Source organism: Cnephaeus nilssonii (genome assembly GCF_951640355.1).
Source record: "Cnephaeus nilssonii genome assembly, chromosome: X".
NCBI lineage: Eukaryota > Metazoa > Chordata > Mammalia > Chiroptera > Vespertilionidae > Cnephaeus > Cnephaeus nilssonii.
Window position 1 is genome coordinate 8,528,515 of NC_137071.1, and position 51,789 is coordinate 8,580,303.

The window sequence follows — 51,789 nt, forward strand, 5'->3', positions numbered from 1 at the left end:
AATTTAAAAAAATAATAAAGATAACGTACACATCATGCAAATGAGGTGTCACCACAGCTACAATGACACCGTGAGGTACAACAGATCACAACAAAACAGACCTTTGGCAAAATAAAGCTGTAAGAAAGAGGGCGAGGCATTTTTGAAAGTCCGACTATGCTATCATTTTCTGTGTTTGTCATAAAATGGATTTTCCCCAACAGTCATCAAGATCAATGGCACTGCGTTAGTGGAGGCATATATTTTATTTTAGTTTTTACACATACACAAACATACACAGTTTCCATAACTAATAAAGTCTTAAACGGCAGCTGGTTTTGAAAGCACATAAACAAGGTTACTATTGACACTGCCTTGTATTTTCTGGTTGCAAACCTCAGTCAGAAAGTGTGGATCTTTCTAAGCTCTTATTGTACAAGTCAAAAAAAAGAGTTTCAAAGAAGAAAAGGTCATTTTAATCTGAAAGTCACATTTCACCACAAGAAATGAAATTAAGAAAACACATTATAGGGCATAAAACACGAGAAGTATACATTCTAGCGTCATCTGTCCTCCGCTCAGATGTTCTATGTTAAAGTCCATTATAGTGACACACTGAGTCCCATTCAGGGCCCCTTCGTTTCGGAGCATTATCATTTTCACTTGTGCCTGGTTTTATTAGAGTTGAGCAAACAAAGAAACAAAAGCCCTAATAGCAACAACGTCAAAACCAACCACCAGTGCATGAGACACAGGATTCACTCAGTTCAAAAGCCACTTGATGGTTTGGAGTGTCTACAGCTTGGAGATTTTAAGGTGCAACATGAAAAGGTCCTCGCTAGATTCAGCTGCTCATGTCTATAGGAATATGCATCAGACAACAGCGATCATTCCACTGTATAATGGATTCCTTACTCAACAAGTTATTCCATTAGCTCCTCCAGGAGTAATCTGGCGCAACGCATTTGGCAGGTGGCTAAGCTTAATAATAAAACGGCTTCTTGATAGTAACTTCCAACACAGAGACCTCAGAGAGAGGGGAAAACCCTCTGGAATTTCTTTTTCTAAACACAGATGGGAGCTATGCAGCCCACTTTCGGTATATGTTTAAGTAGAGTCTGGGTAAATGTCTAGATTATTTACAGGAATCCTCTAAATGTGTATGTGCTCCAACTTTGGGAAGAAGAATGGTTACAAGGTGAACTTCCCAGCTGGAACGACTCATTGGTTTCGGATGATCATTATGATAACAGAGTAAGTAGTATAGTAAGCGCTTTATCGGCAGCCGAAGCTCATAAATAGAACCGTAACATGAAATGTCGCCAAAGCCCGACAAGGCCAACTTCGCAAGGTTTCTACCAAGAGTGGCCAGTGTTTGATATACTAACTAGGAATACAATTACATTTCGATTTAATGATCTGGAATCCAGTGGTTAGGGACGACAGAAGCTCCTTCCAAGGCCTGGCAGCTCGGACCTCACTGCCAGCAGCTTCACGGCTTCTCTAAACGCCACCTGTGTCAATTCACAAACAGACCTCAGTGAGACCGATGAAGAGACTGAGTATTTGCAATTCGCAGCCTCTATGCCCTCTCCCTAAATGCTCCCGCACTGTGAGATGTTCTGCCTGCCTGGTGAGTTTCTTTTCCGTGGCTCACACGGCATCCCTCGGCAGAAGTGCTGCAGCATTTTGTGTAGGTCTGTTCTTTTAGGTGGGCTGAGCTTTCTTTGTGTGGATTGTCTGAAAACCCGCAGGATGTTTCAAGTCCCAAGCTTTGCTTTCCAGATGCCAGAGTTGCCACCAGGCATTGTGACAACAAAAAACCCAACACATTTCCAAATGCCCCCCCCCCCCCCCCGCCCCGCAACCCTACAGGTACCACCTCTGGTTGGAAAGAACTTGAGAACTGGATTATATGAAAAATGTATACAAGCAATAGGAATGCAATTATTTAGCCCAGGTATTTTTTTTTTCTTTTTGGACAGGGAGTTTTCACTTCTTTTAGTTATGCAGGAAATAACTATTTAGAGATGCAGGAAATAGACTGGAGGAGTCTAGGTTTTGTGGATTTTCTGGTCCGTACTGGATAGTGAGGTCAGTGAACTGAAGGGTTCGAGGTATGCTAACAGCAAAAGGAAACTTCTACTAAATATTAAACCATATGTCAGGGAAATAGAATGCTTAGGTATGGTTTTTGTTTTTGAAGTGTCCAAAAAGGCAGCTGCTCTTCCAAACCAGGGATATTCTTTATTTTAAAAATTATCTGTCACACATTCCCTCCCACGTGTGAAGGGACCACAACTGCTTTCCCAGGAGCCAAGAGAAGGGAACTCTAAAATGCGCTGTGTAGGCCGAAACCGGTTTGGCTCAGTGGATGGAGCGTCGGCCTGCGGACTGAAAGGTCCCAGGTTCGATTCCGGTCAAGGGCATGTACCTTGGTTGCGGGCACATCCCCAATACGGGGTGTGCAAGAGGCAGCTGGTCGATGTTTCTCTCTCATCGATGTTTCTAACTCTCTATCCCTCTCTCTTCCTCACTGTAATAAATCAATAAAAATATAAAATAAATAAATAAATAAAGTTCAAAAAAAAAATCCGAACTCTCAGAGATAATCACTGCTAAAATTTAAAAAAAAAAATAAATAAAATAAAAATAAAATAAATAAAATAAAATGCGCTGTGTACAGCCAATAGCTGAGGTCAGACAGAAATAAGTATAAGAAACACCGTGACCTCGTCTGTGTGGCCTCCCCAACCTGTTTCCTCATTTGAGAAAGAGAAAGATTGGACTAAGTCATATCAGGCATCGAAGTTCTGTTATAGGAGTGGAGCAGCAGGGAAAAAAGTGACCGAGAGAATGCTGAGACTATAAAAATATCTAAAAGGAGTGTACAGCGGGAGGAATTTGGCATTACTATTAAGTTATAAAAAAAAACCCTGAAGATAAATTCTAATTTCCAAACTTAGAATTAATTTATAAATAAATTTTCATCACTGAACAACAAATGAGCCTCAAACTGAAGTAAATCCAATGTGAGGTGTGTATAACTAAATGCACAAAAATGCAGAGGGTTTGGAACCCATAGATATAACTTACTCAAACAATAAGAGCTTCTTCTAGAAGAACTCTGGCAAGAAAAAAAGCCAAAAGTGGGGAACAAAAGCTTCAGGGCACAAACTTCAGTCCCCTTCCTCAAACCCCCACTCCCTCAGGTATGCTCCAGGAACAAATGTTTGCTTTGGAAGACTCCAGAACGGGTCAACAGAACAGGCAATCATTTGGCCCAACATCAATGTATATGAATGATTCTGGCTAGAACATGAGATGTTGCTGAATAAAACTAGGGGAGCAGTTCGTTTTATTAACACTACCTTGCACCACTATTAGAACATTCTCTCTTTTCTTCTAAATAAGGTCCTCCCCGAGACAGGTGTTAGGTCAAACTTGTAGGCAGTGCTTTTCAACACATACACCCCATCCACACACCCCAAAGAGCAGGGCTGGGCATGGCAGGTGTGGCGCTGAAGGCTCCCACATGAAGGATTTACTTGAAATCCACTTCAATTATTGTGTGTGCTGCAGTATATACCACATATTCATATTCATGTTTGCATTTTTCAAATAAAACTGACCATCTCAGCCCAGCTGGCATGGCTCAGTGGGTGAGTGTCAACCTATGAACCAGGAGGTCACGGTTCGATTCCCGGTCAGGGCACAAGCCCAGGTTGCAGGCTCAATCCCCAGTGTGGGGCATGCAGGAGGCAGCCGATCAATGATTCTCTCTCATCATTGATGTTTCTATCTCTCTCTCCTTCTCCCTTCGTCTCTGAAATCAATAAAAGTATTTAAAAATAAATAAACAAAATAAAACTGACCATCCAGGAGGCTGAGTGATGCTTATCCTACCTTCACAACCCCAGTTGGAGAGTTATAGATGTAGACTATCATCAAAAGACTGTACCTTTCATTAAAGAGATGCTGTATTTGTCAACAGAAGGTGTTCAGAGTACTTTCTTGGCTGGGACTGTTAAATCCTTCGATCAGGTTTTTGTTACAGTCATCCAGGCTGAGATTTTCACTGGATCTCTTGGGGAACATGGGGGGGCCGGTGAAATCTAAGAGATCTTGAAGAGCTCGGGCATTACCAGTTCCATTTTGGTCCAGAGACATCCCAGGAATCATTTCACTCACTGGTGAAAATTCTGGGATGGAGATAAGCTCTTCTTTTGAAACAGGACTAAGGGGGGGGGGGGGAGGGGGGATGGGCAGAGAGAGGAGGAGAGAAGGAGAAGGAGAGGGAGAGAGACAGACAGATAGATAGAACTATTAATTCTAATATTTTGTTATACTACTCTTCTTTTCTAGAGAAGGTGGATTTAGAGCCAGAGCTTGTATGTAACACATTGTAAAAAATATATATATGTTAGTTCAAATCTGAGTCGCTGACAGACACAAGGCCCCGTGGGTGGAAACAAGGGAAGGGGACTGAGCAGGGCTGTGAAGGTTAAGCTCCCACTGTGTGCAGGAAGGAAGGATATAGGGAGTGCAGGCACCAGCCCGCTACTGCAGAGAAGCCAAGTCGGTCCCAAACCTTGGAGATGGGAAACCCTGACAGAATGCAAATGCTGGAAGTTAAAAGCGAGCTGAGGAAGGGTCCTAATGGGCCTCGGGTTCGGGATGCTGCCTCTCTCTAGCAGTGCAGCCCTGGGCGAACTGCTTCTCGTTCCCCAGCCTTAGCTTCCTCCCCTGTAAAATGGGACAGTCTTTTCTCCTGCCAGGGTTCCTGCGAGCCAGCAGGACACACTCCTGCTGGGGAGCGTTCCTGTGAGCCACCTGCTGTGGGTGCTCAGTGAAGGTTAGGGCCATCTCAACAAGGACCCACCATCCACCCCGGCACCTGCAGAGCGAATCTCTCCCTCCCCCCCACTCCTTCTCTAAAGTGAGGCTTCCACTCCGCCCCCTGACTTATCCAGCTCCTGCCCAGGGGGCCTGATTCCCTCTCTCCTCTCCCTAGAGATGGAAGGCAGCTGCAGTTTGAGGGCCTATCACCTGGAGTCTCTCTTATCAGCCAGAATAAGGCCGCTGCCAGGTTGGTCTGTTCTTTTTCCCCTCGATAAGACCTTAGACAAGAATCTAGAAAAACCCGTTGCACTGTAGAAGCTCAGAAGACCGTCACCCTCACACTGGGCAGCAGCAGACCTGACACCACTTCCGGTGGCTGGGGCCTGGGCAACCTGCCTCATTAGCAGGAACACCGCTCCACCTCCTGGGTTTAACAGCTAGTCAGAGCTTGGGGAGGAGAGAATGCCACAACCTTGGGCACAACCTCCAGAAATCTCTCTCCAAAAGCAGAGGTGGCCACTGAGAGAACTCAGTACGCACACAAAGCTCCTGCCCTTTCTTGAATCCTGGCCGGTGCCATGTCTTGCCCCCTTCCCCCACCCAGAGACATAAAGACTAAGGGAGCTCAGGTCCTAGCCGGTTTGGCTCAGTGGATAGAGCGCTGGCCTGCGGTCTGAAGGGTCCCGGGTTCGATTCTGGTCAAAGGCACCTACCTCGGTTGTAGGCTCCTCCTCGACCCTGGTCAGAGCAGGCTTGTGTGGGAGGTAACCAATTGATGTGTTTCTCTCACATCGATATTTGATATTTCTCTCTGTCTTTCCCTCTCTCTTCCAGTCTCTCTAAATATCCATGGAAAAATACCCTCGGGAGAGGTTTTACAAAAAAAAAAAGAAGAATCGGGTTCAGCATAAGGGTAGGGGGTGGGGTGGAGTGAGAATGTTGTTAACCTTTAAGATGCCTCAGCTGTTTTCCCTGGGGGCAGCCTGCCATGACAGGGCTGCTGGTGGCCAGTGGCGATGGGAGATGGGGAGATGGCGCCAAGAGCCCAGGAGGCCCTGCTAGCAGTCTGCACAGGACTTGCTCTTCTGGTGACAGGGCTGCCGGACCCTGGGTTTTCACATATCTGGCTCAGGCCTGGGTGCCCGAGCTGGGGCAGTTATAGTCAGTGTGCCCTGGGAACCACCTCGGCCTCATGCCCTCCCCCTCCCCCACACCGAGCTGGGAATTCACAGCCAAAGCTCCAGTAGAGCTTTTACACTACACTGTGGGTCCCTCCTGACTGGAGAGCCCCACGCACTCCCAGGCAGAGGGAAGGCTGACTGCCCGGGGCTCTCTGTTCTAAATGCCTCTGCCCAACCCCATGCAAACGGAGCTCCCCTCTCTGTCTGTGGTTAATTTGCCAGGCTGTGTCATCCACAAACTGAAGTATGGTGGCAACCATACTTAGGTAAAAACTGCTGTTTGAATTTTAACCCTGCTATTCTGGCTTCTGTACACACTTGCTTGCTTGGACAATAGGGTGGTTACCTCAGCTTCCAGACTGAGACCTGGAGACACAGAGGTAATTTTCCTGTGCCTGTGGACCAGGACTACAGGAGATTGATTCGGAGAAACTGTAGATAACCTTTAGAGATTACTGACTCCGCTTGGGTCTGCTTCTGTAAAAACCTGCTTTCCCAAGATAGGGCCACATTCCAATAATGTCCAGCAGGGGCTGGGAACCCCCCTGCAGGCTGTTCCCAGACTTTAGAATTTAGAATTTAGAACAAAGGAAAATTTTTGTGGTTTGGACCTTTAAAAGGACTGCCTACACCTGGGACAGTGCGGTCGTGTGGACTCCACCTGCGTGTGGTGCTCTCGCGGCCGTCCTGGCCAGCTCAATAAATCCTTGCCTGCTTTTTTAAATCAATTAGCAGCCTCCGGTGGTCTTATTTTTGATTCCAGGGTTCGACCCCACAACACAAACATACTTAAGTTTTTAGAATCTGAAAGCAAACTAGCTGCATTATCAAGTTTCCAATGTCAGGTTCACTTAAACATGAGGCACTAGCCCTAACCGGTTTGGCTCAGTGGATAGAGCGTCGGCCTGCAGACTCAAGGGTACCAGGTTCGATTCCGGTCAAGGGCATGTACATTGGTTGCGGGCACATCCCCAGTAGGGGGTATGCAGGAGGCAGCTGATTGATGTTTCTCTCCCATCAATGTTTCTCTCTCTTCCTCTCTGTAAAAAATCAATAAAATATATATTTTAAAAAACACATGAGGCACTAGACACAGTGGGCCCTGTGGGTGCCCCTTTACCTGCAGGCGCACTCATCCCTCAGCTGCAGAGAGAGCTGGCAGCTAAGGATTCAGAGCTGCCACCCGTTTTCAGGAAAACTGCCTTCAGCTGATGGGAGCCTCATGCCCACAGACCTTGTACCAGCATCCCCCTGCCCCGAGTAGCCCACAGCCAATGACTGATGGATCAGTGGCGTGCAGGCTGCCTCCGTATTTCATTCAGACCATGCTCTGATGGAAATTCATCCTCCGGGGCTCCCGTGCCTAGTGATTTCCCCTGCTCCATCCTGTTCCCTGCTCTGGCCACTTTCTCCTGAGAACTCTCTCTGATAAATCCCAGGCCCTAGACCTCCTTGCCCCAGGCTCTGCTTCTAAGGAGTCTGACCCAAGACACTAATGTACCACTGCGAGCTTTCCTGAATGGTAAACAAACCTACCTGTGGTGATCTGGGTGTGTAAAAAATGAAGAAATCAACTATGAGGCTGGGGAGGTGTTTGGAGAAGAAATGAGGCTCATATACAACAGAAATCGTCTTACCTCACATCCATCGACTGAACTTCTTCAGTTGAGTCATCCAGACTGTTTGATTTCCCATCCAGGGCATCCAGATGAACAAGTGCCTCAACTGGTTTAAGCCCACTGGAGAAACTGTCTTGGGGGAAAGTTGCTGGGGCAGCACGCTCCGCACTGTTAACTTCCTGGCAGGTGCTCAATCCATTGATTTCTGATTGAGAACACAAAGTCGTTCTGTTAATCATAAAATATCCAAAACAATGGAGGAACAAACACACACACACACACACACACACACACACACACACACACACACACACACACACACTAGAGGCCCGATGCACGAAATTCGTGCAAGGGACTTGGCCCCTGCCACTGCAGTGGCTGACTCTGCCCCAGCCTGCCACAGCGGCCACCTCAGCCCTCGCAGCCCTGGCTTCATTTGGAAGGACGTCCGGTCTAATTAGCACATTATGCTTTTATTATTATAGATATTGAGGCAATTAATTTAATCCTCTGCTTTGCCAATAATGCAACATTTTTTTGGAAAAAAAAATTCAAGGTAATCACTTTCACACAGTGGAAGAGAAAGCAAGTGGCATTATCAATGTCTGTGCAGCAGGACTCATGAGCCAGCCAGGAGACTTGGTGTCATGCACTGTACAAGTCCCCAGGCTCTGGTAGCAGGTTCTTGAGCCACAAGGCAAAGGAGAAATGCGAAAAGACATACTCTGATATGGGAATGCCTTTCCTGACTTTGGCTGCCATGAAATATTCAAATGGAAGGAGTTTTAAGTGTGGCGTCTCCCTAAATGCATTAAATGTAAATAGACCAAACACTCAATTTAAAGGCAAAAACTGTCAAACTGGATTAAAATAACAAGTCCTGACTATATGCTGTTTACACTTATAAGGACACACATAGGTTTAAAGTAAAAGGACAGAAAAAGATTTACTATGCAAATGCTAATCATAAGTAGACTGATGAAGCGGACTTTAAGACAAGTATTACTAGAGATAAAGAAGGACATTTCTTTTTTTAAAAAATGTGTTTTTATTGATTTCAGAAAGGAAGGGAGAGGGAGAGAGATAGAAACATCAATGGTGAAAGAGAATCACTGATCGGCTACCTCCTACATGCCCCCTACTGGGAATTGAGCCCACAACCTGGTCATAGGTCAACGCTCAACCACTGAGCCACGTTGGCTGGGCAAGAAGAAGGACATTTCTAATGATAAAGGTGTCAACTCAATGGGAAAATTACGTAATTTGAAATATATATTCACCTAACATGCTAAAAAGGAGCTGGACTACCCAGAAGTGTGGAAGGCAGGAGAAACCACCGTAAAGCAGCGGTCAGTTCTTAATAGAACCTGCACAGCAGTTAAGCTCCTGGAAAGCAGTATGGGCCAGCGGACTGCTGGCTCCTGCTCCACGATTATTAGAGTAACTGAGGAACCCAGTGCTTTCCAAATGGACCTGGCAGACCTGTGCTGGAGATGGAGATTCCACCGGAAAGGGCAAGCACACAGCCCCCGTCCAGCAATCACGCTCTGAGGACCCACGGCTATTTGTCCCCTGCAGGAAATGCGTCAAGCCCTTGCCTGCTGAAAGGAGAAACCCAAGAACCAGACCTCACACTCACCGATTTTGTTCGGGACAACTGGTTCTAGCTTATTTTCCATACACACAGCAGGCTGGAGCTCTATTTTCAGGTCTTCTTTCTGAAAACAGAGAGAAGGCTGACTTCACATAGAAAGACAAATGCTCTGAAAAGCATCAGAGGGTATTTGGAACCACGCTGAGCCATCTGCCTGCTCCAGGGTAGTTCTTTGGATCTTCTGAGCTTATTACAAATCAGCTGTGTTTCCCTTACTCATATGTCACCATTCTCTTTTTTTATTCATGACTACTGTGTCTCCCCCTGCATCCCCACCCCCATTTCTCTGAGGAAATTTTTAATTACCACCGTATCTCTGAAACTCCTCTCTGAGACTCCTCCTTCCGGGCACCTGCAGTCTCTTTAATCCAGCCAGGAACAAGGCGGGAAGGGTCCATTTTGTCTGGCTGCTCCTCTCCGAGATCCACGATTCCTCTGAGTGTATTCTGCCACTCAGCACATGGATTATCACAATGGTATTCTGAATGCCTACCTTCACTTCCGGAGACACGTCACTCCTTCTTGTTCTCTTCATGATTTCATCTATTCTCTGGGAACCAAAAAGAACCAGGTAAGAGGAATACAAGACCAAAAACACATAAAAGTATCTGGGACTATATGCAATTTCACATTTCTCAGAAAACTCATGAAAGAGAAACGTTAGCAGAGGATAATGAGTATAGAAAGGTTTTCCATTGGTTTTGAAGATGTACACCTTTGCCCTATTGACAAGGTCAAATTTTGAAAGTGAACTAGTAAGTATCTAGAATGTTGATTTCATTTCTATCCCATCTTTCTCCTTCCTCTCCTTAGGTTACCTAAAATTCAATAAATCACCACTTGCCATTCAAGAGGACCACCGTAGAGAAAGTGAGGCTGAGATGCAAATCGGGAGGGGCGACCACAGATTGGTATCCCAGCTCCCAGGCCTACAGCAACACAAAGCCCAGACTGGTACTAGGACACCATGAGAAAGGACCTTTATAATCAGCCTCCTTAAACACAATGTTCTTGTGAATGCATTAAATGTAAATAGACCAAATACTCCAATTTAAAGGCAAAGACTGTCAAACTGGATTAAAATAAGTCCTAACTATATCCTGTTTATACTGATAAGGACATACATAGGTTTAAAGAAAAAGGACGGAAAAAGATTTACTATGCAAATACTAATCACAAATAGACTAACGAAGTAGATTTTAAGACAAGTATTACTGGAGATAAAGAAGGACTTTTCTAAGGATAAAGGTGTCAACTCAATAGGAAAATTAAGTAATTTGAAATGTATATTCACCTAACAGCAGAGCTTCAAAACATATAAGACAAAAGTTGATAAAACTGGAAGGAGAAATGGACAAATCCATAATCACAGATGGAGCTTTTAACACTCCTCTCTCAATAAATGATAGAACAAGATGACAGGAAACTAACAAAGATATAGCAGATCTGAACAACACTATCAATGAACCTGACCTAATTTGAGAATTCGAACATCACTCTACCCAACAACAGCAAGAGTACTGAATTTGCTTCCTGTTCCTGCCTCACGCTCAGTCCTCCAAATCCCTTAGCTCTTACCTTCTTCCTCTCCAGTCGCTCCTGTTCAATCTGCAGCATGATTTGTTCTCTTTCTAGACGCATCTGTTTAGCTGCCTCCTGGGCCTTTGCTTCCGCTGCTTCCTTCTGATAGGAACAGGTAAACCAAGGCATAGGCTTTACTAAGTTAAGAAAACACTCTAGTAATTCCCTGGGGTTTGCATATGTTCCTGGACCTCATCTCTACCCCAAAGTGGTGCTGCTCCAACATTCAGTGTGGATTTACACAGCCGGCTCTATGACACAGCAGACTGGCAGGACCTCACTCATCTCTCCTTGGTCCACCATGCAAGTCTAGTGCAGACACTTCCCATATGTAGCCAAGGTCTTGCCATGTCTGATGGCAGCCTCTGGCCATGAAGTATGTATGTGGCTGGGAGTTGCGGGAAGTTAATTCCCAAAGGACTGACTTTCAGACATGAGAGGCAGAAGTTGGTAGATAACCGCGTTTCCTCACCCCTTAGAGGGACAATTCTAAGGCATGTTCCACAGTTTCTAAGATAGTCCCAAAGGCAGTGAGGTCCAGTTTCCCACAGTATTCCACTTATCAATGTGCTTACATTGGCTTTCCTCTCACTCCTCGGGTACCAGCTTCCTGGGATCTTCTCCTGAGTCAACTACTAGCACCCATATTCTCATCCAGGGTCTGTCTTTGAGGGAACCCAAACTGACATACAGAAAACTTTACCAACTTCACTTTTATTGCCCAAATTAACTCATATATACATATATTTTAATCCTCTCCCAAGGAGTAAGGCTATTTTTTCCATTGATTTGAGAGAGAGTGGAGGGGAGGGGAGAGAGAGAGAAAGTGATGAGTGAGAGTGATGTCACAGTGACATCAATGTTAGAGACATATCAATTGGTTGCCCCCTACATGCGCCCTGACTGGGGGTGGGTATTGGACCTGCAACCCAGGTATATGCCCCCAACTGGGAATCAAACCTGAGATACTTCAACCCTCTGATGTACAGGCCATGCTCTAACCACTGAACACGCTGGCCAGTGCAAAGTAACTCATATTTAATAACCAGCCCAGTTGGTTTAAGAAAATACTTCAAGTAAATGTTATGAGTCATTCAAATTTAACTAATTTTACCTAATATTAACTAAGGCCCTTAAGGCAAAGTCTATATGAAGACTCATAAGTACCTGCTTTTCAATCATGGCTTTTTCTTGCTTTTCTTTTTCTTGTTTTTCCTTTTCTTGTTCTTCTTTCAACAGCTGCTCCTCCTTGGCCTTTCTCTTGGCCTCCTCTTCCTCCAGTCTTTTCTTTTCCTCTTCCTGCCGCTTCTTTTCCTCTTCCTGCTGCTTCTTTTCCTCTTCCTGCCGCTTCTTTTCCTCTTCCTGCTTACGGGCTTCCTCTTCTAGGCGAAGTCTTTCCTCCTCTGCCTTTTTTTCCTGTTCCTCTCTCTCCAGCCTTTTGAGAACATAAGTGTTATTAGAAGAAAGGGACATGCTCAAAAGGCAAACTGTCAAAGAACCATGTGCTGACAGGAGTGTAATGCATGATACAGTCACAGACAAGTGCACCTGAATTAGTATACACTTAAGAAAGCGACTCATCCTCCCCGGAAAGCCACTCCGGCCCATACACTTACAAAAAAAAAATTTAACCAAGGTTGACTCCACATTCTGTTATGAAGAGTAATGATGATATTGTGAACATATGGTAATGAAAACATAGATGTTCCCCAGTCAATCTACAAATGACTATAGCCCCATCATTCTTTTTTTTTTTAATTAATCCTCACCTGAGGATATTTTCCCCATTGCTTTTCAGAAAGAGTGGAGGGGGGGGGGAACAGAGACACAGAGAGAGAAACTTCGATGTGAGAGAGACACATCGATTGGCTGCGTCCCATGTGCGCCTCCACTGGGGTCAGGGATCAAATCTGCAACTCAGGTACATGTCCTTGACTGGGAATTGAACCCGTGAACCTTGGTGCACAGGCCAATGCTCTAACCACTTAGCACCACCGGCTAGAGCTCATTCTTATTTAATGACAATTCTTTAAAAACTAAGCAAAATAAGTATTTAAAACTGACCTAAGCTAGAAAAAACTAAGTGTCTCAATGGCCACAAGTGTGCCAGTCAACAATTTGAAAGCAGTGACTATGGGTTCAAAAGTTCACTTTGGGTTTTAATTGGTATATGACTTCTGAAGAAGCAAATGGAAGAAATGCTCAAAGAAACTTGACATTTAATATAGAAATTAAAATATCTATTTTCCATTTATTTTGGAAATATTTAAAAATCTGTTTTAGCTTTTATTCTTTGCTGTATAAAATTAAATGGCATTTGGACATGCATTTTATCCACAGAGTAGAGGCCCAGTGCATGAAATTCGTGCAAGGGGGGGGGTGTCCCCCTCAGCCCAGCCTGCACCCTCTCCTATCTGGAACCCCTTGGGGGATGTCTGATTGCCAGTTTAGGCCCAATCCTGATCCCCGGGATCAGGCCTAAACCAGCAGTCGGACATCCCTCTCACAATCCTGGATTGCTGGCTCCTAATCACTCACCTGCCTGCCTGCCTGGTCGCCACTAACTGCCTCTCCCCCACCCCCGTCAGCCTGATCACCCCTCACTGCCTTTGTGTGCTGGCCTTAACTGTCCCCCGTCCTTTTATGGTTGCCCGTAACTGCCCCCCGCTGCTGGACAGGTAGCCCCCAACTGCCCCCTCCCTGCTGGCCTGGTCACCCCTTACTGCCCCCCCTGCCGGCCTGGTCATCCCCAACTGCCCCCCCTGCCAGCCTGGTCACCCCTCATGGCCCCCCTCCCCGCCAGCCTGGTTGCCCCACACAGCCTGCTGTTCAGTTGTTTGGTTGTCCCTCACTAACACCCCTGTTGGCTTGGTCATCCCATGCAGCCTGCTATTCAGTTGATTGGTTATCCCTCACTAACCCCCCTGCTGGCCTGGTTGCCCCACGCAGCCTGCTGTTCAGTTGTTTGGTCGTCCCTCACTAAGCCCCCTGCCGGCCTGGTTGTAGGCAGCCATCTTGTGAGGGCATGAGGGTCAATTTGCATATTACCTCTTTATTATATAGGATGCAGAGTTGGTGATGTGATGATAGCTCTAAACAGTGAAGGGAAATTCTGTAACATCTAAGCGCTTGTTTTTATGTTTCTAGTGTTCTTCTTGCTTATATGTGTGTCACTTTCCTTATCTATGAAAAAATGTGAGTAATCATACTCACCTTGCAGTGTGTTCCGGACTGGCAATGTGACATATGGGCAAGACCAAGATTGCATTCTGATTGTGCCACTCACCGTGTGATCCTTCCTTACAAAGTGACTGAACATCTCTGATGCCCATTTACAAAATGGAAACAGCTATATTATTGGCTCCATGACACCACTGTGAGAATGAAATGAGATAATGCACGGGAAGCACTTAGCACAATGCCTGGCTCTGGGTTGGTTCCCAAATGCTGGTTTGTCTTCCAATTTAAAGTGAATCCCCTCTCCAACTCTTAATGTCCTTCTAAGAGCATCTATAAAACTGTGCTTTTCATAAATTACCTTTATGTGGAAGCATGTGTCACTGACTTACTGGATGCTGTCATACTGTTATAAAAAGATCAAGATTATAAAGAAGATTCTTCTATCCTAATGGTTGGCTTCAGGAATCGTGGAGACAGTTAGCCTATGTGTCACAAAAGAGACATTTTTAAAAGGTAAAGGAGTACTTAAAGACATCATTTAGCCTAAGACTGTAAAAGTGCGTGATAAACATATTCTACATTAGCAGAGGTTGCACTGCCCAGAAGCATTGCTACAAGAACTGGAATTAACAACAGATATTCTGAAAACCTCTGGAGAAGAGCATTATGGGGATGAATCAGGAAAAAACACACACACAACAACCTCCAGTTCTTAGGTTCCCCAGTAACAGGCTAAGTACACCCAACATAGGATTATCACAAGTAGATGTGTGGAGAACAAGATTTATCCAGAGGGTAAGCACAGTACTGTTTCAGTTCTCATTTCTTTTAAGGAGCCAGTTGTGACTATCCCAGACAAGCTAATACACAAAGGATCTGTTGTGTGTGAATACATGCCCAGTTGCTTCACCTTTCTCTTTAGGATCTGAAAAGCCACTCTGTTCCTCCCATTTTACCAGGAGGACTTCAGAGGTGCCCAATGCACACACACAGAGTAAATAACATATCATCTTGACCCCTAAGTCTCCATAATCACCCACAACAGAAATTCCTCCCCACAGGCCCATTAGCCCCTGCCTGTCCCTTCTATTACAGACAAAATACCCTTCATTAACCACAGTCTGCTTCCCCCAGAACTGGCTTCGCCTGTGTGAAACCAAGTCACTCAATGTCCTCTCCAAGGCTGCACATTCTCTCTTCCTGCTTCAAGAACTGGAGAGAACATGGATTTGGTCCTTTCTCCAGCGCCCCTCTTCTGCAGGTTGCCCGCACCCCATTGCCCTTGTCATCACTACCCAGTTCCTACAGAGTTCACTAGACCCGTGTACAGTTCTGTCACCATCACCGTCCTTGTTCCTGTCACCTATTCCAAACCGGCCCCTCTTCCTCACCAGGTAGAAAGGGTCAGAAAACTGTGTACCACAGTCATCCTTCAGCAGATGCATCCTTATCCCCATCACCAGCCATTGGTGAGGGTCTTCACTGAACAACTCACAAGCTCCAGCACTTAACCACCTCTTGTCCCACACATCCCTGACATGTGCTCAGCCTTGAGTTGTTCGATCTGTGGACAAGTATGCAGGTTTCACTATTCTCTCTTCCTTATGTGCTTAAAAGTTTTCAGTTTAAAAAAGCTTAACCTTTAACATCCTAAACTTTGTCTTCTGTGATCTGCTCTCACCCCATTCTTCACCGCCTTCTCTCCTGACCTGTGCAGTCACTTGTGTCTGCTTCCTCTTCTCTGTGCCCCAAGCCTCCGATCCCCTCCTGAGCACTTCCGGGATAGCATGGAGTCCACTCTGCTGCCCAACTGCAGGCTCAGGTGGTTCCCAGGACTCCTTGTGCCCTCCTGGGCTGCCAACACTGTTAGAGTAAGGCCTAAACACGGCTGACTGGTCATCTGTCCCTGGGCCTCAGCTAACACTCCAGCCTTTTGGCCCCATCCCTGCCCCTGACCCCTGTGGACACAGTACAAATCTCTACCTTGTCTCAGTCTTCAACACCGTCCTTTGTTGATTGCATCACCAACCACTTTACAGAGAAGCCCGGGGCCACCTGATCTGAGCTTTTATCCTCTATATCACTGTTGCTCAGAAATTTCAAAAGGATCGTAAATGCTACCACTTGTGCTATGAATCACACACTCTCCCACACCGTGCTCCTGCCACTCTCCTGTGTCCTCCTTCCATCCTTTCACCCTTCTACACGTACCTTTCTATGGCCTGGGAAAACGTTCAGGTCTCAGGTGTCCCAAACAAATCTCCCCTGCCTTCCACTCACAGCCTCTTAACATTCAGCTGACGGTTCATCCTCTCCCCTCTCACCTCTTCCAAGCTGGCTTAGGTCTCCCCATATCAAATTGCCCTCCCAAATGTTGGTTCATCTCCTAAATGTCAAGGCCTTTCCTCAGCTTCGACATATACCAGTAATATAGGTACAGAAATCCTTAAATGTCTCTCCTGTGAGGACTTCTCCCAGCCCTGTGTGTATGAGGCTCTCCCCTCCTGCCTTGGCTGCCGCCATGCCAAACACCCCACATTGATGGGCTTCAGCTGCCCCATCTCTCACTCCGGCAGCCAACCATCTAGACCAGTGGTCGGCAAACTGCGGCTCGCGAGCCACATGCGGCTCTTTGGCCCCTTGAGTTTTTAGCAAAGGCCAGCTTAGGAGGACCCTAATTAAGTTAATAACAATGTACCTACCTATATAGTTTAAGTTTAAAAAATTTGGCTCTCAAAAGAAATTTCAATCGTTGTACTGTTTTTTTTTTGTTGTTGTTGTTTAATTAATTTATGTTTTTAATTTCTTTATTAAGGTGTTACATATGTGTCCTTATTCCCCCATTACTCCTCCATCCCCACCACTCATGCACTTAATCGTTGTACTGTTGATATTTGGCTCTGTTGACTAATGAGTTTGCCGACCACTGATCTAGAAGCTCACCCAGTGAGGCGTGATTCTGATTGGCAGAAGCACCTCTTACGTGGGCATTGTGACCTTGTTCATGAGGGCTAACTTGAATGTCTTTCTGCGTGGGCACCTAGCAACTATTTTAGCTTCTTGACGTGACTTACTGGCCCCATTTTGGAATCACAGTAAGATCTCTGGCTTACTGGTTTCTGCCAGCGCCTTCCCCAGGGTAGACCTAGGCTCCAGGCTTTCTTGTCCCAACTCCAAGAGTCCTAATTTACATCTTGGCCCATCCGCAAGCCCAGGGGTTATGCCCTGCTCTGTGTGCTTCCAAGAGAGCCCTGATGTCACCGCTAGTGGGCCCTGGATCAGCTTTTGCTCTTCTTCCTAGGCCCCAGCTATCTGGGTTCTTGTCAGCCCTACTGTTCTGAATAGTCTCATCCCTGATGGCATTTCCCTCCCTGATGGCATTTCCCTGATGGCATTGCCATCCCTGATGGCATTTCCCTCAGTTTGTGACAATAATTGGCTTTCCACAGTTTGACTCAAGGGCCTTTATTTTTTCTTGGCAACTTGTATGTCTGTGGCATTGGCTCTAAGCTCAAAACAGATGTGGGATGATCTTATTGCAAGTGATATCCGCTGTGTTTTCATACCCAGGTTGTCTGGTATTTTCTCACCGCCCACGTGGTGCTAGGCAAAGCTTCACATTCTGGCAAGAGAGAGGAAAACTGGTTTTGGGTCAAGTATATTACTCTCATTTTTATTTAGGCCCCAGGCATCAACTCCATTTTCAATCACCTGAACATTTTGCAGGCACTTTCAACTTTAGTGTGTCTAAAATCAAATGGATAGTTTTTACCCTCCAAAACTAATTCCTTCTGTCCTTCCTTTATCGGTTATTGGGGATACCATTCTCTTAAGTCCGTATAGACTCAACTCTCAGCATCAACTTTGAATTAGCCAGTTTTGTTAGGTTGTGCAAGTCTGCAGACTGGAGCTGGCCCACCTGACATGAACTCACCCTCCCTTTTCCAGGTCTACCTTCACCACACTGTTAGCCCTTGCCTTCTCTTAGCCCGAAACTGCAATGGCGTCTTAGATGGGCCTCTATCTCCTTCTCTGCCTTCTCTGTACATGTACTGAGTGCCGGCGCGCCAGTGATCCAAGGACTGTATCCCAGCCTTTTAAGATGCTTACTAGGGGGAAGCAGGCCAGTGAATAGACAAGGCTGTGTTAGCCGAACAGCTGGCTAAGGAAGGGGGAAGAGGAAAAGAGATCAGTTCTCTCCTAGGGGCAGGGCCAGAAAGGCTGCAGACAGGAAGCTAGGCTTGACGAGTCTGGAGAAAAGGTGTGTCTGGTGAGGAGCATGAGTCCATGTGCAGGAGAGGAAAAGTGGAGGTGTGGAATCACATGGTGAGGGCCTATCAGGGACTCTGCACATCAGTGTCTGGAATGCTGGAGGAGGAGGGGAAGGTGGTGGCCAGGTCCTGCCCAGCCTTGAAGGCCTGGTGATGGGTATGGATGGATCCCGTGGGCAAGGGAGTTACTGGCTTGTTAAGGAATGGGAGCATGACAATGACACTACGTGTGAATAGTACCCGGGGACACAGTGTGACCAGTGGACAAGCTCTAGGAGACCTAGAGCAGGGAGCTCAGCTCACATGCCACAGACACAGTCCAGGTGAGAGACAACAGGGTCTGGAGCTTAGAGAAGAGGATGGGCTGGAGGGGAAAGGAGAGGAGAGAGATGCTCAACAGGCAGCCTGGATGGACCTGGCAGATGAGACACTGAGGGAGAAGGAGAGGGAAGAGTTGGGAGCTGGCTGAGACTTCTGATTTAGGTGGCTGGAAAGATGGGGCACAGAGCTTGTGAAAGAAAAAGCAAGTTTGGGAGAAAGATAATAAGGCCTGCTTGCAAAATGCTTGGTTTGACGTGCATGTAGCGCACACTCAAATGAAAGTATAAGGCAGTTGGAAATATGGCCTCTATCCAATAGAGCTTTCTATGATGAGGGAAATGTTCTAGAGATCCATGATGGCCATGGTAGCTACTAGCCATGCACCTGATATGTACTTGAAATGTGGCTAGTACAGCTGAGGAGCTGAAGTTTACTTACTTGTAGTGAACTCACATTTCGGTAGCCACATGGGACTAGAGGCTATAATGGTGGACAGTGCAGCCCTTGCAAGAGACCAAGCCTGTAGGCACAGATTCAGGAGCTACCAGTACGCATGTGTTGCTTAATGCCTCTCTTGTACCAGAAAGTATTGAAGGTTCACAGAGTAAGAAGAAATTCGCTTCAGAAGCAGATAAAGAGGGAAAAGGAGAGTACAAAGGGAGATGGGAGCAAAGTCGGTTCAGCACACCAAATGTCCATTATGAACCCATGGCGTGAAATGTGAGCCCCACATCTTTGGAAGCTGGAGAAACTGGCAGCGTGACAGGGGCACTGGCAAAGCAGAGGATTGTCAGGTGAAGCTGGCCAAGGACCGAGGGCTGGGAGCCCAGGTGACATGTGAGGGGAGCAGGAGACCGAGAAAGACAGGCCAAAGAAGCCAGGGCAAGCTGGATAGGGGGAAAGCCAACAAAGAAATGGCTTAGGCCTCTGGCAGTTGGGAGGAATGGTAAGTGTGAGGTATGAGGACTGAATGGGAGTTAAGGAAACAGCCAGGAATACAGTCAATTATTTCAGGAGCTGAGCTGTGAAGACAATGTGAGACCGGATAGATGCTGGGAGGCAAAGAACTTCACCTTCCTCAGCACACAGCTACAATCATGTTACTCACCTGTTCAGGGACTGCAATTACCAAGGAAGGACTGTCATTTGAGGTACTGTGGTTCATCTTCATCTTCTGTGACCTCCCTTCACACACCCTATGGTGCACCCAAACCAGCCCAAGCACACCACTCAACGAAAGGTCTGCCACTGCAGGTGGGAAAATCATCAGAGAAGCCCGGAATTTGAAGAAGGAACCAGCCAGACCTACCCACCCACCCCCCACCACCACTTTTTTTAAAAAAAGCAGCAAACCTGTATGCAATCAGAGACCACAAAAGACCTGTCAAGGTCACTTCAGGATCGAGAATACTCCTCTATTATTTATTACTCTCAATTCAGTGCCAGTCTTGAAGTGCTGCTTCCTGTCGTGCTAATTCTCTAAATAGTATTGGATTGCACTCTGTGATTATCCTGAAAGCTTCCTTTATCAACTTAAGAGATAAAATCTACCTTGCCCTTCCACATGCATTCTTCTCTAAATATAAAGTTCAGAAATGCCAGGCTGTCTATATGTTGACCAAATACCCGGTACTAACAATGGAGTAGTTCTCAAACATTGGTGAGCTGTTGAGGCAGGATAGGGCCTGTGCCTGTGCATTTTCACTGCACATATGGGATGACTTGGACACCCTCCAAAGTTTAGGGACCAGTCTTCTGTCATGCTCCAGGATGGGAGTCCCCATACCCTATATCTCATGGACTACGAGGTAGGCTTCCTTCTCATAGAGTGGCCTCTGCTCAACCTTCCTCTCTCTCGTTTGGGGGTGTGAGTTAGGATAATTTGGATGGAAAACATGATTCAGGAAGCAGAATCAAAACCCTTACATACACAAACTCCTGTTTTTTTTTTTCAGGGAGAACCTTATTCTATAAGCAAAGCTCGAACTTCTTTGATGGCTCTATGAGGTCTGGCTGGTCCTAGAGTTCAAGAGGAGAATGGGAAGCTGCTGGTAACATTTAGATCCAGGAGCTAGGAGTTTGCAGGTCTCCTGAAAAGACCAAAGTTCCATCGCTGTTAATGACATCTAATAAAAGGTGCAGTCTCCTAGACACCTATCAGCAGATCTATACTTCCACCAAGGCTTTATTAATTCCAACACTAGAAAGAAAAGAGAGTTGCTCTTCCCACCAAAGCCTTTGGGGCAAGATTGCAGCAAAACTCTGAGCATCTGGAATTCCAAGATGGTGGCGGATTAACTGGAGGCTACATTGACATTCTCCCAGGACCAAACTGGAATTACAACTAAAATATAGAAAAACCATCCTGAACAACCAACTGAAGACTAGCTAGAGAAAACCATTATAATCAAGGACGTAAAGTGGAGACCACATAGAGACTGATAGGAAGTGCAGAGGCAAGAGAGGCATGGCTGGGCTCCCACAGGCAGCAGCAGCTGAAGTTCCAGAGGAATATCTCAGCTGTGGCAGGTTCCCACCCATACTTTGGGCAGAAAACATGATTCAGGAATATCTATTCTATCTACAAGAGACCCACCTTAGAACAAAAGACTCACACAGGATGAGAGTAAAGGGATAGAAAAAATTTTTCAATGCAAATGGAAACAAAAAAGCTGGGGTAGCAATACTCATATCTGACAGAATAGACTTAACCCTTTGCACTCACTTGCTTTTTTCTCGATTCCTTTATTCTAATGCTAACCGTGTCGAGTCACACTCGACATCCGAGTGCAAAAGGTTAAAAATGAAGGCCATCACATCAGATAATAAAGGTCACTACATAATACTAAGGGGATTGGTACAAGAAGACATAAACCTGGTAAACCTATATGCACCCAATACAGAAGCACCTAAAAATGTGTGTGTATATACATATACATATACATATACATATACATATACATATACATATACATATACATAACCACCTGGAGTACTTTAAGGGAGAGATTGACAACAATGCAGCCATAGTAGGGGACTTTAACAACCCACTGATTTCACTGGATAGATCTTCCAGACAAAAGATCAACAAGGAAATAGTGACTCTAAATGACACATTAGATCAGATGGATTTAATTGACATTAACAGAAAATTTTACCCCAAAGCTGCAGAATATACATTTTCCTCAAAATGTATATTCCACATGTTAGGACACAAAACAAGTCTCTACAAGTTCAAGAAGATGGAAATCATATCAAGCATCTTCTCAGATCACAGGTGCATGAAATTAGAAATCAACTCAAAAATATTCAAACATATGGAGGCTAAATCGCATGTTATTAAACAATGAATGGGTTACCAATGAGATCAAGGAAGAAACAAAAAACTTCCAGGAAACAAATAAAAATAAACACAAACAACCCAAAATCTATGAGACACAGTGAAAGCAGTCCTGAGAGGGCAATTCATAGCACTATAAGCCTACCCCATAAAATAAGAAAATTTTTTAATAAACTGACACCACAACTTAAAGAATTAAGAAAAGAACAATAAGAAAAGCCCAGAGGGAATAGAAGGAAGGAAATGATAAATATCAGAGTGGAAATAAATGACACAGAGATTAAAAAAAAAACATACAAAAGATCAATGAAACCAAGAACTGGTTCTTTAAAAGGATAAACAAGATTGATGAATTTTTAGCCAGACTCATCAAGAAACAGAGAGGATCTAAATCAATAAAATTAGAAATGAAAGAGGTGAAATAACAACTTACACCTCAGAAATACAAAGGATTGTAAGAAAATACAAGGAGAGGGAGAAATAGAAACATCAATGATAAGAGAGAATCACTGATTGCCAACTCCCACACACCTGCCACTGGGGATTGAGCCCACAAACTGGGCATGTGCCCTTGACCAGAAGTGAACCTGGGACCCTTCAGTCCAGGTTCTATGCACTGAGCTAAACCAGCTAGGGCCCATTTTTTATAAAAACTCTCAGCCAAGTGGGAATAGAGCGATTATACTTCAACATAATAAAGGCCATGTATTATAAACCTACAGCGAGCATCATATTCAATGGGCAGAAACTAAATCCATTTCCCCTAAGAACAGAAAAAAGATAGGGATGTCTGCTTTCACCACTCTTATTAGACATAGTACTGGATATCTTAGCCACAGTGATCAAAAAAGAAGAAAAAGTAAAAGGCATCCAAATTGGAAAGGAGGAACTAAAATGGTCATTTTTCGCAGATGACATGATATTATACATAGAAAACGCTAAAGACTCCATAAAAAAAACTACAGGATTTAATAAATGAATGCGACAACGTAGCAGGATACAAAATTAACACCCAGAAATCAATGTCATTTTTATACACCAACTAGAGGCCCGGTGCACGAAATTCGTGCACAGGGAGGAGGGGTGTCCCTCAGCCCAGCATGCACCCTCTCCAATCTGGGACCCCTCGAGGGATGTCCAACTTCCCGTTTAGGCCCGATCCCGGTAGGACATCCCTATCACAATCCAGGACTGCTAGCTCCTAACTGCCCTCCCCTGCAGGCCTGGTCCCCCCAACTGCTCTCCCCTGCAGGCCTGGTCCCCCCAAACTGCCCTCCCCTGCAGGCCTGATACTCCCAACTGCTCTCCCCTGCAGGCCTGGGTCCCCCCCAACTGCCCTTCCCTGCAGGCTCGGTCGCCCCCAACTACCCTCCTCTGCTGGCCTGGTCACCCCTAACTGCCCTCCCCTGCAGGCTTGATCGCCCCCAACTGCCCTCCCTTGCAGGCCTAGTACCCTGCAACTGCTCTCCCCTGCAGGCCTGGGTCCCCCCCAACTGCCCTTCCCTGCAGGCTCGGTCGCCCCCAACTACCCTCCTCTGCTGGCCTGGTCACCCCTAACTGCCCTCCCCTGCAGGCTTGATCGCCCCCAACTGCCCTCCCTTGCAGGCCTAGTCCCCTGCAACTGCTCTCCCCTGCAGGCCTGGGTCCCCCCCAACTGCCCTTCCCTGCAGGTTTGATTGCCCCCAACTGCCCTCCCTTGTAGGCCTGGTCCCTCCCAACTACCCTCCCCTACTGGCCATCTTGTGGTGGCCATCTTGTGTCCACATGGGGGCAGCAATCTTTGACCACATGGGGGCAGCCATCTTGTGTGTTGGAGTGACAGCCAATTTGCATATTACTCTTTTATTAGATAGGATAATGAACTCTCAGAAAGAGAAACGAAAAAAATCAATCCCATTTACCAATGCAACAACAAAAAAAATTAAGATACTTAGGAATAAACTTAACCAAGGAGGTAAAAGACCTGTACTTGGAAAACTACTACAGGACATTGAAAAGAGACAGAGGAAGATATGAACAAGTAGAAGAATATACCATGTTCATGGATTGGTAGAATCAACATCATTAAATGTCTATATTACCTACAATCTATAGATTCAATGCAATCCCTATTAAAACACCAACAGCATATTTCATACATCTAGAACAAAAACTACAAAAATTTATATGGAACCCAAAAATACTCAATAGCTACAGCAATCTTGAGAAAGAAGAACAAAGTTGGAAGAATCACAATACTGGATATTAAGTTATACTACAAAGCCATTGTACTCAAAACAGCCTGGTACTGGCACACAAACAGGCAGATAGATCAATGGAACAGAACAGAGATCCCAGAAATTGACCCAAGGCATTATGCTCAATTAATATTTGACAAAGGAGGCAAGAGCATTCAATGGAGTAAAGACAGTATTTTCAATAAATGGTGCTGAGAAAATTGGACAGATACATGCAAAAAAATGTGTGCACCATATACAAGAATAAACTAAAAATGGATGAAAGACTCAAATGTAAGTCATTAAACCATTAAAATTTTAGAAGAAACCTTAGGCAGTAAAATCTCAGATATCTTTTGTAAAAAACTGTTTATGAATACATCTCTAGGCCCTAGAACCTAGGACAAAAGAAACTAGGGAGAAAATAAACAAATGGGACTACATCAAAATAAAAAGCTTTTGTACAGCAAAAGAAACCATAAACAAAACAACAAGAAAGCCCACTGCATGGGAGAACATATTTACCAATGATACATCCGATATGGGGTTAATTTCTAAAATATATAAGGAACTCATACAACTTAACAAAAAGAAGACAATCCAATTAAAAAATGGGCAAAGGATCTAAATACTAGTAGACACTTCTCCAAAGGGGACATACAGAAGGCCAAGAGACATATGAAAAAGTGCTCAAACTCACTAATCATCAGAGAGATGCACACACACGTCAGAATGGCTATCATCAACAAATCAACAAATTCCAAGTTCTGGCGAGGATGTGGAGAAAAGGGAACCGAGTACATTACTGATGGGAATGCAGACTGGTACAGCCATTATGGAAAACAGAATGGAGTTTCCTGAAAAAATTAAATATGAAACTGCCATTTGACCCAGTGATCCCATTTCCAGGAGTATATCCTAAGAATCCTAAATCCAATCAGAAAGAATGTATGCACCCCTATGTTCATAGCAGCACAAATTATAATAGCCAAGATCTAGAAACAGTCCAAGTGCCCATCAGTAGATGAGTGGATAAAAAAGCTGTGGTACATTTACATCACGGAATACTATGCAGCAGTAAAAAAGAAGGATCTCTTATCCTTTGAGACAGCATGGAGGGACCTGGGGAGTATCATGCTAAGTGAAATAAGTCAGTCAGAGAAAGAGAAGTGTCACATGATCTCACTCATATGTGGAATCTAATGAACAAAATAAACTGATGAACAAAATAGTTCCAGAGACATAGAAGCCTGGAACATACTGATCAATCTCAGAGGGAAGGCAGGGGAGGGTGGGTGGGGAGAGATTAACCAAAGAACCTGTATGCATATATGCATAACCCATGGACACAGACAATAGGGTTGTGAAGGCCTGGGGAGGGTGTGTGTGTGGGGGTGGGTGGAGGGGGTCAATGGAGAAAAAATGGGGACATCTGGAATACTCTCAGCAATAAAGAGAAATTAAAAAACAAACAAACCCTGAGCACCCCCATACCTGTCTTGCTCGATTTTTTCCAGCCTCTCCTGTTCCTTCTGCTCCTTAAGCAGCCGGGCCTGGCGTCTCTTTTCTGCCAGGATCTTTGCAGCCTCTCCTGCATTGGTGGTACCTGCAATAGGCTTCCCTGAGGCTGCACCAGAGGGATCAAGGGAAATGAAATTGATCACTCTCATGCGGCAGCTGCCACTTGAAAGGGAAGATCCTACCCAGTGGTGGATGGGAAACGCTGCAGGACTGGTACAATTAGCCACTAAGCAGAGACGCTGCAATGGGTGGCTATGACTGGAATACATTTCACAGTGGAGAGCAGTGGAAAGGCGAGGAGGAGAGACAGGGTCACTAGCAAGTCCCACAGCAGCCACCATCCCTGCGCCCATCTCAGTGAACTCGCTCCATCCTTCACAGCAGCTTCTAAGACTAAAGGAAGAGCCTCTCCGTGGGACGTGCTGATGCTGGCCCGATGCAGCAGGGGACAGGACTGAGGGGCAACATGCAAGCCTAGAGAGCACAGGACGTGCAGTTGTCTACGTGAGGACCCCTTCTTTCCTCTCTCCCCCAAACACAAGACTCCCACATAGATCGTGGGCCGGGTCAGAGGACAAACCGGCTGGGAAAGCCGAGGCTGGGGTGGCATGGACAAGGAGGGCCTACCTGGGCTGCTCTCGCCCTTCCCTCCTGCAGCCACGTTCTTCTCGAAGGCATACTTCTCCACCAGGCGCTTCTCCGAGGCGTCCACCCTGAGTGAGCCAGCTGCCAGTTGAGCCAGGGCCCCTTCCCGTTCCTTGTTGCTCTTTTCTTTGTCCGCTTTCTTCTTGGGTGTTTCCTGGCTGAAAAAGGCGGGTAAGCGGTACTGCACAAGAGACTCCGGATATGGCACCTTCGGAGACAGTGGGAATCCTTTGCCAGTGGCTCTGGAAGACCGAAAACATGCCAGAAGGTTAATTACTGTGCCTGACCACAGAACTCTCCATTCCTAAGACAGCTGGTTCCAAAAAGTTGAACAATTTAATCTTCCAAGAAGAACAAATGTAAGGCTTACTAGCACAAACTCGAAAGTCCCTGTCGCACTAGTACCCTAACAGGATCATACACTATCTATAAAATGTCCTAGGTGGAGGTGACAATATTTTTGGAAGCCAAGTTGGTGACACCATGTCCTAAGGTCACTTGACTTTGATGACAATGTAAAGGTGGAGTGTTAGGCTTTCTTCCACCACCTCTTTGAGATGGACACCAGAGCTGGACCTGGCATTAGAATATGGCACTAGACAAGCTTTTACCATTGTAGCAAAATACATGTAACACAAAATTTACCACCTTAACCATTTGTAAGTATACAATTCAGTGACATTCAGTACATTCACACTGTGGTGCAAACCACTACCACCATCCACCCACAGAACTCTGTTCCCACTAAAACACTAACTCCCCATTCCTCTCTCCCCAGCTCCTGGAAAACTCCTCCCTTCTGCTTTCTGTCTCTAGAAATGTGACTATTCCAGCTAGCTCACAGAAATGAAATCATGCAGAATTGATTCTTTTGTATCTGGCTTATTTTGCTCAGCATAATGTCTTTAACGTTCTTTTGTTCCCACAAAGTTTGGTAACTTCATCCCCCCCTCCCCCTGCCAATTTCCTAGAAATAAGTATCTTGGCTGATTAAAGAAATTAAACACAAATTAATTATGGGAACTCACTGTGCTTTCATAGAGTTTTATTTTTAAGTACTTTCTCATCTATTTAATAAGGATCTATTTAATCGCCAGGAGAACCCAGTGAGTAGGCAGGAAATTACTATTAACCATATTTTCCATAAGAAAACCCAAGTCCCAAATGCCTAAATGATCTTTCCCAAGAGATGGCAACAGATGAGAGAGACAAGGCTGGCATCCAAGTCACTGATTCTTCATCTTGCTTTTTAATAGTTCTCCCACTTTAATTTTTAAAAGGTCAACACATCCAGTGATTAAAAACCTAACAAAGGGGATTCACAAGTTTTGTTGGGGTGGCAGAGATAGGCTATAACATTTTAAGGTTCCTAATTATAGGAAACATGAACAAACACCTCTGTAAAGTAGAACAACAAGAATGTGTTTCAGGAGAGGGTTGTCATGCTTCTGAGCATGAGTTTACTGCAAAGCAGAACCCCAAAGGACTTTTTTACTCCACAGGTTGGAATCCAGTTCTATTTTCTCCAAAGCCACTAGACTCCAGGCATGGTGAACACAGCCCACCCACAGGATGGGAGGGGTCTGTGGTCTTGTCAGCACAAGCTGGTCAATAGTCTTTAAAGTCTATGTGGTGTTTTTTAAAAAATATTTTGGTTGATTTCAGAGACGAAGGGAGAGGGAGAGAGAGATAGAAACATCAATGATGAATGAGAATCATTGATTGGCTGCCTCCTGCACACCCCACACTGGGAATCAAACCATGACCTCCTGGTTCATATGTCAATGCTCAACCACTGAGCCACGCCGGCCCGGCTAAAGTCTATGTTCATGGTCACAGTTTATTCCTTCCCAGAGAGGAAAAGAACAATTTTATACCAGAGAAACTTGTGGATACCACCTTAACACAGTGAGCAAAGTTACCATTACCAGTAGTGTAGCAACCTGACATCCTGGCCACATGATATGACCACTGAGAAGGAGCTGACATCCCTCCTGGCAGATTCCTGTCCCAAAGGCACAATCATGAGGAAACAGCAGACTGACCCAATAGAAAAACGATCCCCAGAAATAATTGGCCTGTGTCCTTTTAGAATTTCAAGGTCATGAAGAAGAAAGGCTGAAGAACTGTTTCAATGCAGTATAGAAGCCTAGGGTGGATCCTGGAGCAGGGGGAAAATGCTATAAAGGATCTCATTGGGACAAGTGGCAAAAGTGGCATATAGACTATAAATTACCTAACAACATTATATCAAAGTTAAATTTCTGACTTTCAGAATTGTACTGTGGTTATACAAAAGATTTTTTTTTCATTCTTAGAGGTAAAAGGTCATGACGTCTTTAAGTTACTCCCAAATGGTACTGGGGAAAATGTATGTGTGTGTGTGTGCCTATGGAAAGTGAATGAGTGAGTAGGGGGATGGGAATGATGAAGCAAATGTGACTAAAGGTTAACAGGATTAAAATTGTACAGGAGTTCTTTGTTCTAGTCTTGCAATTCTTCTGTAGGATTGAGATGATTTAACAATAAAAAGCCTTTTAAAAATTGGTCCAAACTCAAATTTCTCTCTCAAAAGACTGAAAAATACAGGACTCAGTAATGGGTGAGTATATAAGTATGACTGTGAGGAGGGGGTGTAACTTAACATTTTCAATTATCCTTTTCAAGAAAATTTTCAGGTAAGAATATAAAAACCTATTTGAGAATGGTGGTGGCCAAAACCACAATGAAGCCCGACCAGCATGGCTCAGTGGTTGAGCATTAACCTATGAATCAGGAGGTCACGGTTCAATTCCTGGTCAGGGCACATGCCGGGGTTGCAGGCTCGATCCCCAGTGCAGGTGGCAGCCGATCAATGATTCTCTCTTATTATTGATGTTTCTATCTATCTCTCCCTCTCCCTTCCTCTCTGAAATCAATAAAAGTATATTTTTTTTAAAAAAAGAGCCCATCATTTATCCAGAAGATACTCAAAGAGTGAAGGAGGTAAGTCACAGTTCAGCATTCCTCCTGCTCACCTCTTAGGGTCGGTCACCCATGCCTTGTGGGGAGCAGGATGCACACCCCGCACTGCACAGAGCCCCACCAAACTGCTTTAACCTTCTAACTGTGACAAACGGGAAAGATGCTTACCTGGATGCCACAGGAGAAGATGACCTCTTAGAAAGGCCTGTGGGAAAATTGTATCTTTTCACAGGAGACCCGGGGCTCGAGTTGGAAAAAGCAGTTGTTGCTTGCGACTCCCTCTTCATCTTCTCTATCTGTAGGGGACATAGAACAGGACAGTTATGACCCACAACTGCAGTTTCTAAAAATACCCCAGATGGAAGCGATGCACAACTTCCTTTCAGAAGGACACAATGGGAGTCTTTGCAGAGAAGCATCATGAGCTCATTATATTTAGGTGATTTAGTCAAAAATAAATTCAGCCTCAAAATGCAAAGATTTCTTTCTCCTTGTTATCTTGAGAAGAGTTAACAACAGAACCATATAATGGTCCTGGATACAGGGGTGGGCAAAAGTAGGTTAAATTACCAGCCATCATTACCTAAAAGATAAATCATAAGGATATGAAATAATAACAATAATAATACAAATAAGTATAATAATTAATAAGTACATAATAATAAAATACACTGTTTTGCGTACTCAGAACTGTAAACCTACTTTTGCCCACTCCTGTATATAAAGATCTACAATCATTAGGAAAAGTTTCAAGTGTTATTATAACACAAGATGGTGAGTTGTGACTCTGGCCAAGTGACTTAGTTGGTTGGAGTGTCTTCTAATACACCAAAAGGTTGTGGGTTTGATCCCCGGTCAGGGCACGGACAGGAAGCAAACAATCAATATTTCTCTCTCTCTCTCTCTCTCTCTCTCTCTGTCTCTCTTTCTCCCTCTCTCTTTCTCCCCCCACCCCTGCTCTCTCTCAACATGTCCTCAGGTGAGGATTTTTAAAAAAAGGGAGGGGGCGGTTCATCGGCCTCTGGACTGAAAGGTCCCATGCTCTCGGGAGCCCTAGGGGGATGTCTGACTGCCAACTTAGGCCATGAGCCTGGCTTCTGGCTAAGCGGCGCTCCCCCTGTGGGAGCGCACTGGCCACCAGGGGGCAGCTCCTGCATTGAGCGTCTGCCCCCTCATGGTCAGTGCGCATCATAACAACCGGTCATTTCGCTATTTGGTCAATTTGCATATTAGCCTTTAATTATATAGGATATGCATAACCCATGGACACAGACAATAGTGTGGTGAAGGCCTTGGGGGGGGGTAGGTCCAGTGTGGAGGAGGTGGATGGGATAAAAAAAAAAAAGGGACATATGTAATAGTTTCCACAATAAAAATCCTTATATATAAAAGGCTAATATGCAGTGTCCCCTCAGGAGTTCGACCAGGAGACTGGGAGTTTGATCGCTCTCTATGACATGTGCTGACCACCAGCGGGCAGCACAGAATAAAGGGAGGCCATGGCCAGCAGCTGGGGAAGGGAGGCTCAGGCTGGCAGCTGGAAGGAAGGCCTGGGCTGGCAGCCAGAAGACCCCAATTGGCCCTGACCGCTGGCCAGGCCTAGGGACCCTACCCATGCACAGATTTCATGCACTGGGCCTCTAGTAAATTTATAAAAAGACAGTAAGCTGTGGACCCTGGGACCCCACCCACCCCTCTATATCTTCCCCATGGTCTCCCTCTGCAGGAGGCTAGAGGCATGGGCCTTGGTGCCTGGCTCATAGTGGGTGCTCTGCAAGGGTGATTCCCTTCCCCCTTCATCACACTCTTCTGTAGCAAATCCTTATTTGGTCCTCACACCCATATACATAGGCCCCCCTCCACAGTAATACACCCTACTATAAAAACCAAGGGTCTGAAACATTCACTTCTCATGTGAAAACCTCAGGGCCACCCTGGATTTAAAAAATAAATGTGGTGCTATAAAAATAAATGCCCAGTAGTAGAGTAATGTGGTGGTTTTAAAATAAATGCACACATAATTGGGTGTTCTCCCTTCAACAGGTGGGGCTCAATTCCCATACTCCTGAACGTGGGCTGGTCTCAGTGACTTGCTTTTAATGCACAGAATGGGGCAGAACTGATGGTGTGAAACATCTGAGCCTGACGCATAGATGTGATGCATAAATGCTCTGTCTCTCAGATCTCTTGCTCTGGGATAGGCCAGCTGCCTTGTCACTTGGACATTCAAGTGGCTCTATGGAGAGGTCCCCACGGTAAGGAACTGAGGCCTCCAGCCAACAGCCATGTGACTGAGCCAGCCTGGAAGAGCCCCAGCCAAGCTTTCAGATGACTGCAGCCCTGCCTGCAATCCTGAGCGCACCCTCACGAGAGACCCTGAACCAGAAGTGCCCAGCTAAGCCACCTTCAATTTCTGACCCAAAGAACCAGTGAGGTAATAAACATTTGTTTGAAGCTGCTAAAGATTTGGCATAATTTGTTACTTTCCTTCTGAGAGACTGGAATCTTGAGTATGTGCCTGGCAGGGGGTGCCTTACATGACCAGCTCCCAATAAAACTAACAAGTGACAACAAACAAAAGTAGTGTAGTATGTATAATTTCTAAATAAATATACCTAATTGGGAGTTCCTGCTCAACATGTGTTTTGCTGATGATGTCAATATGACAGAAAAAATATTTAAAGGCGCCCTAGCCAGTTTTGCTCAATGGGTAGAGCGTCAGTCTGCGGACTGAAGGGTCCCGGATTAGACCCTGGTCAAGGCCATATACCTGGGTTGCGGGCTCCATCCCCAGTAGGGGGCGTGCAAGAGGGCAGTCGATCAATGATTCTCTCTCATCACTGATGTTTCTATCTCTCCTTCTCCCTTCCTCTCTGGAATCAATAAAAATTTTAAAAAATGTTTAAAGGCCTCTGTTATTAATGACGGCTGGCCTACGACCTCAGTTCCTGTTGCCTGTAGAGGCAAGACTGGCCCAGATTCAGACACCCTTAAAGAAGCTGAGAGAGGACACTCAGAACATTCTTTCTGACTCCTGGCCTCTGGAGGGCAGGCTGGAAGGAGGACGAGGTCTTTAGGAATTTGCTCCAAGGCACTAAGATTTAGGTGGGTCCAAAAAGTTAAATGCTTTTCAAAGGCTGGGTGAAATTTTAAGCCAAATCTGACCCTTGAGCAGTCCGTGGACATTGACAGAGAAGCCCACGTCAAGTGCAGGGAGGAATGGCACTGTCAGTTCAATGGGTCCCGAGGGGGTGAGCGCATGGGTGTGGACATACCCGGGAGTCCTCCGCTCCTGTAGGGGTTCTTTTGCCAGTATCGACTCGGCTAGATGTGGATGAGGACTTCTTCTTCTCGATGGTCCGAGTCGGCGAAGACTTGTAGGAACATTGAGCAGGGCTGCCAGTAGCTATACGAGGGCAGATGTTAAAGACTAGAGAGTTACAGCAGAAGAGCCAGAGAGGCCACAGCATAGATGGAAAGGGTAGGGTGAGCAAGGAGTTGGGAAGAACACACTTATGTTAAAACGTGACACATGAGCAATGCCATCTAAAAATCCCACCACGCTTTTTCTCATGTGCAAAGAAGGGACTGTATCATTGTGGTCGGATCACGAGAATTCTCACTTCATATTACACAGTGTTTTACAAAGTATCATACTTCAAAAAGGTATTAGCTTGTAAGGACACGTAATAAATAACTTCAAAATGCAATGGGTATTTAATTTTAAAGCGTGCCTTTAACATTTATTTAAAACATCTTTTGTACTCGTTCAATAGAAACTTATCTGGCCACTGGGTAAAGCTAGCAATAAAACTACTGGTCCGCAATGTGTTAAAAGACTCCCACAGCCAGAGTTCAAGAGTCCAGTTCAGCCCTAGCCAGTTTGGCTCATTGGGTCCCAGGTTCAATTCTGGTCAAGAGCACATGCCCCGGTTGTGGGCTCAATCCCCAGGAGGGGGTGTGCAGAAGGCAGCCAATCAATGATTCTCTCTCATCATTGATGTTTCTATCTCTCTCTCTCTCCTTTCCTCTCTGAAATCAATAAAACTATATTTTTTAAAAAAGAGTCCAGTTCATTTCAAGAGTTCAAAATCTGGGCTTTACAGCCAGACAGACTGAACACAGTCACCTAATAGCTGGATCACGTTGGGCAGTTTGCTTAACCTCTCTAAACGTCAACTTCCTTGTGTAGAAAGAGTTAACATAGCAGGCCTGACTACTGTCTCTGGACATAACTGCTACAGCGTTGGCCCTTGGTCAGCATCTGTGAACTTAGATTTCGGGAATGTTCTCAGCACTAAGTGAAGAGTAGTAGCTCACTGCACCTAAGCTGTTGGTACAAACACCATGATTTCTCCTGCTTTCCTTCTAAGAGTCTGGAATCTGGTCATGTGCCTGGCAGGGGGTGCCTACGTGACCAGCTCCCAATAAAAACCCAAGGCACTGAGTCTCTAATGCGATTTCCTGGTAGGCAACATTTCACACGTGTCACAACTCATTGCTGGGAGGATGTGTCCTGTGTCACTATCCTGGGAGAGGTTGCTGGAAGCTCGTACCTAGTCTTCCCCAGAATAAGTCATAGCAATGAGACCTAGACCAAGGGTGGGGAACCTTTTTTCTGCCAACGGCCATTTGGATATTTATAACATCATTCGCAGGCCATACAAAATTATCAACTTAAAAATTAGCCTGCTATATTTGGTCAAACATCATTAACTCACCCCTAATGCCTTGGCAGGGCCAGAAGCAATGATTTCGCAGGCTGACGTTCCCCACCCCTGTCCTAGAGAGTCACTGACCCTGGGAGTAGTCTTGGGGACCTCGTGACACATCCCTCTTCCCAAAATTGAAATATTTTCTGCTTCCCAGGAATTTTTTATTTCTTTGAGACATAATTCACATACCATAAAATTCACCCTTTTAATATTTAGTGTTTTTAGTATATTCACAAGGTTGTGCAACCATAACTACAGTCCAATTCCAGAACATTTTCAGCACCCTCAAAGGAACTCTTGTACCCATAAAGCATTCATTCTCCTCCCCCATTCCCTAGCAACTACTAATTTACTGTCTCTCTGAATTTACCTATTCTGCACATTTCACATAAATGGAATCATACAATTTGTGCCATTTTGTGTCTGGCTTCTTTGACTGAACATGTTTTCAAGGTTCATCATGTAACATAAATCAGGAATTCGTTCCTTTTTATAGGTGAATAATATTCCACTTTGGAGCTATCACAATTTTACTTATCAGTTCATCTGCTGATGAACATTTGGGTTGTTTACACTTTGTGGTTATAATGAAAAATGCTGCTAAGAACACTTGTGTACAAATTTTGGTCTAACATATGTTTTCAATTTCCTTGGCTCTATACCTAAGAGTGGAATTGCTGGGCCACATGGTAACTCGGTGTTTAACTGTTTGAGGAACTTGGCCACACTGTTTTCTAAAGTGGCTGTGCCATTTTTTCATCCCCACCAGCAATGTATAAAGGTTACAATTTCTCCACATCCTCACCAATACTTCTTTTCCTTTTTTGCTTTGAATTTTAGCCATCCTAGTAAAATGTGAAGTAGTATCTCTTATTTTCATTAGCATTTCCCTAATGATTAATTATGTTGAGCATCTGTCATGTTTATTGGCCATTCATGTATCTTCTTTGCAGGAATAGCACTGCTCAGAAACAGCTAGAACTAGGTAGAGAGTTATATGTCATTTACATGTCATCTCACTGATTACACTATCTTGGGAACTAAAACCAGACCTACCCTAATGTAGACAGCATGGTTCATGGGCAAACAGAAGATGCCAGCCCTCATTAATCTTGCCATGATGATTTGACCCACTTTGGTCAAAGAAGGGCTTTGATGTTATGGCCCAGTGTTTCTCAGACTACAGTGTGTAGGTCTGGTGGGTCCTGGAGTTTGCGTTCCTAACAAGCTCCCAGATGATACCGATGCTGCAGATCCATGGACCAGGGCTTGAGTAGTGAGGCTCTAGACATGTGTTAAACTCTCTTACTGTGCCAATCTCATTTAATCCTCATGGCAATTTAAAATAACTCCATTTTATAGATGAGGAAACTGAGGCTTAGAGAGGTTAATTAGCTTATCCAAAGTGGTAAGAAACAGTAAGTGGTAGAGTTGTTTATAGGACCCCAAAGACTGGTTTAAAGGCTACTCTGCCAAACCATCTCTTTAAATTAAAAAGTCTATCCTCATAAAAATAAGTCTAGCCCACCAGGCTGGCATGGCTCAGCGGTTGAGCATGGACCTATGAAGTAGGAGGTCACGATTCGATTCCCAGTCAGGCCATATGCCTGGGTTGTGGGCTTGATCCCCAATAGGGGGCATGCAGGAGGCAGTGGATCAATGTTTCTCTCTCATCATAGATGTTTCTATCTCTCTCACCCTTTCCCTTCCTCTCTGAAATCAATAAAAATATATTTTAGAAAAAAGTCTAACTCCCATTTACCCATGAAATAGTTTTTTTTCCTAATCCACATGCCTTCAATGACAAAATCATTTAATCACCTTTGTGACACTTAAAAAAAAAAAAAGAAACATAGCAATAGCAAAACACTGATGGGTAGAAATTTCCTAAAGCCAGTAAAAGCGAAGCAAAATACAAAAATTCAGGAATAACTTATAGGCTAACCAACACCACTTCTGGTATTTTCCTTAGTGTCACCAGCTTGGACTCTTTTACCTGAATCACTGGACTGTTCAGGGAATAAGAATGCACTTCTGCTTCTGGATAAAGAAGCCTGTGTGGGTGCCAACAGTCGCATAGCAGTTAAGTTTTCCGGGGAAGTAACTGGCATGCAAGGAGCTGAGGAATGGAATCAAATAAAAAATGTAAAAAGGAACATTCAAACAAAACAAAACAAAACAAAATGTTTAAAACAGCACAGTGCATGATGCAAATTAACTTTTGGGTGGTAGGACGAAGTGGAAAATAAAAATATTCTGGCACAGGATGGCTTCAGAGTTCGTCATAGTAAAATAAAACAAATGATGTATCATTTAGAGTATGAAAGAGTGCATTAATTCTCTTGGGGTGCCAAAATTCATTCAATATGCCATTACAGTATTACCTGTTATCACTCTAAGAGAGTTAGCCCATTTCCATAATATGGACTCAAGAAACCATTTACTCACCAAGTAGATCTAACATTGAAAAAAAGATTACGTCTACAAAACACTTGTTTTAGGTCCTCTGTAAAGAAATATTTTATAAGACACTGATTTTGTTCATGTGTAAATATGCATCCTTTCATACTTTTTCCATGGAAATAAGGGCAAAATTAAATAAGCACGAAACTAAAAATAGCCAACTGATTATCAACTTTAATGGAAGTAATAATATTCACAATCCGCCGAAACTGGTTTGGCTCAGTGGATAGAGTGTCAGCCTAAGGACTGAAAGGTCCCAGGTTTGATTCCGGTCAAGGGCACATACGTTGGTTGTGGGCACATCCCCAGTAGGGGGCGTGCAGGAGGCAGCTGATCAATGTTTCTCTCTCATCAATGTTTCTAACTCTCTATCTCTCTCCCTTCCTCTCTGTAAAATATCAATAAAATATATATTTTTAAAAAATAATAATATTCACAATCCAAAATTCAGGGACTTAAATATCATTCTGATGGTTTTGGAACATATTATAAGGTAATGGATTAACATTTTCATTACAGTCAAACCTCATTTGTCAGACGTCTCCCATCTCAAACAATTTGGTTTTCCACCAAGTTGTTCACAGAAAAAAATGTCCTGGTTGTCAAACTAAACTGTTTTTTGATATGACAACCCTTTCATGCTGATACCTCAGCATGACAAAAAGCTTCTCTCAGGCAACGAACAAAAGAGAAAATGCTTTTGTTGCTGGGGAAGCCAACCATTAGCATAATTTTAAAACATAAAGAGGCCATCAAGAATCCTAATGTTGCTAAGGGTATGAAAGAAGCAATGAGCGCAGGCAATGGAAGAGGTAGAAGAACTGTTGCTGATTTGGATAAAGGAAAAGCAGCCAGTGACAGCATTTTGGAGGCAGTGATATGTGAACAAGCAAAGATGCTGCATGCTGACCTGAGACACATCCGCGGACCAAATACTGAAAGTGATTCATTTAAGGCCAGTAGGGGGTGGTTTGACAAATTTGAGATAAGAAGTGTTTATTAATAGGTCAAACAGTACGTTAGACATGTACTATATATAAAAAAGGTTAAAATGAAATCATTTCGGGGTCTGGAACAGATTAATTGAATTTACATTATTCTTAACGGGAAAGAATGATTCAGTTTTTGAACAAATTGCTTCTTGAACAACCTTCCGGAACGATTTAAGTTTGAGAACCGAGATTCCACTGTACTTTGCATTATTTGGGTACCCAGTAGCCAGTAAAAGGTTGGGGAATTAAAATGTTCAATTCATAATTAGCAAGTAGATAATCTAGCTGCCAATCTTTATATACTAATCAATACAAATATGAATTTAACATCAATTGGTAACCATGTGAATTCATGAAAGCATATGGAATACACTACTAGAATAGCATTATGGATTTAAAAGCATGTAGATTTTTCTCATCCAGCTCTTAATCAATCACAGGTTTCCAGTGCTTACCTATGAACTACATCAGAGATCAGCCATGCTGACATTTATGGGTCTCTGACACACAGGACAGGCCACTGTGCTGGAGGTGCAAGGTCAATGCCATCGAAAAATAACTAGGAAGACACGCTGGCTTCTTCAAAGTCACAAATATCCTTCTGCTGGCCCTTTGGTGATGACTTAAGGTGTTAAATACTCCAATGGCACCTGACACTTCTTTAGTGACGCTTTACAATACACGTTCGATGCATGGACAGCTTCCCACCTTCCGTAACCTGCCTGCTCTGAAGGGTCTCATTTCAGACTTTTACCGACTTATCTGAGCCTCCATTGGAACTCGGGTAGCTTTAAATCTCCTTCAGTTTCCGACACTGCCAGAGTGCCGGAAAGGGCCGCCCATCATTTTCCATATTAATTCTGAACTGTTTGGGCAGGCCCCCAAAGCACAGGCAGTAACACATCTACGTCTCCCACGTACCTCTGCCTCATTAATTCTGCCATTTCTGGCTAATCAACTACATCACACCAATAGCTGGATAGTTACTTTTTTAATGGTCACATCTGCCCACTGGCCAATTAATTCTGGGGCAGGATAACTCCTGCATGTACTGTGGAAGATGGAATAGTCTCTTTAAGGCAGGGAGGACAGCAGTAATTCTGTCTCTTTACAACCATGACCTGGCTGCAAAGGGTGATGCCACTTTCCAGACTCCCATTGTGGCCCTCACATTCAGACCACAAGACTAGGATAATGGCAGTGTTTGTAGAAGGTGCAAGAGGGGATCTCACTCCCCTGGCCAGCGTGGCTCAGTGGGTTGAGTGTTGACCCATGAACCAGGAGGTCAAGGTTTGATTCCCGGTTGGGGCACAGGCCCCAACTGCAGGCTCAATCTCCAATGTGGGGCGTGCAGGAGGCAGCAGATCAATGATTCTCTCTCATTATTGATGTTCCTCTCTCTCTCCTCCTTCTTCTTCTCTGAAGTAAATAAAAACATTAAAAAAATTTTTTAGAACAAAAGAGGGGCTCTTACGAAGACTGACATTAAGACACACACACTAGAAAGAACAAAACTGGAGATCAGGTCTCCATGTTCACTTGCCTCGCTCTGGAGAATAAGATATTGCTGCGCTGGATGAAGACAGCCGCTTACTCATAGGAGGGTCCATCTGCTTTGGTAAATTCATACTTGATGTCGAAAGTTTCTCATATGCTGCAGAGAAACACAGTAAAGACATTAGTACATACACCACTGTAGACTGAGAAACACACGCCCCAGTGTTCTTCCCGTCCTAATCCACATGCCTTCAAAGCCACTGTGACACAGCACACTGCTTCTACCATCCTCCTATCTATCAATGTAGCCCACCTGCAGGTGCCCTGGCCACAGCAGCCTTCGGACTGAAGCAAGATCTTCTCTTCTACTTCTCGACTCTGTTCTTCTATTTGATTTCATCCAACCTCACTCGACTGTCCAACTAAAGCTATGCTAATCCCACCAGCAAATCACTTATTTCCTTGTGTCCAGGGGCTTTTAGTCAGTATATTCAGACCACACGAAACCACCACCAATCTGGACCCAGAGACAAATCAGCACCAGAAAAGGTTCTATGGCCTAAGCGCATGAGCGGGAACTGGACTTTTTCTGAAGGCTGTCTACAGCTCAGGTTGGACAGAGAAGTCATCTGTAAGGCAGGGAGCTCTAGTTAAAGCAGAATAAGTTTCAGTAGTTGATTTCTTCCTCTTATCAAGAGATGGGGTCACAATGGCCTTTTCTCAAATGCTATGATAGCTTACGGTTAGGATGTTAACATGTGGTCCCAGGTTTGGTGTTCTTAATTTCCAGCCATTATTTCAGAGTAGTTTCTAAATGAACCCATTACAGTAAATGAAGCGGTATGGATGGTGCCCTGCCAAGCCATATCGGAACCCAAGGCAACAGGGAAGACATGTGCCCTGGCTTGAAAGGAAGCAAACTCACCAATAAGACTTTCAAAATCCACTCCTCTCCTGTTTTCAAATGAGAGAAATTCCATGTTTGATATTTCTTCTGACCAAGAGATGATCTTAAAACATTTTAAAGCCCTAGCCAGTTTGGCTCAGTGGATAGAGCATCAGCCTGAGCACTGAAGGATCACAGGTTCAATTCAGGTCAAGGGCACATACCTCAGTTATAGGCTCGATCCCCAGCCCTGATCAGGGTGCATGCAAAAGGTAACCAATCAATGATTCTCTCTCTCTGTCTGCCTCTCCCACTCCTTTCTACTCTCTTTAAAAATCAATGGAAAAATATCTTCTGGTGAGGATTAACAAGCGAAAAAGACAAAAAATAATTTTTTTCATTGACTTAAGCTGAAGTCAAATTACAATAAATTCTTGTTTTGGTAAAAATAAAATATTGAAACTTACAATCAATTCTGGGAGTTTTAAATCACCCACTTTTCAATTTTTAGTATTTTGGCAAGTACTTTAATGTTCTGAAAGATAATTAACTATTAGAAATTACATGAAGTCATGTATATAGATAGGGTCACACATTTCTTCCTTTGCCTCAGGCTCCAACATGGTTCCGCATGACAATGGTCTTTAGGAACTCGATATTTTGTTCATCATGAATTGTTCTGCATTAATTTTGATTAAGATATTATTTTATCTTGATATTGTGAGATTTTTGGTGCTCCCTTAAATTGTGTGCCCGAGTTGAGTACACTTGCCTCACCCAGGTCGGGACCCTGGGTGCGATTCCCAAGGGGTAGTTATCAAGTCCACCTGCCCCTCTTTATCAAGAGAAGGCCAGGGCCCGCACTACAGTTTCCTCAGCCCATGCAGCAAAACCTCTGCTACTCAGTAACACTAAGAAAGATTCTTCTTCAGAAAAGGGATGTTGGAAAGCAAGGATATTTACGCCTACTGCTCTAAACTGACCTTGTGCCTGGCTATTAAAGAGTGCGTCCCTTTTACCTTGTTTTTTCTTTGCCAGCCAAAGATGGGTTGAATTTCTAAAGTCATTATTAAATAAGAGCAAAGTTTTGCTAATTCTGTTCTTGATCTAGACCCTAGGAAGTTCCCAAGCCTATATCCAAAGCAGAGAGCTTATTGGAGAGGTGAAGTCAAGAACCGAGCCCATTGATCGCCTTGTTTGGATCCCCAGTGTTAGTGCTGATGAACTCCCTACCACTGCCTCTCAACACCTCTCCAGAAATCCATCACATTAACACCCGGAACTTGGTGATTAAGCAGAAGTGACTGAAACACAATACTACTTAATGCCCAAACCGATGATTAATGAGAGTGTGAAAGATCTGAACGCACAAACGTCAAACACTGACAAGATTTTCAAAGCAGAAGTTAGTGAGCTAAGGATGATGACATGTCTCCAGGGCAGTAGGATGAAAGGCATGCACAGCTCTACGATGACAGAAACAAAGAAATATGAGCGTGTCATTCACATCGCTAGAAAAAAAAAATGTTCTAAGGGGTCAGACTAAGAAATCAATTGTAAAAGTGCTTCAGACAGACATGGTGATGGAGGAGGATGATCAGTACAGTCATCACAAAATGCCATGGCATGGTGATGCTCGGATATACCATTGGTGGACTCCGAGGCGGCAGGGGTCTCTGGATCCGGAGGAGGGGTGCTGGCCGCTAAACCTAGAGGAGGGGGTGGAGTATTTTCTGATTCACCTACACAGCAAAAAATCAGAGCAAAGAGAGATCAAGGAAAAGTCCCACTTTCTGGTTGACTTAGTTCCTACTTAGGAAACTAGAAAAAGTAACTGAAATGGGCTGACTTCTCATAAACAGAAAAAAACAAAGTCTATTCACTGATGAGAGGTAAAATGCACAACTCAGCAAAGACAAGAAACTGTAATACAAATGGAAACCCATCTGCTTTCAGGAAGAGCTGTTCCACACATCCTATCCTGTGGAATAGGATGACAAGAAGTAAGGCACTGAAGGGGGAAAGCCACCCAGACTAGTAACAATCCATACAGCAAATTAAAGATTTGAACATTTAACATGAGTACGAACTGAATAATGAAATACATAAATCATCTTGAAACAAAATAGAGCAACAAGAATTTAATAAGGAGGAGGGGAAACCCCTCTCCCCCTTTTTAGAGGGTAACTGCTGCTCAATCTCTGTGGGTTGCGCTGCAGCGGTGACTTAGCCTACTGCCACTGATGTTCCCAGAAATCAGATTGTCCCAGTGCTTGCCGGGTGGATCTGGTTCAGCAGGCTCTGCATTCCCGTTCTTTGCTTTCCTTTTGCTCTACCTCACAGCCCAGTTATTGTATCAACTGCTGCCTGCTAGCAAAAGAACGCAGATCCCCTTCACGAGAAACACATGCACGGGAAGCGTGGCAGTTTGAAACATCACATCTGGAGAAGGTACCTGCAGATTGGTACCAAGCATCCCCCTGCCCCTGCAGGCTGTGCCCACAATCTCCCGCCAGCCCTGGGGCCCCCGCAAAGCAGGGACAGCCCTAAACTCACCTTCAAATCCTCCAGGCCCGACAATGACTGCCGGGGATGCTCCTCCCCAGACTGCTGGCGAGGCTCCTCCCCAGACTGCCGGAGATGCTGTAGCTCCTCCCCATGAGTACCTCTTCTTCAGCTCCAGCTGCTGTGAGCGCTCCAGGGACCTGCGCAGCATAGCCTCCAGCCGCTCCTGCCCAGATTGCGTGAGGGAGAGCAAAATTAATACCAGCCTCAATGCTGGGATGAGTCACCAAATGGGGCTCTGTGCTCAGCATCCAAAACCCAGACACAAGCGCTCTCGGCCACACAGTGCCTTCTCGGTGGGTGGAGAGTAAGTAAACAGTGCGGCTGGTGTGATCCCAGACCCAACACCTCATCCCTGGGACAGGCTGTGCAGCCAGGCCTTGATTTAAGAATAATGCTAGACAAGCATTAACTCCTTGAGGCCTGTCTCAAGCCCGGGTTTGTCCCACCTACTATGCCCTAGACCCAACCAAATGCTCTCTAGTTGAAATGCATAAAGCAGCCTGATTTGAGAACATTTAAATTAAAACATAATTTGAATGTTATAGCCTTAAGCCTAACTTGTAGAGGGTGCTACATGACTGTGGGGTTTATTTTGCAAAGTCCTGTTTTCATCTTAGAATTTCTTAAAGGGGGATCAACTGTTTTCTAAATTGCAACACTTTTCTGCTCTATAGTTTTCTGGGGATGCTACACATTTCAAAATTTGAGAGAGACAAGAGCGGGGGAGCTTCTAGCCACAAAATAAAGCATCTGTGCCTTCTCAGAGACGGATGGGAGAAAGGGAGGGAGAATTCAACAGTTTTTAGCCAGAAGAGAAAAGCACCCAGGCTTCTCTGTCTCTTAACAGAGCATTTATCAAAAGCACTCTCCTGTATTAACCCAATTGTCACTTTCATAAGGCTGGGCCTGACTGCTGGCAAGTATTTCCTTGGCACTGGAGGTCCAATTCTATCTATACTCCTCACTGCCCAGTGATGCTGCAAATACCAACCCCTCTCCCTGCCTTCCCATGGAGAAGGCCAAAGCAAAGCAAACAGTTATGCTGACACCCTTTGGCCCTCATCAAACCCACCCTGGGGTGCTCCAGGAACTGGGCTAATCTTAGCCTGCCTCCAAACAAAAAGATCCTCTTTTCTCCTGGCTTAAATAAGCAAGCCAAATTAACTTAGGGCAGCACCAACTGAGTAACTGTGACTTAACCTTTTGCACTCGGGTGATGTCGAGTGTGACTCCACACGGTTAGCATTAGAATAAAGGAATCGAGAAAAAAGCAAGTGAGTGCAAAGGGTTAAGGAGTGGGAAAGACTCCCTTATTTTGCTCACTAGAAACACAGAAAAAAAGTCACTTAAGAGGTGCCTTGACCCATCCTTTGTCTACACGAGAGGGATAAGTTGAGCATTCACCACATCTTGGCCTCCTCTACAGAATTTCTCTCTGAACAACACTATGCTAAGAGACAGCCTCTCCAGGGACCTGAGAGCTGAAAGGTGATTTTTTTTCCTCCTGTAAATCTCAGATTTGAATTTGCTCTAGTTTTTGGCTGAGACTCCACAATCATGAGTGTGCATTTTCTGGCAGAGTCCTGTCCTCATGACCTGGGGGGATCCATAAAATTGTGACAGCCAACCCTTGGGGTCTGTCTGAGAAAAGCTGGGGGCATTGAGGGACTTAACATCTGGACTATTTGATGCTTGAGGTATGATTGCTCAAGACTGGGGCTGAGTAGTATTTCATTACATGGGTTTAACATATTTGATCAATGACCTAATTTAAGTGCTGAAACCTTGTACCACAGAGTAAATTTAGTATTTAGTGGGTAATGGGAGATTTCCTACATGCCAGGACCTCACAAGGTAGCCCCTCATCTACTAGGCCCGTGGTTGGCAAACTCATTAGTCAACAGAGCCAAATATCAACAGTATAACGATTGAAATTTCTTTTGAGAGCCAAATTTTTTAAACTTAAACTTCTTCTAACGCCACTTCTTCAAAATAGACTCGCCCAGGCCGTGGTATTTTGTGGAAGAGTCACACTCAAGGGGCCAAAGAGCCGCATGTGGTTCGCGAGCCGCAGTTTGCTGACCATGGTACTAGGACAATAAGAAAGAATACTTATACTCTTCAGGCCCACCTTACCACCAAGCAGCTATCTAGGGGCATAATTAGAAGGGAATGATCACCCAACGCCAGACCTACTCTTTGACTATTCAATTACCTTTAGAAAAAATTACCTCTCCATCTACCCTCAATTCACCGAGGGGCTCCAAATTCCACCATTAGAGATTCATTCCTTTGAACTGTTTGTAGGCTTATGGAAATGAAGCTATCCCTGAGAAAAGACACAATCACTTTGTGTCACCCACTTTTGGAGAGATGATGAAAACCAGGTAGTAACCAAGCTCTATGGTAAGGGGATTTATAGAACCCAAAGTTGTCAGAATGGGATGACTCAAACATCAAAAAAAAAAACCTGGTTCACTTCACTTTTCTTAAAGATTAGTTTACATACGTCAGTATTACTCAGTGTGTATCTTTCTGTTCCTTCATGTGATGGAATGGAAAGATTCCTAGATTTGGAGTCAAGAGATATGGATTCTAATCCCACCTCTGCCTGCTACTTTTTAGCCCTGTCACCTTGAGTTAGTTGTTTTAACATCCTTGGACATCAGTTTCCTCATCTATAAAATGGGGATATTATCTATATCAGCAGACCACTCAAGTCTACAAGATAGCCCTAACCGGGTTGGCTCGGTGGATAGAGCATTGGCCTGCGGACTCAAGGGTCCCGGGTTCGATTCCGGTCAAGGGCATGTACCTTGGTTGCGGGCACATCCCCAGTAGGGGGTGTGCAGGAGGCAGCTGATGGATGTTTCTCTCTCATCAATGTTTCTAACTCTCTATCCCTATCCCTTCCTCTCTGTAAAAAATCAATAAAATATATATTTTTTAAAAAGTCTACAAGATAATAACTAGCATAGGAAATCCTCAGCCAATGCTAACTGAATCTGGATTTAAAGAGGAGGTTATCGACAGGGCAGTCTGAGCAGTGGTTCTCCAACCAGAGTGGGTCCCTTCCCCAGAGTCCCCTGCATGCTTGTTAGAATACCATGGCTGGGTCCCACCAAAGCAGCTCTGGGCAGAATCTGCTGAGGATCTGCATTTCTGACAAGTCAGTCCCAGGCAATGTCAGTGCTGCTGGTCCTGGGGCTATACTTCCAGAAGCACTGGTCAGAGGACAGGCTGAGCATGAGAGAGCATTTAAGAAAGTTCCATCACAACAGAAGAACAGTATTAATAAATATTAGAGCTGCATACCGCATACCTCGATTCCTGCCAAGCTCTGGTTCTCCTGATGGTCGATAGAGGATGGGGAAAGGGCAAGGCAGATTCTTGTCCCTAGAATGGCCTCTATTGGGTGGGGCTTAGTAGAAGGAAAGAATAAGAAGACCTCACCCTTGACTTCTTGAGCTCTGGCCCTAGATCTGCCTGGATGAACTCAGAGGAGAACCATGACCAAGGTGACCTGCTGAGCTGGCCTAGCAGTATAAAAGGACTCTAGCAGGGCCCGGCCTGGGTACCGATACCCAGACAGCCAGCTCTGGCAGGAGAAGAGGGCTGGCAGTGCCTTTTCCAGTGCCCTTTCTACTCGTGTTCTGGTGATGACAGGTGGACAAGCTCCCAAACGGTCCCCAGCAGAACTCCGTAGAGGGTCTTTCTACAAACAGATGTCCACCTCTGACCAGAAAGGCCATGCAGTCACCACGGGCCCACAGTAGCAGTGGGCAGCCCTCGGCTTAGTGAAGTTCTGTTTAGGTTGAGTTCAGAAATGTGTCTTTCTTTTCTTCTTTTAAATCCTCACCCGAGGATATTTTTCCATTGATTTTTAGAGAGTGGAAGAGAGAGGGAAAGACAGAGAGAAATATCGATGTGAGAGGAGAAACACATTGATTGGTTACCTCCTGCACATGCCCCTACCAGGGCCCAAGCTGGGGAGGAGCCTGCAACCGTGGTACATGCCCTTGACCGGAATCGAACCCGGGACCCTTCGGTCCGCAGGCTGATGCTCTATCCACTGAGCCAAACTGGCTAGGCAGAAATGTGTCTTTCTTACACTCAGCCTGGTGGGTCTTGTTAAGTATTAATCAATATCACAATGATAAGTTGTGATGTGTCCAAATACCTTACAGAGATGAAGCTACTCTTTGAGAGAGGTCTTTCTTAGCATGAGGAACATGGAGTTGGCTTTGCCAGGCTCCATTTGCCGGGGCCTCTGGTCAGGAAGCCATCCCTCCCACGTGGAGAATGGGTGACCGCCGTGTGTTGTCAGCCCTACCCCAGGTAGGTGATAAGGGCTTGTTCCAGAAGCTCGATCCTTGGGGCATGAGAGAGTTGGAGGAACCTGCCTTGAGGAAAAAGTAGCCTCCAGTGGACACTGGACGGCCCGTTCCTCAGGCCAGGCCTAGCTAGCCTCCAGTCCTCCTGATCCTCAAGACCCCTGGGAGCCAGGCTGTCTGTGGTGCCCACTTCGTTACTGGCAGACGGGAGGCCCCCTGGCTGAGTCGGGGGCTCACCCATACCGATGTGAAAAGTCACCAAGAGCAACATCATGGCAACCCGTCATGGCACCAGGTCAGGGCTGGAGGGAGGTGGGGAGTCACGGGATTTTTATGAGCTCCTAATATCAGACCCACAGAGGCGGGACTTGGTGGGCAACCCGATCACTTTCCAATACGCTAGAGAAGCCAAATGGGCTGCAGTGGAATGAAGCCCTGCAGCGGCTTCTCCCTGGTGGACAGAGGCAGAGCAGGACAAAAAGAACCGAAATCTGCCCCTGGCAAGAAGAAAGGAGAGTCTCCACAGCCGTGTGCCAAGAGGCAGCGGCCCTCCCAAAGATCTCCAGGGACCCATAGGGCTGTGTGCAGAGGGTTTCCTTAGGAGAGGGACTCCTGCCATCTAGACCTACCCATTCTCCCCAAAGATCACCCAGGCGAATCCCAAACAGGCCTCCGCACAGGCAGAGCCAAAGCCAACGTGGCTAGCAGGCCAACCTGCATGTGGATAGTCCCCAGGCTCCACTGGGCTCGCCCGGGGCACCAAGGGCTGGAGCAGGTGGCAGAGGGAGGCTGCGGCTTCCCTGCCTCTGCCTCGCTAGGTTGCTACACAACCACAGGAGGCCCAGCTCTCAGCCTCGCCCTGCCGCCCTGCGGTGTCGGGGGAGAAGGAAGCAAGCTTGGCTTGTGTTTATGCTGACAAGGGTCAGGCAGCATCCCCTGTTCTCTGCCATCACCACATTAGGGATGAAAGGGAGCACACAAAGCAAATAAAAAATTAGCCAGCTGTGCAACCACTCAAGATTCAGCTGCATCAGGACCAACCATCTGGCACGACATTCCCTCATCTGCAAGAGCGGGGAGTCAGAGCTTGATTTCAAATGCCTCTGGCGCCACTGTTCAATGAGGAAAATTACAGACAGGGAGCCTCAAAGGCGGACCCCTGTGACACCGCCAGGTGGGTCAGAGGCTCGGGAAGTGTCTCCCGTGACTTCACAGTGCCCCTTCGTGGAAGCAGGAGTGACACACTTGCTCTGGAGTCAGCACGCCCACCAGATGCCAGGAATCAAAGCAGCGAGAGCAGGGAGGAGGGGACAAGCTGTGAGTCAAGCAATGGAGGACGGGAAGAAAACGGGAGAGTCCAGTGACTCATGACCAATACATACAGGCTGGGAAAGGAGAGATCTGCCCCCAGGTTACTGAAGTGGCCCAGTACACGGGGGCTTTTGTCTTAGTCTATAGACTTTGCACCATAATTTTTTCTGTGTAGCTCCCTCTTTGACCTAGCTTCAGCCCAGGTAGGCTGAAGTCGCTGAAGGGAATCAAACATTTCTGAGCATTACTCTGTGCTAGGTGCTTTGCTGGGCACTTGCACAAATGTCACTTCCTTTAATTCCCATGACCACCTCTGTTTTGTGCTAAGAAGACTGAGTTAGAGGGTTATGTGAGGTCAGGGCTGGGGTTTACATCAGGAGCAGATGAAGCCACACAGTGGTCAGGCTGCAGCCAGCAACAGCGAACCATGGCTAAGACCCTGGCTTAGACCTTCATTTGCTAAGAGGAACACAGAAATTGCCAGGTAAACAAGTGTTTTGTGGGCAACGATGAATGTAATTGTGTGTGTGTGCGCGCATATGTTCGTGTTTTTTAAATTAAAATGAGGAAGGGGTAAAGATATATCATGATAAACCATTCAGACATTTAAAAAATACTGAATCTGCCCAGCCAGTGTGGCTCAGTGGTTGAGCATCGACTTATGAACCAGGACAGTGGTCAGCAAACTCATTAGTCAACAGAGCCAAAAATCAACAGTACAACGATTGAAATTTCTTTTGAGAGCCACATTTTTTAAACTTAAACTTCTTCTAATGCCACTTCTTCAAAATAGACTCGCCCAGGCCGTGGTATTTTGTGGAAGAGCCACACTCAAGGGGCCAAAGAGCCGCATGTGGCTCACGAGCCGAAGTTTGCCGACCACTGAACCAGGAGATCACAGTTTGATTCCTGGTCAGGGCACATGCTCAGGTTGTGGGCTCAATCCCCAGTGGGGGGCGTGCAGGAGGCAGCAGATCAATGATTCTCACTCATCATTGATGTTTCTATCTCTCTCTCCCTCTCCCCTTCCTCTCTGAAATCAATAAAAATATATTTTTTTAAAATACTGAATTTATAGGAAATTTCTGTATACTACAGTATTGGCAGTTAATAAACCTCTGTGTTGTTCATACTAAATGATGAGTCATTATACCTTATGAATAAAAGATGATCATCACCTGATACAAGGCTATGACTACATCCTTAAAATATACTTAAGAAAATCTAAACCCCAAAAATGCTTTCCAAATATATTTTCAGAGTTTAGTAATAAAAGACTTGGTAGGGGTAATTATATTCCATTTCTTTTTTAAAAGGTAACTAGAGAGAAAGGATGATTAAAGCAAGGAATTGCATTAAAATATACTCGCATCTTTGGATTTAAAGGCAGACCATTTGATTTTTTCCCATCGGTGAATAACAAGATCAAGTTCTCTTCCACCCTCACAACGCTTCCTCAAGCCTGTAGGCTCAGACCCCCAGCAGAATCCCCAGGTCTACATCACTCGGCCCCTATCTATAGTCCCCTCTTGGTCCTAGAGTCAGAGATGGTTAGGCTGGAAGGGGCCTTGGAGACTGCCAAATCCAACCCACTCACTTCAGGGACAAGCAATTCAAGGCCCAGAGAGGCCAAGTGGCTTGTCCAAGGTCACACAGCAAATGAACAACTGAGTTGAATGGATACGTCTCTTTGTTCCTAGTCTAGTGCATTACTGGACTTCCACTGTGTCGTGTGAAGCTGCGGAAAGACAATACGGTGAGCCACCCAGGAGAGAGCTTAGGAGCAGATCACGCTTGTACCACAGAACTGGACAGGATGCCCAGGTGCCCGGAGCACCAAGCCCTGTGTGAGGCGCTCAGATGAACTGGGGGCCCCGGAACTTTACCCCATCCTCCCGGAGCTTCTGCCTCCTCTTCTCTTCCACGGCAGCCCTCTTCTCGTTCTCCCTGCGCCGCTGTTCCTCTAGTTTGCGCCATCGTTCTTCCATCTGCTTTTCATACTGGAGTTTGGCTCTTTTCTGCTTCTCCAGGAACTGTTGCTCTCTGGCAGCTGGGGGAAGAAAAACAAAGAGAGGTGGCATTAGCAGCGCACACCACACCGTTTGCATTAAGACCAACAATGCGGAAGCAAGAGGGAGCCAAAAACAAAAAAAGAGCACGGTGGAAGTTCAGGCCGCAGTGACTGAGATGAGGGGTTCTGGCAGCTCTGCCACTAGCTGGGTGACCCTGGGCATGCTAACCATGCCAGCTCTGTTTTGGTTTCCTCCTCTGTCACATGGCGACAGTCACGTCTGCAACATCACCGTGCTGTGAAGATGGAACGAGACAATGCATGAAAAGGGTACAGTAAGTGCGCCTACACGTGGCAGCCATGACTACCGTTGCTATCTCAGAGTCAGCCTTGCCAGCCTGGGTAAGCCATACACCACTGAGAAATGAGAATTGTAATGGTACATTCATTCAAAACACATTAACTGTGCATACACCACTCACCAAGCTAGGCAAGGGGGTGAACACATGAATGAGCTTGGCCTACACAAGACAATAAAGGGGCCTTAAGTCTACCTGGCCCAGTCAGGGAAGGGTTCCCTGGAGGGGACAATAGGGGGCAATGCCTGAGCTAACCAGCAGGAGGCAGTCAAGAGAGAACTTGAAAGCTCCTCATTTATCTCAATTCAGGGGGGAGGGGATACTTTCTAACCACACACTTTGTACCTACCTCAGAGCACCCTGTGGGGACAGGCCCTACTTACCCATCTACAGCCTGCAAGAGGTAAGACAGCCTTTCTCAACCGATTCCCCATCTTAATACAGATGTCTCAATTGGCCCTTCTCGAAGCCCCAGAGAGAGAGAGAGAGCCTGAGTGAGTGCACACGGTGGACACCCAAGACTTCTCAGGTTCTCATTCCTCATGCTACCCACAGCCCCGAGCACAGGGCCTAGAACACGGCGTACGCTCAGTGTTTGCTAGCCGAGTAAAGGAACTGTTTGGAGAATTACGTAATTGTAAATGCACCAATCGCAGCATGGGTTCGCCCCCAATTCTCCACATTCATCTAACCATTGTCCTAGCTCAGTGGTCGGCAAACTCATTAGTCAACAGAGCCAAATATCAACAGTACAATTGAAATTTCCTTTGAAAGCCACATTTTTTAAACTTCAACTTCTTCTAACGCCACTTCTTCAAAATAGACTCGCCCAGGCCGTGGTATTTTGTGGAAGAGCCACCCTCAAGGGGCCAAAGAGCCGCATGTGGCTCGCGAGCCGCGGTTTGCCAACCACGGTCCTAGCTCTCTTCCAATTCAGTCACAGAATTTTAAGGCTCTTAAGGAAAGATACAACTTACCCATAAACTTTTCCCTTTCTTCGCGTCTTTCCTTGGCTAGCCTTTGTCTCTCATCACATCTTAAGAACCCCTCCATGCCTGCAAGAAAGAAAACATGATGAAACATTTCTTCACTCCTTCCCCACCTGCTGGGCCCACACCCTGGGTCTGGCCACACGCACATCATCCATCTTCATCACTTTGGCCTTGGAGGCCGGGTCCCTCACTCCCCACCATACACAGCCCAACACACACTCACACACACACACACACACACACACACACACACACACACACACGGGCAGCCCCAGAACTGAGGGGTGGCAACAACAGCTGCCACAGTCACCCACCAACACCAATCCCAGAGAATCAAGTCCATTCCC

General features: G+C 45.3%; 1 protein-coding gene across 2 annotated transcripts; it reads right to left on the bottom strand.

Moving 5' to 3' along the window:
- Positions 1–362: 362 nt before the first annotated feature.
- On the bottom strand, positions 363–51,503 carry MAP7D2 (MAP7 domain containing 2; the record flags this gene model as incomplete). Of its 2 annotated transcripts, XM_079764733.1 has the most annotated exons (16): positions 363–1,493; positions 3,941–4,216; positions 7,640–7,826; positions 9,261–9,339; positions 9,769–9,825; positions 10,854–10,958; positions 12,024–12,291; positions 25,679–25,811; positions 26,333–26,592; positions 29,483–29,610; positions 32,590–32,744; positions 36,026–36,148; positions 39,028–39,138; positions 42,424–42,598; positions 49,967–50,130; positions 51,428–51,503. In XM_079764733.1, 15 exons carry the CDS (start codon positions 51,501–51,503, stop codon positions 3,967–3,969), a joined length of 2,271 nt encoding a protein of 756 aa, XP_079620859.1. In that variant the 3' UTR covers positions 363–1,493; positions 3,941–3,966. The 2 variants fall into 2 exon arrangements, with proteins under 2 accessions (XP_079620859.1, XP_079620860.1); XM_079764734.1 differs by lacking the exon at positions 3,941–4,216.
- Between the last annotated feature and the right edge of the window lie 286 nt (positions 51,504–51,789).